At 32.8% G+C, this 72,089-nt stretch overlaps 3 protein-coding genes and 1 non-coding gene across 4 annotated transcripts; 1 reads left to right on the top strand and 3 right to left on the bottom strand.

Annotated features, from left to right (window-relative positions):
- Positions 1–22,911: 22,911 nt before the first annotated feature.
- On the top strand, positions 22,912–23,042 carry MIR1917 (microRNA MIR1917). The gene has a single exon (NR_107979.1). It is a non-coding gene; the product is annotated as a microRNA MIR1917 (primary transcript).
- A 2,710-nt stretch (positions 23,043–25,752) lies between these two features.
- Positions 25,753–26,076, bottom strand: LOC112942062 (uncharacterized). Its single transcript, XM_026032620.1, has one exon. The coding sequence runs from the start codon at positions 26,074–26,076 to the stop codon at positions 25,753–25,755; it is 324 nt and encodes a 107-aa protein (XP_025888405.1).
- A 2,977-nt stretch (positions 26,077–29,053) lies between these two features.
- LOC101252510 (eukaryotic initiation factor 4A-2) lies at positions 29,054–32,165 on the bottom strand. The gene is made up of 5 exons (XM_004245029.5): positions 31,885–32,165; positions 31,092–31,161; positions 30,823–30,929; positions 30,303–30,733; positions 29,054–29,937 (listed from the first exon to the last, which is right to left on the bottom strand). The coding sequence occupies exons 2-5, from the start codon at positions 31,157–31,159 to the stop codon at positions 29,302–29,304; spliced, it is 1,242 nt and encodes a 413-aa protein (XP_004245077.1). The 5' UTR covers positions 31,160–31,161; positions 31,885–32,165; the 3' UTR covers positions 29,054–29,301.
- Positions 32,166–43,318: 11,153 nt separating this feature from the next.
- LOC101254817 (uncharacterized) lies at positions 43,319–48,861 on the bottom strand. The gene is made up of 2 exons (XM_004245310.2): positions 48,709–48,861; positions 43,319–45,341 (listed from the first exon to the last, which is right to left on the bottom strand). The coding sequence occupies exon 2, from the start codon at positions 44,998–45,000 to the stop codon at positions 43,966–43,968; it is 1,035 nt and encodes a 344-aa protein (XP_004245358.1). The 5' UTR covers positions 45,001–45,341; positions 48,709–48,861; the 3' UTR covers positions 43,319–43,965.
- Between the last annotated feature and the right edge of the window lie 23,228 nt (positions 48,862–72,089).

Below are 72,089 nucleotides of genomic sequence, written 5' to 3'. Positions count from 1 at the left end.
GATTGTATATATAATTACAAACATATATATCATCTAAAAATTATAAAAGTGATAGGATTAATTTAAAATAACTTCAAAACATTTTAAACTTTATAAAAAGCCAATTATTTTAAAATCGTTTTAAAATTAAGAAACTTGCTAATTAATTTTCTCGTGGGAAGGGTCAAAATTGGGTGTCAACAAATGTCGCTCATTTTTATCGGATGGATGCAAGAAATTTGAGGAAAATGAAATTGACCGAGCCAATTTTGAACGTCCACAAATTCATCTTTCCAACAAAATTTGGTTCGTACCTTAGGAATTATTGCCGAACCCTGAAAAATGGCTTCCTACTTATCTCAGGCTATATGAGAATTCAAGTGACTTGTAGTTCGACACGTATGATTTGACGCACAACTTCAAAAAGAATTCAAAGTCACCCTGATACCAAATTATGAAGGGACTGAATACTCGGGAATAAGAATTTAAGAGCGAACGTCGGAATACAGCCAAATTTTCAACATGAGCCCGCCTACATATCCTCAAAATCCTAGGAATCAGGCTGCGTGTAGTTCGACTCGATCGATGAAAGAAAATCAATTATGCTAGATAACCTTTGGTTCTGGATAAGTGACAAATTAAATCGAGTATGAAAGGAGGCTTGTAACCTCTTAGCCATGAATGTAGTGTACTTCACACCCATTATTAAGAACTCATACAGACATAAGTTTCCAAAGCTCTTGGTGCATCGTCACTCAGATTGGAAACTTGCTTTTGGTAGATACTAAAATTTCTGAATGCAAAACTGAAACCAGGAAATCTAGAGAAAAACCCATATGCCTTCTGATAGGGGTGTCGTTTGATTGTAGCGGAAGTCGCTCCTCTGCTCGCGTCTTAAGAGTTTTGCACTCCTCTTAGAACTATGTCCCAGTTTGCTGCTAAAAAAAGTTCCACGTTGTGTTGCATCCATTTTGATGTCGTCTGCAGCTGTGATTTATTTTTGGAGAATTCACCCGTTCGGGTTCTCTCGACAAAGACTGAGATAAAACTCGTCAGCATAAAAATGCGATTCAAATGAGAGACAATATCTTTTAAACGGTTGACACTTAGTTGTTCTCCTTCAATATTTGACATCGACTCGATCGGGTTTGACATAAAGAAAATAAAGCTTATGTCTTATATTTGTAACGGAAATTCCATGTACTCTTCATTTGATGTCAAAATAAATAAAAGCTGATGCAGTGTGTTGAGATTCTCTTAAAGTCATCTTTGATGATTTTCTTGGCGTTTACTCTTTTCAAAATAAAAGATGCAGTTGATGTCGACAGACAAATATTCTCTTGGTACGCACGATTTCCTTCTCTGGCAGTGCATGATTTCTCTTCGCGATGCATGAATTTTTCCACGATGCATGACATTTTCCCGCAATGCATGAATATCTTCTCACGATGCATGATTTTCCATATTGCATGAATTTCTCTAGCAATGCATGACTTTTTCTCCGCAATACATGACTTTTCCCGTGATTTATGACATTTTTCCCGCGATGCATGGATTCCTTCTCTTGCAATGCATGACTTTTGCAATGCATGGCTTTTTTCTCTTGCTATGAATGACTTCTTCTTCGTGATGCATGAATTTCTCTTGCAATGTATGACTTTTCGTGATGCATGAATTTTCCTCTTGCAATGCATGATTTCTTTCCACGATGTATGAATTTTCTCCTGCAATGCATGACTTCTTTTCGCGATGCATGAATTTTCCTCTTGAAATGCATGACTTCTTTCTGCGATGCATTGACATTTTCTCGCAATGCATAAATTCTCCTCTTGCAATGCATGACTTCTCGACAATGCTTGAATATTTTCTCATGAGGCATGAATATCTTCCGGCTGCATGATTTTTCGCGGGGTATGAGTATTAACTCGCGATGCATGATTTTTTGTGATTCATGAATATTTTCTTGCATAATATGAATATCTTCATGAGATGCATGACTTTCTCGAGGCATAAATATCTTCTCGCGGTGCATGGTATTTTTTGCGAGGCGTGAATATCTTTTTGCGATGCATGACTTTCCACGATGCATGAATATTAACTCGCAATGCATGATTTTCTGTGACGCATTAATATCTTCTTGCGGTGCATGAATATTAACTCGTGATGCATGACTTTTCGCGGTGCATGAATATTAACTCACGATGCATGATATCAACTCCGATGCATGATTTTTTGCGAGGCCATCCTTGTTACCAAATAGAGACAGTGTTCCGATCGAGTGACATAGTGTCTTCTAGGTGTCTTCTGAATAGTGATATCATCTCAATTGACGAAATGGTAAAATGACCCTCCTGATAGTGTATCGTTTTTATTGAAAACACGAATGAAACGATCCTCCAGGCAATGCATCACCTCGAGGTTTTTATTTGATTCATCTTTGAACATAGTTTTATATTTGCTATTGACTTCATGTTGTTGAGAATTGGATGAAACCATGTTGTTCACGTTCCCCAAGTCTTCGATATAAGCAATATACAAAATTCATGCATCCACCGAAAAATTGTCAATTTTGGAGACTCTTCGCCCATTGACTTCTCCATGTTCCTCGATTGGAGGAATATGCTAATTTTAAAGTAAACTTATATATCTGCATCCATAGAAAAATCATCAGTTTTAAAATGAACTTAAATGTGTTAATTTTTTCAGTTGTTTGCTTCTTCCTTCTCCGGTTGATTTTCTTATCTCCCGACTCTTGATAGATAAGATAAAATATTTATGTAAAAACAAATGAAATGTAAAGGAAAAATTTTTTAAAAAAAATAAAATTTTCGAAAAGTAGTATTTTGGAAAAAGATTTACTGTCAAGTAATATGTCACATCAGGCTTAGCGAACTTCTTTGAGTTTGATGCTTGGAGATCTATCTGATTATTTGTTTGGGAGTATTCAGAGTCACTCTAGACTGTCGATAAAACTATACTGAAATTTTGAGATCATCCTCAAAATTTTTGTCCCAATTACATATATCAGCTTATCTTTAATAGTTGGTGAGTAAATCATGGAATTTTTAGATTCTCTCAAAATTCTATCCCAGTTTTTATCGTAAAGAGAAATAGAAATCTTACGGGAAATATGATCGAACCCTTGTGACACCTACGTATCCCTTGATACAGGAATCAGGTCAAACATAGTTTTCTTTCAAAGGCTTAACAAAATGAGAAATTTACAAAGAAATCGACCGAGGCCGACATAGGCCGTTTACATATCTCGTTCTTGAGAATTTAGGTCGAACATAGTTCATTACAAAAGGGATAAAATTTCAAACAAAACAGTTACAAGCAAATATAGCAATTACAGGGAATTAAAAGAAATACAAATTGAAGCTTCACGCGTAATATCTCTCGAAGGCGTCTGAGTTTATCATTTTCGGACATGCGGTGCCATCCATCTCCGACAGGATCAAAGCACCTCTGGATAATACCTTGCAAACCATGTAGGTTCCTTGCCAATTCGGTGTAAATTTTCTTTTGTACTCATGCTGATAAAGGAAAAATGTGTTTTATGGACCAACTAACTGATTTCAAAATTTCTTGCTCTTATTCTCTTGTTAAAAGCACGAATCATCCTTTGTCGTTATAGTTGACCATGACAAACAACAAAAATTCTCTTCTCATCGATCAAGTTTAACTGATCGATCCTCTTGCTGACCCATTCAACATTACTCAACTTAGCTTCTTGGATGATTCTCAAAGACGGTATTTTAACTTCAGCGGGTATGACTACTTCTGTTCTATATACTAGCAAGTATGGAGTAGCTCCAATTGACGTTCTGATAGTCGCTCGGTAACCCAAAAGAGCATATGGTAAAATTTCATGCCAGCCTCGGTGATTGTCAATCATTTACCTCAGAATCTTCTTGATGTTCTTATTGGTAGCCTCTACAGCTCCATTCATTTGAAGACGATAAACGGTTGTGTTTCGATGAGTAATCTTGAACTGTTCACATATATCTCTCATTAAGTGACTATTGAGATTGACACAATTATCAGTAATGATGGACTTTGGTACTCCAAACATGCATATCAGATTATTGCAAACAAAATCAGCTATCACTTTCTTGGTCACTGACTTGTACGAAGCTGTTTCCACCCACTTGGTGAAGTACTTAATGGAAACCAAAATAAATTTGTGTCCATTAGAAGCGGCTAGCTCTATCCGACCGATAACATCCATGCCCCAAGCTACAAACGGCCAAGGTGAACTCATAGCATTGAGTTCGTGAGGAGGCACTCTGATTAAATCACCGTGCACTTGACATTTATGATATTTCTTCAAAAATTTGCAACAATCATGCTCCATAGTCATCCAAAAATAACCTGATTGAACGATCTTCCTTGCCAAAGTGTGTCCATTCATGTGCGTTCCACAAACTCCAACATGTATCTGTTTGAAAAGCTTTGCAGCTTCAACAACATCGATACATCTGAGAAGACCTAAATTTGGAGTCCTCCTATAAAGGACTTCCCCGCTTAGAAAGAAGTTGAGAGCCTAACGGCGTAGCGACTTTTTCTTGTTAAATGTCGCATTCTTATAATAAGTTTCGGACTCTAAATATTTCTTGATATCAAAATACCGTGGCAAACCATTTGGTTCTGCTTCAACATGGGAACAATGTACTAGCTGCTCCTTTAACTCAGAGGATCAATATAATCAGCATCTGGATGTTTAATCATTGAGGCGATGGTGGCAAGAGCATCAGCCAACTCATTCGGTGTTCTAGGAGTGTGTCTGAACTCGATCTTGCAGAATCTCTTGCACAACTTTTATATATATTGCACATACGATGTGATCTTCAAAAACTTCACAGCTTTTTCTTTTTGAAACTGCTGAATCAACAATATTGAATCTCCAATAACCAGAAGTTCATGAACATTCGTGTCGATGGCCATTTTCAAACCAAGGATACAACTTCATATTCATCCATGTTGTTCGTGCAATTAAATTGGAGTTTAGACGCCATAGGCTAGTATTGACCAGATTCTGACACTAAGACTGCTCCAATACCTCTTCCTTGATGATTTTTCACTCCAACAAAGAATAACCTCCAACTCGGATATGCTTCAGAAATATCTTCACCCATAAACATTATTTCTTCATCGGAAAAATAAGTCTTTAGTGGTTCATGCTCTTCATCGATAGGATTTTCTGCAAGATGATCAGCCAAGGCCTGTGCTTTTATCGCCTTCTGGGTCACATTCACAATATCAAATTCACTCAAAAACATTTGTCATTTAGCCAACTTTCCAGTGGCATCGCTTTTTGAAAAATGCACTTCAATGGGTCCATCAAAGAAATAAGGTATGTGGTATAAGGAAACAAATAATGCCTCAATATCTGGGAAATCCAAGTCAAAGCACAACACGTTCTCTCCATAACAGTATAGCGAGACTCGTATGGAGTGAACTTCTTGCTTATGTAATAAATTGCTCGCTCTTTATTCCCTGGTCTTGTTATGCTGACCAAGTATGCATCCAAATGCGTTATTTGAGATGGATAAATATAGAAACAGTGGGATTCCTTCTCGCGGAGGCACAAACACTGGTGGATTGGACAAATAGTTCTTTATAGTATCAAAAGCAGTCTGACATTCTTCAGTCCACTTTGTCAAAACATCTTTTTTAAACAGCTTGAAGATAGGCTTACACACCACGATGGATTGATCTATGAACCGACTGATGTAGTTCAACCTCTCTAAGAAACTCATTACATCCTTCTTCGTCTTCGGAGGAGATAACTCTTGAATTGCCTTAATCTTGGAAGGGTTGAGATCATTCCCTTTTGCTGACTATAAATCCCAAAACCTTACCGGTCGGCACCATAAAAGCACATTTAGCAGGATTCAACTTCAAATTGTAATGACGCAGACGATCAAAGAACCTTTTTAAATGCCTCAAGTGGTCCGAACTCTCGCGGGACTTGATTATGACGTCATCTACATACACCTCGATCTCCTTATGGATTATGTCATAAAATATGGTCGTCATAGCCCTCATATCGATAGCACCAGTACTTTTTGGACCAAATGGCATCACCATGTAATGATATACACCCCAAGGCGTAATAAAAGTTGTCTTTTCTAAAACTTCTTCATCTATCAGGATCTGGTGATAACCTCCGTAAAAATCCACAAACGAGTGCATTTCATGCTTAGCACAGTTATCGATAAGAATATGAATGTTTGGAAATGGAAAATTATCCTTTGGTATTGCTTTGTTGAGATCTCTATAATCGACACAAATTCTGATCTTCCCATCTTTTTTGGCGACCGAAACAATATTGACCGACCAAGTTGGGCATTGCATCACTTCCGCTAATCGAGACTCGATATGTTTGGTGATATCTTCTTTAATCATTAAACTTAACTCAGGCCTGAACTTCTGAGATTTTTCTTTCACTGGACTGAACCCCGGATTAATCAGCAACTTGTGAGACACCACATTCGTACTCAGCCCTAGCAGGTCACTGACTTCCTAGATGAACACATCAATGTATTCATTAAGCAAATGTATCAGATCTTTTATTTGAGGTCCATTCAAGTGGACATTGATTTTAATTTCTTTGACAAACTCTTGGTCTCCTACATTCACTGTTTCAGTTTCCTCCAAATTTGGCTTATGTGATTTTTGAAATGTCGAAATTCCTCAGCGACATATTTCGGTACCTTATTTTCCTCTTCGTATTCTTCACCCTCGTCATCGCCTGCATCATTTTGTTCATTTAGTTTGTGACATGACATGAAATTGACAGGTTTAAATTTAATATTATGAATTCATAAACAGAGAAAGTTAGGCAAGTTAAATATAGCAGATAAGTAAATAAACAAGTTTTCAATAAAAGAGGCATTCATTCAAATTGAAGAACAACGCAAAGTTTGGCCATGACAAAGGGCCATGTTGCCTTTTTAAACATCACGGGGGAATTTTAAAAATTCAAACAAGTAAAGAAAAAACAAAATGGTGGGTCTCGGGCCTATTCTGGACTACCACCGATTTTCAAAACATGTATAAATAACGTCCTTCTACCAAGACTATCAGGGAATCAATATTAGTGTAGAAGTCCAATCTGTAGCTGCTCTCTAGGCTCAGCATCGCGGATACTAGCTAGCTCGACCTCTTTTTCTATGAAGACGTCAATCTCTTCAAAAAGGCCCCAGATTCCTTCCCCAAGACCATCAAGATCGTCATACTCCCGAACTGGAAATGATAGGTACAAATGAGGGATTGTCCTAGCCAATGCTTGACCAATGTTCTTCTTCATCTTCATCAATCATATGTGGGGACGTACCCCCAAACCATATCTCACTTCTTTGAAAGGAACTTCAATATGCTCAATGATTCCTTGGGAATTCCTTGACAATCTGAAACTTGGCTCAAAACCATTCTGCAGCATCACAGTGGCATTCATCTTTTACAAAGAAGGCATAAGATGTTGTGGGGCCAAATCCTCACCGATGGCATTTACCAGCTCCACTGTCTAGGAATTAATGTGTCGTGAGACTTCGTTAATAATATGTGCTTGTTTACCAGAGTAACTCCCTTCGTCATGAATAACTAGTTCTTGGTCCCTCCAAACGAGTTTCATCATGTCGTGGAGAGAAAAAGGCACATCCCCAGCCATGTGGATGAAAGGCCTTCCCAGAAAAAGGTTATAGCTCATTTCAATGTCCAAGACCTAAAAAAGTGCACTGTACTCAGCCGGACCCATTTGAATTACCAACTTCACCGCTCCCAATATGTCTCTTTATTTCCCATCGAAAGCTCTTACATTGACTTGGTTTTGTTCCAGCTTTCCCAAGTCAAACCTTAACTATCTCAGAGTCGTAAGTGGGAAAATGTTGAGACCAGACCCATCATCCATTAGACACGGTTTATGATCCTTTTACGCCATATAACAGTGACATGCAATGCCTTGTTGTGCGACCTCCCTTCAAGGGGCAACTCATTGTCACAGAAGCTATTCCGATGCCTTCGGATAACTTGGTTGATCATATCTGCTACATTATCGCTGCTTGTTCCCACAAGCTTATACGTGTTATCCAGAGCCTTCATCAAGGCCTGCCTATGCAGCTGGGAGCTCATCAATAGTGCCCACACAGAAATCTGAGCCGGTTTTTTCTCCAAATGCTTAACAATCGAGTAGTCTTTCAGCTGCATCTTTCTCCAGAATTCTTCCGCTTTGCCTTCGCTTATAAGTCTCTTTTCTTGGTCCTTCTTTTTCCCTTCATAGGTCAACTCTTCGGTAGTATAAAACCTGTCAGACCTGGTCATACCCTGAGCTATAGCAATTTCGATCAAAAACTTTAGCCTTAACAGAGTTTCCATTGGCACCAAGGCAACAACCATTGCGGGTGTCAGAATCACGAACTCATTTTTATCCTTGATACTCAGTAAAGCCACTTCTCTTTACAAATCATCATGAACAATCAAGAATATTGCTTTTGTCATGCCCCAGTCATTATCCGGCTCTATCATGTTGATATTGACACCTCTGTGATTCGATAAAGGATTGGTGTTGACAAAGGGCGTGGTTCTTTGAAGGGAAACCATTTTTTGGTCGATCAGATCTTGAATCTTGTGTTTGATGTTGATGCAATCCCTAATATCATGTCCAACACTGATGGAGTGATGTACACACCTTTGATCGGGTCTTTAGAATTTGGAACTAGTATCCACTGGCTTAGGCCCCATCGGGTGAATGTATCCAATCGTAGTCAGTCGCTCGTGCAACTTTGTTCGTCTTTCACCGAGCGCGACAAAAGTTTCTAAAGGGCTTCTTCTCAAATCTAGGTCTAGGGGGATCATAGTTGCCTTGTTGGGGAGGAGACATTTGTTGATAATTTTGGATATTTGGACGGGGAGTTTGATTTCTTGGATAAGGATTTGTTTGATAATTTAAAAATGGAGCTTGGTAATTAAGAGGGGTATTTTGGTATAATGGAGCTTGAACTTGATATACGGAGGAGGGGTTGCTCTATCGTTTGACTGCACATTGAAACAATTAGGAGCAACATTTTGGTAAATGGGGGATGTAATTTGATAAAGTGGGGGAGAATTTTTGTAAATGGGAGATAGATTTTGCTAATTTTAAAGGGGGGTATTTTGGTATGTTGAAATAGTATTTTGGTGGATGGGAGGAAGAGTATTTGGATAACCACTTTGCGTATAGCAATCCTGGTAAGAATTCTGGGAAGGTCGAGGACGAACTTGGTAGGATGATGATCTTCCAGGGGTCTTTCTCCCCTCGTAAGAGACAGCAGAAACATCTTCTCTTTTCTTCTTGAACAAACCCGATGATCCGGATGACGCAACAACGCGGGCTATCTTCTCGGTTTTTAATCCATCCTCGATAGTTTCACAAACCTTGACTATCTCATCAAATTTTGATCTAACGAGCAACATGATTCCATCATAGTATTCAGGCTCTTGCACCTGCACAAACACTTCAACTATCTCTTTTTCGGACATAAGAGATCGTACTCTAGTTTCCTCTTTGCGCCACTTGTACAAAAACTATCTATAGGTATCTTTTGGGTTTTTTTCATCGTTTCTAAGGAATAAGGATCATGGATGATCTCTACATTGTAGGCAAACCTATCGATGAAGTCCTTAGCCAAACATTCCGGCTAGACCACTGTCGAGTCTCTTGAGATATAGACCATTCCAAAGTCTCCCCGCTTAAACTTCGGCTAAAAAGACGCATCAGCACAGTTTAATCCTTCCCAACTCCTACGAGTTGGTCATAGTAAGCCCTTAGGTGCGCTAAGGGATTCCCTGTTCCTCAAAAGGTGTAAAACATTGATCTTGAACCCTTCAGGGAGGTCTAGATTCTAATGAATGCACAAGTCCTCTTAGTCCAAACTGACGACGTCATGAATGCATTGAAGTTCATTCATTGCTTTCGGATCTCCTCATTTATGTCTATCTTTGCGGCCTCTTCTTTCGCCTTCCACTCTCTTTTCTGATCCTCGTACTGGTCGAGCTCAAAATCGTTCACATCCTGCTCATTTGGGACGGGAATTTGGAAAGTTGTTTTTCTGGGTAGGTGTGGAGCGACTGAAGGACTCGGGGCATTTCGAGTGGTTTGGTAGTTTTGGGGGTATATGTGGGGGTTAGTATGCTGATTTTGATGATAGAGAGGTGTTTGGGGATGGAATGTATATTGGGTTTGTTGGAGCGGAGTGGCTTGATGATGGGCATTTTGACAGAGAGGTGGTATGATTAGGGTTTTGAGGAGGTAGTGGAGTCTGGTAGGAGGCCAAGACATACTGAGAATTTTGGGTGGTTAAATCGATAAATGAGGAATTTTGAGAAGGAGTATATGGTGCATTCTGAGCTTGTTCCATGTTTTAAGAGGGAAAGTATAGCGGAGGCCTTCGAGCAGTAGCAGCGTTGACAGTAAAACCTGGTGAAGGCAGTCTTCTTTTTATTTCCATTCTCATCTCAGCGATCTGCTACATTAATTGCATAATCAGTTCATTCTGATCCGCTATGGTGGGTTGAGACATCACAATGTCAGTAAGACTAATTTCTTCATTGTTGTCCCCCATTACTGCTTTTCCCTTGTATGAACTTTGGTCGGGAAAAAGGAATCTACAGGCTCTTTGGATCTAGTGAAGTAGGGATGATCAGCCAGTTTAATCAACACAGACCAGTTTCTAAGTAACTGTGGAGGAAAACAACCCAAAGACAAATCTGTTAGCTTGAGTTCAGAATACATAATGCAAGATATTGCATAGAGAACAGATAAACACACAAAAGTTGTTTTGTTTGACGACACGCTAACCCACGAGTAAAGGGGAAATTGATTTTTTGAACAGGCACGAGTTTGTCCGTTTTAATTTTGAATTATCTTATAAATGTAAAATCACGTTGAGCTAGGGTCTTCTTGCTGCTTCTCTTTGCATCGCTTCCTCACAATTTTCTTCAATGCTCTCCAACTCAAGGCTCTCGGGAGGAAACAGTATGTCATACAGGCGCTTTCTGCGCTGCTTCCATATGTCGATCATCTCTTCTTCGGTTGGTTCAGTGTGAATATTCTTTACTTAGTCCATAGTTGTGATCTCACCTTTCCTTAGAGGGTAGAGTAGTGTTTTAGGATTTGGGGATGAGATTTTTTTTGGATGAGAAACTTAAGATTCAGAAAATTTGGTCAGACATATTGTAGTAGTGGTTTGTATATATCTTCTGGAAATTTCTGGGAAGGAGTGAGTTAGCAACATCCTATTCAAAACAACACATCAAATAAACAGTTAAACACACAAGTATATAGACAAATATCACGTCCTAAACATGCTTATGACCCTTTCATGCCAAGGGTGGGCCTAACGAATTGAAGGATGTATATGACTTTTTAAATCAATTCATTTTCCCCAAAATACTTCATTAATAACATCCAAAATGTTTGATAAACGTAGATCAAGGAAATAGTTATGAAAATAAATTACAAAACAAAGTACAAATAAAGCAGTCCCACGCAGGGGATGATAATAAAATTCAAGACAAATCTGATCCTTCGCCAAGTCTGGTCCTTTTGGCGATGCTGACCTCCTCCCACATAGCATATATGTTTACTCATAAATGATCTCTCGCCAATAAAGCCCCTTCTTGATGTCTGAACCCATCTACCGACTAAATTTGATGTTTCATGTTGTCATCTAACTCTGTTATGCATTGTCTGGCTCTTCGTAGCTATTTTTTCAATTGATCTATGAATTGGCCGTCTTCTGAGTGACGGTGTTGATGCAATTCATTCTTATAAAACTTCTCCTGAAGTCGATGGAGTCAGACTGATGTTTGGCTCCAACATCTGCAATAATGTGAGGAACGTTCAATCCAGGCTCAATAATTCTAGCGAGACTCTTTTTCAACCATTCCTTGTACTCCCTAGAACATTCTAGACGAAACCTGTTTAGTACGGGTTCACCTAATACTCTTTGAGACCTCCACATCCTACATATGTCTTCAGCAAATACGACTCATCTATTTCCGTGGTCAGTTGCGAATTTCCTCATATTTGCGATCTAGGGAAATTCTTGTTTCCCTCTTAGTTGCCTTAGGACTCGACCAGGAGCATATGACCTAGTGCCTTTTAACCCAGCAAACACCAAGGAGCTTTTTCTGTTCGAACTACCATATTCTTATTTACCACCAGACTATCTATCGACCACTATACATCCTCTTCTCTTAGACCTCGAAGTCTCAGATACCAAAAACTTTCTTCTCCAGTTTTGTTGCAAAGATCGTGGTACAGCAACCAATCATGACCATGTAGCTCGTCTGATTGCCTCAAGGGGTCTGGTTCTTTCGGATTATGAATCTTGATCAGATGTCGCATCATCCACCATTTGCACCCTTGAAAGAAATGCTCTCCGCTTTAACATTTATCTAAAGATCTGTAGAAGTCGGCCAAGATCATAGGCGTTAAGGTGTAGTACTTGATTGACGATTTGTAGTCAACTCTGTAGAAGATGGCATGAGTGACCATTACTACACTCGGATAAATAGTGTATTTTGTCCCTTGAGGAAACACCATTGTCCCAAGTAAGCATATTGCAAAGGTAAAGGGACGCGTCTCTTTCCGTTTTTCTTTCGTTACGAACTCCTCTTTTAATTTCTCGTAAGCCCTCGCACATCCAAATCAATAGTACAAATCTCTAAAAGGAATGTTTGGACCGGGAAGCTTATCCATCCACTCTGCTCGCAAGGACTTCTTCAATGGTTGGTGTCATTTCCACTTCCCCGAACCGAAAGATCATGTTCTCACTCTCCCAGAATTTAACCATCGTTTCGATTAGACTTGGCCAAATACTCATTTCTAGCAGTGACAGAAGATAGCTTATGTGTTTCTAAACTATCATCTCGTCATCATTATTCATGAATCTCCACCATACTTTGAAAAAGGGATCGGAGACAGTAACCATTCTTGTTTTTAGAGGCTCGTGTGTCGGATCCATCCTACAAGAATAGCAGACAAAGATTAGTTAATCTCCAGACAAAGATTAGTTAATCTCCACCCCCATAGACAATAAATCGATTTAAAAACATATATATATATCCTTTAATTAACACGTAAGCATGGTTGTCTATTTGTTGACACATACGCCAACTAGACACAAGGTGGGCTTCTAATGGGCCCAACACGCCTTGGTATTTGGTCATCTTAGTTCAAATACTCCTAAATTCGGGTTTTTGGCTCAGCTCTACGCTAGTTAACTATAAGTGGCTTTTGAAAAGACTGGAGACTCAAATGGACAATTTGGGCTGGAACTCGCAAGAACCATTGGACACATGACGAAGCAAAACATTGCCGCTAATTTTGGAAAAATGTTGAGTACAAAAAGTTCGGTTGCAGTTTCGCAAGTCGTCCTTTAATATACTATACTGTATAAACAGAATATGTCATGACATGCAATGCTATTTATATATTTTAAACAAATTAATCACATATCAGCAATTTAATAATAGCAATTAGTCAAAATAGTAAATTCTTTTGTTTAGAACTTAATTAGTCCCCATCATTGTCGTTATTTTTTGTTTTACGAAAATATATAGAAAAATAAAAAATGACTGAATTTCAAAAAATTAATTAATCTTATGATTTAAGAGAAATTAATTTCCGAATTAACAGAGTCGGCACTTGATTTTTTTACTAAAATCAAGAAAACTTACAATTATTTTTCAAAAGATTTAAAACAGATAAAAATCAATTGAAAAAGGTTCAAAGTTCGAATGTACATTCCAAGAAGGTGTTAGGCGCTCGGAATGTCCGCTAACTCGCGGTTGACCGGCGATTTGACTAAAAATGACTTTTTAAGAATTTACAAATTTTAACTAAGTAATGAGAAAATTAATTCATTTTTTTACTTACTTATTATATATATTTTTAAATATATATATATATATATATATATATATATATATATATATATATATATATATATATATATATATATATATATTTCTAATTATTTCTAAGGGAAAGTAACTAGAGGGGATTATCTCAACGGCATAAACTTAAGTGCTAACAAAATTGATAAACAAACTAAATAGTAAAATAGGTAAAATAAATATTTTTATATATTGAAAATAGAAAGAAATGGCTATCCTTGGGGAAATAAATAAAATTCAACCAAAAGTTTCAGTTGATTTAATAATAGATAAATAAAAACGGAAGAGAGAAGAATTTGAACTTGGACCAATCTGCCCAAGTCCTTAAGTCTGATAAGGCCCAAAATTATTTCCCTGTCCTAACACTAAAAATACCCAAACATGAAATTGGGCCTACTTGATTCAAAATCAAGCAACCAGATCATTATTTTAGGCCTTTGAGCCCATTTTATGCTTCTAGACCTGCTGAAAAAATTTAAGGAAAAATTAGTAAACTAATCAAAATAAATAACATATTTAGTAAAAATATTCATACTTTATAAATATTAGCAATACTGTCAAAAATGTCATTATTTTAAAAAATTTATGTGTCCCAATTTTCCTCCTATTTTATCTCTCTTTTTCAATTAATTCTATATATCCTTTTAAAAAAAAATCATTCTCTCTCATATTTATCTTTTCAAATTGTTAATTCTCTCTCCCATTTAATTTTTTTTCTCTCTCAAAATTATCTTTTATGATTTTCCTCCAACATTCAAGTTGCAAATATTTTTCTGCCATATATTTTGGTTGTTTTTTAATCCAAAATTGGATCAACAAGAATCCCTTTGATTAAGGTATCGCTAATCTTTATCCTATTTTCAGATTTCTTTTCTAATTTTATTTTTGTTTAAATCTTAAAAAAATATTGTTTGTATTTTTCAATTTCCGTTATGATTTACTCTCCAATGGCTGAATCCAAGAGGCTTACTAGAGGTATTCATCTTAATCAACCAATTTCTGGTGATTTTTCATCCTTTAATTTATTTATTACTTAACAAATAGTGTATAATGTATGATCCGCTGCTAAAATGAGGGTAGAAAGAGGGTAAGAACATTTACAAGACTCATTGGTGTGCAAAACCTTCCTCAAATTCAGAATGCAAATGTAGAATCTTTGTCTACTTGTGAGAATCTTGAAAAAGACGACGAAGATCGGATAGTTGTCGAACAATTTTCTATTACTTTGTTTTGTATTTATAGTTCTTTTTTAGAATTTGGTATGCTTTCTCAATTTGTATTCAAATCTCTATGTATACTATCAATATTTGTATTTATTAAAAATAAATACACAGTGAAAAATATATACGATACAAATGTATTTCTTAAATAGCTACATTTTATTTGACATACATATTGGAATGAATACAAACTAATAAAGAAATACAAGCTTCATTATACAAAATACAACATGAAAACTAGAATGGATACTAATACAAACGATATACATATTGGAATTATTACAATTTAAGCAAGGATACAAAATTTTAAAAAATAAAACAAATACACTGTGAGAAAAGTATGGCAATTACAAATAAAACTATAGGTGTTCAAGTTTCTAAATTAAAAAAATAAAAAAATTTAATAGAAAAAATTATAATGTATTATCATAAAGTTTCATAATAATAATTAGTGAGAATGAGATATTATATTTTTTATTATGATTTTTATAACAATAATTAGTGAAAAATTGATATTGAAATTTTATAGATGTGGTACTTCTTTAATTCCGTGATTTTTATAACAATAATTAGTGAAAATTGAATATTTATTTTGGTTAATAAAAGTGTTTAGAAACAAAAAAAAAAGATTACCAGAATTGGATTTCGATTTTTTTTTAGAACAATGGAGGAAAAAAAGAATTTTTTATAACATAATGAAAAAAAGAAAAAATAGATGAAAGTTGAAACTTTTAACATTTGTTCCTTTTTAAAAATAATAATCTCCCCTAAATTCCTCTCAATCTATTATATAAAAATTGTATTTTTTAAAAATAAAACAAATAATAAAAACATAAATAAGATACATGACAAACTTAAATTTTGACATTTTTACTAAATATTGAAAGTGTTTTTAATGAACCCTCTTAAATGTTAAAATATTGACATTTTAAAAAATTTTCCAAAATTTAAAGGGTTTTTGGGCCTTGTTTACTGCACTTCCAAAATCTATGTATATCGACATGTACCTTGTATACAGTAGTATATGATCGTATACCACTTATGTAGTCTTTATTTGACTCTGAAAATTTTATGTTTTCGGTCCTTTATTTTAGATACGCTCAACTTATCCGTCAGTTTTAAAAAGGGCCGGCAGACTCAAGAAAGAAAAAAAGATTTGAGGCCTTTATGGCCCTCAGTAACGCAAATTGAAAGAAGAGGATAAGAGCCCAAATGGACTCGGATGGTATCAAATTGAACCGAAGTATCAGACTCCAAGAAAGAAAAAATCAATTGAACGAAGTTAAAGTGACAAAATTAAAGAGCAAATTCATGACTCTTGACGGTAGCACATATGTCTACATGAGTATAACTTATGAACATTATTATTAGTTCGCAGGATTCACATGACCACTAACTAATCAACGAATCCAAAGTCCTACGAGATAACAAGTTGCATAATTATCAAGCGAGACACCCCATGCCATAATCGAAATTAAATTCTATCAATGAAAACTAAAAGGCTAGTTCATTACTCCGGTGACAAAATATTATTATCAATAGTAGGCCCAAATCATTTTGAAAAGAACTATTGTTGTATTCAAACAACATAAACTTGGCAAACGATTTACTCATCTTAACATATTTGTAAGCACGCATAAATAAAATAAACACAGCACTCAAAGCGACTAACATTGAAAGCTGAATCTTATAAGAAGTTTATGACAATGAGAATAGACCAAAATGAGTAAACTAGAGTAACCAGTTTTGCCACATTTTAACCTTGCACACCCATAAGAAATAAAAAATAAATAAATAAATAAACGAGAGAAGTAATTGTTCCCATGGATAAATAAAATAAAATAAGAAACTCTAATATCTCAAAACCAAAAATATATCCAACATAGAATACATGACAGAACAAACTTCAGCCAACATTAGCAAACCAGTCATGAATGTAAACAAAAGGGTTTCGAAGGAGAAAAGAAATCGATAAAGAAAAAAAGAATTCATCAACAAACAAAAAATAGACTAAATTAGTTAGAACCAAAAGGGATTTTACCTTTTTCGGGTGCAGTGACGGAGAAAGACGAGCTTCAACAAAACAGTGACTTCCAAACACAAACTCGAGTAATGAACAGGGAGTAGACAGAATTTTGACTTCGAGCAAAATTTCTGGGGGTGATCAACAAAATGAAATTGAGGAATGATATTTTGAACAAAATGAGTTCATTCTTGCTATCTCAAAATAGACTACGTTTTCCTTCTTCTCTTTGAGACTATTCTTTATACTTTGATTTAAGAAAAATAATCCAAACGAAAATCTTCCCAACGCTTTTTCTAAAACATCCCTTCCAGAATCTCTCCCTTACAAAATGTATTTCTTATATATTTTCCTTAATGTTTTCTTCCTCACCTCACTTCTCTATTTTATGCCTAAGAAATTTCATGCTAGATTTCCAGAAAAGGTTAGAAACTCTCGAAGCTTCTTCCAAGTCTTCACAAAAATCACCCCCAAAATCTATCAACCTCCCAAAAGATAAATGGAAGTCTTTATAGAAGGAGATTAGGGTTTCCTTTGGAGGGGGGGGGGGGGACTTACAGAACCCAGACAAGAAAATGGGCCCCTTCTTTCATTATTCAAAACCTCTTTTCCAAAAATACGGAGATACCCTTTCTGAAAATTTTGCCCTATTCCAAAAACAGTAAGGGGATATGAAGGGGCTTGATTGATCCAACATACTTTAGAGCTACGTGTCTCAATCCTAAGACGCGAGGACTATTCTGTGTGCCCCTTTTGCTGTCCCAATAGCAAATGGGAAAGGGACGTTGAAGGAAGAGACAAAACGCCAGCGTTTTGCCTGTACGCGTTGATGTTGTTTAGCTGTATATGGACAACGTCATTTTCCTTCACGCCATGTGAACGTTGAGTCTCTTTTGGAACAAAGAAATGGGTCGGGTGGGCTGGAAATAATTGGAATCCAATTAGGGGCAAATGGGTTTGTTTGGCTGAAATATTGTCACGACCCAAATCCGGACCGCGACTGGCACCCACACTTACCCTCCTATGTGAGCAAACCAACCAATCTAAACCTTAACATTTCAATATAATATAAACAGAAAGTAATGCGGAAGACTTAAACTCATAAGTAAAAATAAATAATCAACTTCTATAACTCAAAAACTTATCATTATCCCCAGAATCTGGAAGTCATCATCACAAGAACATCTACTTTAAACTACTAATTCTAAGAGTTTCTAAGAAGCTAAAAATACATAAGAAGCTAGTCCATGCCGGAAGTTCAAGGCATCAAGACATGAAGGAGAAGATCATGTCCAAGCTAGAAGCGTTAGCTCACCCTGACGATCCGGTGTGACGAAGACTGGCTTGAGTTACTGTTGAGTCGAAGATGACTGCACGTTTGCTGCACTCCACAAATAACAAGAAGAAAAACATAAAAGTAGGGGTCAGTACAACCCACGGATACTGAGTAGATATCATCGGTCAACTCAAAATAGAGAACAGTATATATCAAGTAATATCATAAATCAACTATAAAACTCAACATGTAGCAACAACAAGTACTATAATCATCAGTAAGTACCATCAAGTTCATCCATGAGGGCTCAAGCCTCAACACCATACTCATTTGGGAATTAAGTTTTATTAAATTGAGTATATTATCATCTTCCAAGATTCATTATCTTTCTTCCTCTTGTGTCGGTACGTGACACTCCGATCCCCTACTACTATGTGTCGGTACGTGAATCTCCGATCCCCTAATTCTATGTGTCGGAACGTGACACTCCGATCCCCTACATGTGTCGGTACGTGACACTCCGATCCCCTACATGTGTCGGAACGTGACACTCCGATCCCCTACATGTGTCGGTACGTGACACTCCGATCCCCTAATTCTATGTGTCGGAACGTGACACTCCGATCCACTAATACTATGTGTCGGTACGTGACACTCCGATCCACTAATACTATGTGTCGGAACGTGACACTCCGATCCACTAATACTATGTGTCGGAACATGACACTCCGATCCACTAATATCATTCTGTAAATCATCAAGCCTTCTCTATACCAAGGCATCATCAATCTCATTACTTTAATTCATCAAGCCTTCTTCTATACCAAGGCATCATCATTAATAATGTATATTAAAGTTTCTTTTCAAGATTTGGGATTCAATATTTTCATCATGCTTATCTTATCACAATCACATAATCATATTCATGCAAACATACCATTAAGCATATAGTAGGGTTTACAATACTACCAATACATATCATTCACTATTGAGAGTTTACTTATGAAAGCATGAAAACCATAACCTACCTCCACCGAAGAATTGGAATCAACAAGCAATTTCCCAAGCTTTGATATTCCCTCTGCCTCTTGATCGATCAATTTCTCTCTCTCCTTGTTCTCTCTATTTTCTTTATTCAAACCCTCTTTCTTTTACCCTAATTAACATATAATTAAGAATAAAAAATGGCAATAATAACCCACTAATTAACTTAGGGTTACCTCTTTTAACCCCCAAGAATTTGAGTTATTAATATAAACCCACAAAATCTATAATTAAGGAAGGAATAGTCCAAAAACGTCCCTTAAAACGTGTAAGGAAATCCGATTCTGCCTGGGATTTGCGCAACCTGTGACGGGCCGTTGTGCCTGCGACGGTCCGTCCTGCAGGTCGTCGCAAGAGTCAGAGAGTCAATTTCCACTGAACAATCTATGACGGTCCGTCACGCCTGTGACGGCCCGTCCTGCCATTCCGTCACGAAGTTCAGAGAGTCGATTTTCAGTACCCAATTTCAGATTTTCTAAGTGTTTTGAAACGAGACCCTGCGACGGTCCGTCGTGCCCATGACGGATCGTCGTTTGGTCCGTCGCCTCAGCCTGTTTTTCCAGAATTGAAGTTTGTTGCTCAAAATGACTAAACAGGTCGTTACAAATATGATGGTAATTAACTTGGGATTGAGCTAGAGAATATGCTAACAAATGGCCCATTTTTCAGGGTCTTAACAAAAGTGGGTTAAAAATATTTTGCCGATAATAAGATAAATGAATTAATTAGTAAGTTTCTTTAGTGTTTAATGAAATACAAAAATTAACTTAATTACAAACTAAATTATCTATACATAAACTATAACCGAACTAATTAGTATTAAACGGAATAAATTTTTTTTGAGGCAATTTTTGAATAAACGAACAATATATTGATCGTATATATAATTACAAACATATATATCATCTAAAAATTATAAAAGTGATAGGATTAATTTAAAATAACTTTAAAACATTTAAAACTTTATAAAAAGCCAATTATTTTAAAATCATTTTAAAATTAAGAAACTTGCTAATTAATTTTCTAGTGGGGAGGGTCAAAATTGGGTGTCAACAAAAACGGTGCATCTAAGTACGCATAAAGCTTATTTGACTTGTAATCTACACACTAGAATATGGAAATATCCGTTGGGTTCAAATCTAAAGCATATACAAGATTTTGAAACTTGTTTATCAATCTCATAAAGATAAAATAGATTCAATATGCATAAAGCATATACAAATATTTTTATGCAAGTTAACGACTAGAATTGAAACACTTGAAGAGTTTTCAAAAGGCAGTAGATTATTTGCTTAAAGAAGTTGAAGGAACTTGTAGAAATATTTGATTCTGAATAGAAGATTCATAAAAGGACATAGAAGGAAGCTTATTTCGTCAAAGTTTTTCGCTCCCAAGAATGGTGATATCAACATGCATACGTTTGTTCAAATAATAATATAGTTGATTTATCCATCAAGTCTCTATTAACTACAACTTTCAAGAAGGTGGTGCACAAATTTGGAAAACGAAGATTCAAGTCTGTGGATTGATGTTCTCATTAGGGGGAGTTAATACGTCATGTATTCTTTTTTTCCTCATAAGATTTTGTCTCATCATCCTTGTAAGGTTTTTAATGAGACACTCATAATGCTTATCTTAAGATATGCGTACTCTTTTTCTATCACTAGATTTTTTTTCCACTGGATTTTATCTAGTATGTTTTTAACACGGCACATAATCTACCGACATTCGAGGGGGAGTGCCATAAACATATTTGTATTATAGTGAATGTTTATCATGTGGAGTCCTGTTAAGATATTGTTAGAAATTCTAATTGGGGACCAAGTTAGGTTTCCCCTATAAATAAATGAGTTTTCCTTCATTGTAAATCAGATCCATGAATGTTGAATACTTCAAGATGAATAAAAAGTTTTTTCTCTTCTCCGTACTTTATTATTCTCATTGTTTTATATTATTTCATAACAAAAACTAAATTATAATATAGCCAAAACAGTTTTTAAAATTATAATATAGAATAAAAATTGTTTTAAATTTTTTTCTTACATCAAGGAATAAAAGAAAAAATAAAATAAGAATAAGAAACTCAAATAATGATGATCAAAGAAGTCAAGAAAATATGGGTAAAATATGAGTAAATACGGATAAAATATGGATTAGCCAAATAGATTAAGCTTTTATCTTTTATTCATTCAAAATTTATGATGTCACCAAAAATATTGTAACTTCTCTTCCTTTTTATGTTCTTTTATAAAACTAATTATTGTCCTCTACAATTAAAAGGTGAAGTCTTTGACCCTCCAAAAATTTATATTTTACATGTATATTTTTTTTGTTGGTTATAACTATTTTTTATTTGTTTGATTTTATATTGGATGATAACTAATAGCATAAAATAAGCAAATCATGTATTAGTATTGACATTTCTTAAAGTGCTCTAAGCATGTTTTAGTCCTAAAATGCAAATATTTATTTATTTTGAAAATAAAATTGGCATAATGCAGAATTACCCCCTCAACCTATACTCAATCTCATAGACACGCTTATACTATACTAAGGTTCTATTACCCCCCCCCCTGAACTTATTTTATTACTCTCTCCGTTTAAAAAAGAATGACCCTATTTCCTTTTTAGTCTGTTTCAACAAGAATGATATCTTTCCTTTTTTGGCAACACTTTAACTTTAACTTTTCACGTTGCATGTTTAAGACCACAAGATTAAAGGTTATTTTGGTACATTTGACATAACTTTAATTTAGAAACACAAGATTAAAAGGTCTTCTTTCTTTTGTTAAACTCCGTTCTAAGTCAAACTAGGTTATTCTTTTTGAAACGGAGGGAGTAATAATTTTCTACCCCTTTTTGGCCTACGTCGCACTATCTTGAGGGTCCAACGCTGGTTGATTTCTTTTCAAACTAGTGTCACGTAGGCCGAAAAGGGGTAGAAAATTACTTATAAAATAAGTTCAGATGGGTAATAGGACCTTAGAATAGTATAAGTGTGTCTCTGGAATTTCAGGCATAGGTTGAAGGAGTATTTGTGCATTTTTCCTTAAAAATATGTTCCCCTTGTTATTATATAAATTTATTTTATTTTGAAAAATTTAGGATTTGTTTTTACTTTTATGGTACACTAAAATTAAATGAAGCATTTTCAACATTTTTTTATCTAAAAAAGACTAAAACATTTTCTCCATGTTGAATTCTTAAGTAGAGTATTGTTTACTCATAAAAATATGGGTAAAATATGGCTAAACTAGTATTTTACCCAATCCATTTTTACCCATATCAAATATGAGTGCATTAAATTATTACCTATTTTATATTGACCAATTTTCAACCTGATTAAATTTGATGTAATTCATCCATTTGTCACCACTTCGCTATAACAAAAGGGGTGGTCTGCTATACATAACAACAAAAACAACTTTTAGCGGCATTAAATATTGACATTAATAAAGAGTGCTAAAGTCTTTACCGGTATTAGTTAAGTGTCATTAGAACCAATGTAGCTAAAGGCTTTAGGGACCTATATAAAGAGTGTCAATTGCCGCTAAAAATACATATTTAGCGACGATTTAAAATTAATTACCGCTAATGATCTTTTTTGTTGTAGTGATAGTACCCTTTACTATAACGAAGGTCAAATTACATTATTTCATGTTTAAGTTAATTGTTTGCTCAAGTCTTGATTATAAATTTTCATACTTGACCAGAGAACACCTAGTGCGAGCTTTTCAAGGCCTAAATAGAGGTGGCTCAAGCGTATTAGTGGCCTAAAATAAAAATTAAATGAGGCCTTAAACATAAATTGTTAATAACTTTTATACAATTGATTTCTTCTAGTTTTTATCTGATAATATAATTATTCTTTAAATTATTTTTCATGAAATATAGTACTCCAAATATGTCAAATTTCTTCTGATAATTTCTTCATCTTCCATGAAGTATTCACTTTTTCTACAAATACTCTTCAACATTGTTAAAAAATACTAATTTATAACCTATTATAATTAAAAATGAGGCCCCTTAAATTTGAGGGCCTAAGACACATGTCTTTTTTTTTAACACTGTCGAGTCAATCCTCGGCCTAGGGTTATTTTTTTCTTGAGTTAAGTAAATTTTTTAATCTATTTTTCCTTCTAAATTTACTTTTTAATTTTAATAGAATTGAAGGGTGTGTTCTTCATAGAACATGACCTGAAACTTAGAATTATATTGCTAAGGCAGAACGTTGAATTATTGTAGTTATAAGTGTTTTTCATTCTTCTGCATTGAATTTGGTCTTCTATTAATCTATGCTATAATTTTGGTATTAGGGAACCTAAGTAAAACCTCATAAAGATAGGTTGTTAAGTATGCAAACTGTTCAACAAAAGTTAATGAGATAAAAACTCTATGAACGGTATTAGGTTGATAATTAAAACCTATGATTTGATAAAATAACCCTTAACTATTTGTTTGATCTTCTAAAATAGTAGAAATAGGAGTTTGAATAACCAAGACCTTCATTTGATAACGTAGGATATTAAAAGTGACATTTATTTTAGACCTTGAGGGTTCAGAAGCGCTGAGGAAAGAAAAGACTCTGCTAATGAGCTTGTTCTCTTCCAATTCATCGGTTGAAGTGGCGTACGATTTATTTGAAGTCAGACTTTATTTAGTCACCAGTATATAATGTGAGATGTATGACATGTTGACTTGGTCTTTGGACATAGTTGTTGATTGCGTGATGAAACTAGCCGGTGTTGCTTGTTAGATTTCATATGCAAATTATTGAATAGACTTAATCATTTATGATATGTTTTATCAACTTGTAAATAGTACTCGAGTCATTGGTATAATAATCATGAATCGAAGACATTAATGATATAGGCTATCATTATTTTAAGAGAAAAGAGTCAAAAATACCGTGTAACTTTATTTTACTGATTGACTATATTATTACCATTAAAATGAAGTTATTCTTACGCATGCCATTACTAATTTCATTATTTTGATGTAAACAACCTTTTGAGTGAACTATGTATTAGAGGACAGACATGTTTCGTATGTGTCTCGACTTTGCAGGTCATTGAGATTAGTTCTTTTGCTTATAATAACATTTATCACTCCAACACTGATATGGTCTCATTTGAAGCATGAGAATGCCAAGCCCACTCTGATGAGGTTGCTATAGTCGGATTGCTTCATTAAGAGGCCAATGAATATATTCTTTGACATTCTCATCAAGTAGATAAATCATTTTCCCCATCGATTTTGTTATGCTAGACTGCGATCGATGTGGATGTTGAGGTGTCTATCATTCATTCTCACAAGTTCAAGCATTAGTGAGAAAAGATGAGGTGAACTTTTGTATGCGTACTCCTATAAAGTCAAATTAAAGGGTATATTATAAAAAAAATGTCTTTTAACTTGGCTAATATGTTCTTTAACTTAACTTCAAATTATATTTATGTTCTTTAACTTTTTATGTGCATAAATATACACTAAATTAGTATAGTATAGAATTTTTATCACCGACACAACTCGCAAGATCAATTAGCCAGGCCAAGAATATTAGTTAGTTGAAAAATTAAGAAGTAGACAAAGCTTGTTCAGAAAATTTTAAAATATTTTCTTCAAATACATTAAATATAATTTCGTGGGTTTACAAAAGATAAGAGTTTCTTAATGAAAATACAAAAGTAAGTAGTACTAGTATTCTACGTTAATTGGTTCCTTCAAACTCTCACAGTGTTTGTTTAAATTGGATTTAAATACTTTAAAAATAATATTTTCGCCTAATTTTTTGAACATAATAAAATTATTTGTATATATATATATATGTTTTTCTTCCTGTCAATTGTACCCACCCACAGCATACAAAAATGTTGCAGTATCGCAATAATAATAATAACAACATAACTTTTATCTTATTAGAAATTGAACCGACAGAAATTAGTAATGACAACAAAATGTTATAAAATGAACCGGCATTTAACAAGAAACATGACAGCCAGCCAGCCTATAAAAGATAAAGTTTCCCCAATTTTGCTAACTCCTAAAAGTAAAATTAATTCATCATAAACATAATCCTCAAAAACTCACTCGGAAAATTAAGTTCCAAACACATAATAAACCACTTAAGGTATTCATACATAAAGTAATCAAAACTATAACTTATCTTTAATAAGAAAATAAGAAGAAAATCCACGTTAAAAACAGAGCAAAATACAAGATTAAGAAAAAAATGAATGAAAACACAAGTATGATTAAAAAAAAATTAATCACCTCCATCCATATAAAACTTGTGTACACTTATCTTTAAACCATCTTAAACTCCGCCTTAAAGAGCCTTTCACTTTGCCTTCAACAGAATAAACTTTATAACTAGCAACTCTTCTCTTCCTCTGAAACTCAGGATCATTGAAATTCCAAGATGACCCACTAGTGCTTTTCCCTTTCTTAAGCTTCGAATCTTTGTTGTGATGGGCTGGAGGTGGTGGTAAGGGTGGTGCACCAACAGAAGTTGCACCGTAACCATTAGAAAATTGGGGTTCACGATATTGTTCAATACCATCACCATAACATTTTGATCTATAATCATCCATGATTATTTTTTTGTTAATTTTAGCTAAGGAAGAAAATCAATTTTTTTTTTAAGATAGGTATGGAAGGGGAGAAATTTTTGGAGAAAGTGGGATGCCAAACTGCCACAGAACAAGATGTGCTGTGAAAAGACTTAATTTTTAATTTGATTCTAGAGATTGGCGTTTTGAAACAACTTGTGTTTTGGGCTCAAGAAAATAAGAGGTTGACTAGTCAACTTTGGTCCATGAAATCTGCTATATTCCATCACTTATACTACTATTATTCTTTTTATTGAACCGTTTGTTGTATTTTGTCTGGTTTTAATTAAAGAAACTTATTCGTATCGATTATTTATATCAAATTAATGCAAAATATATTATTACATTATTTATCAAAAAACTCGCACAAAGATGTTAGAGGTAAATTTATAATCATACTAGGAGCGATTAAATTAGAAATGACAATATTTAGAAAATAATAATCAAGAACGGAAAATTATAGCAACAATCAATTTTATTATTACAAATACGAGTGTTATAATCTCTATGATTCCTCTGAATTCACCTTTTCAAATATATATTCAAGAGCTTTAAAGTTTGTTCTTAAATCCCTAATGAACTTGAATTTGAACTTTATCTTGATCTTGACTTTTATTTGAATTCAAGGGCTTCGAGTTTGTTCTTGAATTTGATGATCTTGATCTTTGATCGTTCTTAAACTTGAATGCTTGAATTTTTGAACTTGTAATTTTGTAGAGAATTAAATGACGTTTGTACCACGGATTTTCTCTAGCTTCTTGTTTAGAATTTTATGTTCCCTTTTTCTGAATTATGAGACCCCTATTTATAGTTTTAAAAAAGAGGAGTTGTGATTGGAACAGGACTCCATTCGGCCAATCAGATTTAAGTGAAATATCATATGGACTTTATGGAGCGGGCTTTACTTAAATTCATATTTATCTGAAATTAAATAATTAAATTAATTATATTAATCCATAATATTTATTTGGACTAATATGTTCATTAATTTAATATAATCCGAACAATTTTATAAATTTATATTTAATAAACTTTAAGTGACTACAAGGTAGTGATATCCATGGTAGGCAAGATGAGAGAAGCGGGATTGAAATGATTTAATTTGAACATGTGAAGTAGAGATGTCTGAATGAACCAGTGAGGAGGTGCGAAAGGTCAATTATACAATGTAAGAGGAGAGGCAGAAGTAGATCAAAAAGTTATTTTGAGAAAGGTGGTAGAACAAAATATGATGCAACTTCAAATTATCGAGTATATGACCTTAGATAGGCGGGTGTAAAGGACATATATTAAAATAGAAAGTTAGTAGGTAATGTAGTGTTGTTTTGCTTTGGTTAGTTGGTGTCTTTCATTATACTAGTTGTATTACTGTATTTCTTGGTTTTGACATCCATCATATTTATTATTGTTTTAACACTCTATCCTAATGGTGTTGTTTATTGTGTTTAATTATTCCACTACTTTTTTTTGTTATTGTTGTTGCTGTTGCTGCTTCCCTCAGTAGACTTGACATTGTTTCTTTGTGACTTGTTAGATTTTTTTTTTATATTTGAAATTGTTATATTTGAGTTAATGGCTTTTCAGAAATAGTTTCGTTATCTTTCCGAGTGGATAAAATATGCATATACTTTACCTTAAACTCACTTGTACTAATTTACTGAATATTTTATTGTTGTTGTCGTCAAAAAAAGTAGTTTATTTCTCTAGCCATTTAAGAAAAAATTAATACTAGTAAATATTACTTAATGTAATTTATTCTTTTATCTAATCTTTCTTCAACATATTACTCTATTAATGATAATAAGAAAAAAATTGAAAGATTGTTCTTAATTTTCTAAAGTAAATACGTAGAAGGGAGAAAATACGAGGGATAAAGTCTCCTTTCCCTTCCTTAAATGTCATTAGTCATTACGCATTCCTACAATAAATTCAACGCTTACTTATCTTCCATTCTCACAAATATTATTCTCTTAATGATAAGAATAAAATTGAAAATATAATATTTTTTCTCAATCTTGTAAAATAACAAACATTGTAGAATAACTATTTTTTCACAAATACGTAGTGAGAAAATACGACTACTTCTTCAAAAGTCTCCTTTTCCTAAAAAGTCATTATGCACTCCTAACAATAAATTCAATGGATACTAATCTTTCGTTCTGTTGGATGGAAAATTAGGGAAGAAATAGTTTTCGTTTATGACTTATTCCTCGAAATAATAATTAGTTTATCCAAGCACTATGTTCCCATTTGCTTTTATTGAACTTAATTAAAAATTTTAAATTTTGAAAATATATTATATTATGTTAAGATTGAATTTTAAATAATCAAATATGCTTTATGTTCTCAATGTATAAATTTATCTCTGTTTTAGAATTAATCAATATAAATTTGAATAATAGTATTATACTAGTATACTAATAGTATTTCTTTAAAAAACATGGTGATGGTGGTTAACATTTGTGGGCGTGGTTGATGACTAGCATTGGTGATCGATAATAGTTAAAGGTAATAGCTAGTGGTGATGATGGCCAACCGTAATGGCTGAAGATAGTGTTATTGATGGGAATGATATTGGGTCATTTAGTAGAGTTTATTAGTATTCATTACTTTTGAGTATTATTAATTACTAATTTGTTTGGTACACTTTATTAACAAGTTTTTAAGAAGGAAAAACAATAATTAGTAATTATCAATATCAGTTCAGTCGAACAGACACAAAAACAGATTGATGCAGATGCAGAGCAAATCATACAGACAAAATCATACTCTAGCTGATAAAAATATTATCCAATTCAAGTTCCAAGTATGATACAAGTCATCAACACAGGAAAAAAAAACCTATACAAGGCATCACAAACAGAAACTATCACACAATACAGATGAACGAACATATTGTCGTCAAAAGCGTTCCCATACAACAAAACGAAAAAAAAAGAAGAAGAAAAAAGGCCAAGGATTAAAATGAAATATACTAAATTCAAAGACATCCAAAACCTGAAGTTGTTGTGGACTTACAATACAAAAAGACAAAACCAACAAAATTTGTAAATAAGTCCAACTAAATTGGAAAACTACAATTCCCACGGCGAATCACAGAAACTGCAGTTTCCAAGTTTTAGTCCACTGCGGCTCTAACTAACCTAACAATAAAATATTAAATTACTTAATATAACGAAAAATTCACCTCACAGAACCAAAATCACCTCAAAGAAGATCGGCCACATTGGCTGGCAGCTCCTCAACTACAACATTGTAAAACTTCTGAATGTCAAAAAGCATCCTTTCATCATCCTTTGTGACAAAATTGATAGCTACACCCTTCCTTCCAAATCGTCCACTACGACCAATACGATGCAAGTAGTTTTCTGGCTGAGTAGGCAGGTCATAGTTAATCACAAGGGATACTTGCTGCACATCAATACCACGTGCCAGAAGATCAGTAGTGATGAGCACACGAGATGATCCAGATCGGAACTCTCGCATAATGATATCTCTAGTGTTCTGGTCCATGTCTCCATGAGTGGCAGATACTGTGTGATCACGGCTGCGCATCTTATCAGTGAGCCAATCAACCTTGCGCCTGGTGTTCACAAAGATGACACTCTGGGTGATGGCTAAGGTCTCGTAAAGATCGCAAAGAGTTTCAAGCTTCCACTCTTCCTTGTCAACATTGACATAAAATTGCTTGATACCTTCAAGAGTGAGCTCATCACGCTTCACAAGGATCCTCACAGGCTTGTTCATGAACTTCCTAGTAATTTCAAGAGCCTCTGGTGGCATTGTAGCAGAGAAAACACCAACTTGAATCTTTGGTGGCAGCAATTGGAAAATATCATAAATCTGGAAAATGACAAGACAACTTTAAAATGAGACACTATATGTGAGCCTTGAGACCAAGAACTAAGGTCAAAGAACCAGCAATAATCCTGCAGCGATTCTATAAGATATCAAAGCATAATAAGGCTAATAATGACGAGAATAGAAAAAACTCCCATTCAAAGGTTAAGATCACATATGCACAAATCTATTACAAATCTAACATATGACTGTTGCATACGAATACTATACTTTACTCAACTATTACCCAAATAAAAAGAAAAAGGTAGCCCCACATTTGTGCCCTACTTCCCAAATCACAATGCAGAAACCTAATAAATAAGAAAATTCCACTTGAAGAATAAAAAAATGAAAGAAAAAATGGCAACCTGATCCTTGAAACCTCTTGAGAGCATTTCATCAGCTTCATCCAGAACAAACATCTTGATGTGGTCAGGGCGAAGAGACTGCCTACGCAACATATCAAATACACGACCAGGAGTACCAACAACCACATGAACACCACTTTGAAGGATACGCTGATCCTCACGGACACTGGTACCTCCTACACAGGCATGAACCTTCACACCAAGATAGTCACCAAGTGCTCGCATAACCTTCTCAATCTGTTGGGCAAGCTCACGGGTTGGAGCCAGAACCAGAGCCTGACATTCGACTAAGCTGTAATCAAGCTGCTGGAGAATCCCAGAGCAGAAAGTTGCTGTCTTTCCTGTACCAGATTGTGCCTGTTGAATCACATCAAGACCCTTGCAAAAAGGAACAATACCCCTTTGCTGGATAGCAGATGGCTTCTCAAAACCTTCAAGCAATTTAAGACAGGTGTTCAATGCCTTGCTAAATCTAACAAGGGAAAGGAAAACCACTTGTGTTATTAAGAAGTGCATTTACCATAGGCATAGATGCCCCTAAGAAGATTTTCTTGCAAACCCATGGCATCGAAACTGTCATGAACTTCATCATATGATGTAAAGAACTCCTGCTGTTCAGTCCCAAGCCTGTTTCGGCATATCAAACAAAAAAAAAATAAAACCTTGTGAGTGAGCACAGGATAGCTGCAATTGATAACTAAAGTACCCAAGGAGGAAATAAAACCCAAGTTTAGTTTTCTGCTGCCAGATAAAATTTCAATTGGTTAGAAATTAGAGCAAACAACTTACAGCTCTGTCATTTTAGCATCAAATTGACGAGCATCAAATTGAGAACCTTCCGGTGCCAAGCCAGCCATGACTATTGTACACAAAGAACAATGGTATTACTCATATGAACTCATCAACAATCTTTAACGTAATAAAAAGGAAAAGACAATGCATTACTATGAAAATATCACTGATGTCAGTACCTGTAGTAGCAATAAATATCATCTGCTTGTCCTTTCTAATATTAAAGGGGAGGAGGGCACAACAGAATGTGACAAAGCACGAAAAGAGAAGATACACATGAAAAACAACTGTTTTAACTGGAGGCTATAGTAGCCAACTGCCAACCAACCTTTCAAGTTATGTGATTCTAGGTCAAGGTGATAAAGGCACAACCAGCAAAGACAAAGGATACCGCACCATCAAGCAAAACATGGTAGACAAAGAACAGGTGGCAGGGGAAGGCATTATAATCCCTAGATTTACTTCCTATACATGGTCAGTACCCAACTAACCAGTTTTTTCCAACTAGCAAACGTAAATACAAAACCGATGAACTTCTCACAACACAATCACTAACCACCCCTTCATTCCTTTAGTAGATAACCCTTTTGCTCACTAAAAAGACAATCTTTATACAATCAAGAAAATCATATCAAACAGATCTCTATGATAACAATATATATATAAAAAGAAAAGAAAAAACAAGCCCACCAGCTAGATAAGTCAAAACCCATCTGTAGAAACGAAGTCTAACCAAGAAAGATTGAAACTTGAATAGAAAAAACAAAGATTACATGGCAAGATAACTAACCTGATAAAGAAGAGTAAAAGATCTGAGGGAAAGAGAAGCGATTGGGGGTTAGGGTTTTTTGTCTGAAACTCCTCGGATCTACGCCGCAGGAGTTCAGTAAAGAAGAATAGATTAGAAAGATGAGACTCTTGTGTATTTACTACTACTACTATAGCCCCGATTTCGATTATTTTGACCCCAAACGGACTTACAAATTACAATGCGGGTCAATACGCTGTCGTACTCGGTGATATGTGATGAGGATTGCACAAAATTGACGGCTACATATGCTATTGGGCTTCTTGGGCCTAGTTTAGGTCAATACCTTTATAAAAGTTGATGTTAACCATACCTAATAAATTTACTATATTAAAAAGATATTTATCATTTATAACAATATTTCTTAATTTAATTCTTTTAATACATTTTTAATATAGTATTAATACATATTATACAAGTTTTATTGATAGATAATATATTTATTATATATTTTAATATGCTTATAATACAATGTGTCAATTTCTTACCAAACAAGCATAATATATTTTTTAAAAAACAATTACAATACAATATATATTTCATACATAATTTATTTTTAATACATATTGCAGATTTAATATAGTATTGTGATGTGCTATAAATAACAAATAAAAAGTACCGATTAAATCGGTAATTATTTATTGAAAAATACACATTCAAGTAATTTTTCCAAGGTAAATAATAAGTAAAAATTTAAGGAATCCCATAGTGTAATTCAATAATTTCATTCTGTCCCGACAAATTTAGTATTTACAAAAAATCCCTTAAATTTGTTGAGCCGTGATACTTTAGACTCTAGTGATACATGGTAAATGATACATGGTAATTTTAAACTGTTGAGAAAAAAATGGGGGGAAAACGGTACAATTAATGTTGTTAATAAAACAGCTAAATTTACGGTAACATATCATTAATCAACATAAAATCAGCACTTAATTGGATATTAATTTCAAATTTTGAAAAATAAAGATTATATCATCTATTTTGAAAATAATTTTTTTGAACAATCTGTTAAATTTCGAACTACAGTAATTTTATTGTTGTTACAGTGGATTTTTCAAGATGAATACTTCGATTTTGATGAAACATTCCGGAATTTGGGTGAACGAATTGCAAAATGAAAGTTACAAAATCGACGGAATCGTTGTTGGAGATTCAATTTCGTATCTAATACATGTATCAGAAACATCGACTAAACAATATGCACATTGATTCTATATGTATCATCAAGTACAGTTGAGGACGCATTTATTAAACTTAGTGAATGATACATTATAACAATTTTCAAAACATGTATCAGTACATCAACTAAACAACTAATACCTTATTGATACATGATATCAGTTTTCAGAAATTCATACTATATGCAAAACATGTGATACATATCTACTACATGTATCGGTGAATTGACTAAATACTGTACAAGCTGATTCTATATGTATCATCAAGCACAGTTGATGAACCATTTACTAAACTTATTGAATGATACATTATAACAATTTTCAAAATTTCATGATACATATAAAATATTATGATACACAACAAATTCATGTATCAATTCACCATCTAAAACACTATACACACTTATTCAAATGTATCGGCAAGCACACTAGATTCCTTAAAATTTTTACTAATTTCAACAACAGTTTTAAGTACCAAAATACAAATCCGAGACAATGTAGGCCTAACAAACTTTAACTCTTTGAGTATTGGGATGAGATGAAGATTGTCTACTTGTTTTTATCAACTTAACTTCTTCTAAGGCAAGAGGCACTGGTTCTTATGTTTTTGGTGTGTAAGCAAAAGATATGGAAGTAAGAACAAAACGGTAGAAAGATATGGAAGTTATTCTGCTTCCTGATTTTTTGAATTTTGAAATTCAAAATTTCAAAATTTGGTCTTTTATTTAAAATTAATTAAATTTAATAATTCAAAATCAAAAAGTTGATTAAAAGGTTGAGTGTTTAAATGGATAAAATTTAAAATTCAAAAACTAATTTAAGAGGTTGAGTGTTTTAATGGAGAAAAAATAGGCATTAAAATTGGTAAATGTGTATTATAGGTGAGAGAGTGTAATGTATCTAAAAAATTACACTAAAATAAAAAAAAAGAATTATGTAATATTTAAAAAAAGTAGGGAAAATTAGAGAATATAAAAATTATAGTTGTGTATTTAAGTTATTTTTCCAAATAACAATGTGCTGAAATTATTGTAATTAAGTTGGGAAAATTAGGTAGGTGGCCCAACCCAATTTTTTAGCCCAATTCATTTGAGTCCAAAATAAATTTGGGTATGTCATGACTCAATCCATTTTCTATTTGAATTCATTTTAATATGAAAAAATCACATTGCATATACATTTAAGAGACAATATTATAGGTTCAGAAATGGGTCATATTTACCCTTGAACTCTTATAAAATGGTCATATTTACTCTTCGTCATACTTTTTTGATATATTTGTCCTTACCATCCAACTTTGGGTACATATTTACCCTGGTACAATTAAATGTTGTATCACCATTTTTATTAGTCTATGTGACACCTACATGGCGCTTACGTGGCTCCATGTATATATATATTTTTAATTGTAATTAAAAATTTAATTTCTGTTTAGTATTCTATCTAACCCATTTAGTAAAATTCGGCCCATCAAAATAGAAATTCATTAACTCATTTAGTGATCGACTCATGGTCTAAGGGTATCACATCGAAAGACATTCCAATGATATTGCTGAAGATTTGTTGAAAGAAACCCTTGATTTATAGGAATCATTAGTGATGCTAGGGAAACTGCAACAAGCTTCACAGCATATGGCAAAGTTGAAGAAGAAGAAAAAATAGAATGATAAGCCTGAACTTGATGTAATATCCATCCAAAGAATCAAATCTGAAAGGATTTCAAAACATAGGTTAAACACGCTCGAGTTTTAAAAATCAAGATTTTATGTTGACAAGGATTGTTTTGATGAGCTTAGGAAAGTCATAAGAGATAACTTTGCTAGAAAATATCTGTTGCCACCAAATTTTGCTTCACAAAAGTCTCAGTTTCAAACAAGTAAAAAGGCGTCTGTTAGTATAAGGAAAATGATGAGCTTAGAAATTAGGGCCAATGAGTATTGAAATCAGGTTAATGAGTGTTTATTTTGGTTGGGTCGATTTTACTAAATGGGTCAGATAGAATACTAAATAGTAAGTAAAGTTTTAATTAGGGATAATGCACAAGTACCCCGTCAACCTATGTCCGAAATCTCAGAGACACGTTTATACTATACTAAGGTCCTATTACCACCCTGAATTTATTTTAATAACAATTTTCTACCCCTTTTCGATCTACGTGGCACTATCCTGTGGTCCAACACTAATTAACTTTTTTTCAAGTTAGTGTCACGTAAGTCGAAAAGGGGTAGAAAATTACTTATAAAATAAGTCCAGGGGGGTAATAGAACCTTAGTATAATATACGTGTATCTCTGAAATTTCGGGCATAGGTTGAGGGGGTACTTGTGCATTTTCCCTTTTAATTATAATAAAAATATATACACATGGAGCCATTTAGGTGTCACAGACTAATAAAATTGGTGACACAATACTTAACTGTACAAGGACAAATATGTAACCCAAGTTAAATGGTAAGGGCAAATATATCAAAAAAAGTATGACGTAGGGTAAATATGACCCTTTTCTAAGAATTTAAGAGTAAATTTGACCCTTTTCTGTTATAGGTTTTAAAGCTACTTATAAAATATTTTTGTTTATAACAGCTTAATTACGGGTTATAACAATTCATATTTTATTTAAAATCAATTACTTTATTAAATAAATAGTATTTTATGATTTTATATTTATTATTAAATTATATAAATAAATAATCTACGATAATTCTCTCTTACACATTTATAGAAAACTTACTTTGATTCTTATCCATTTTTTATTTTTACACGTCAAATTCACACACCCCTATTTTATGATTTTATATTTATTATTAAAAGATATAAATAAATAATCTATTATAATTATCTCTTACAAATTTATAGGAAACTTACCTTTATTTTTGTTCTTTTTTTAATTTTACACGTTAAATTTACATACCCCTAATTTCACCACGCCTCTTTTAGTCAGTAATCCACCACACAACATTCAAAAAGAAAAAAATTCGTTATAACAATTACCCATGCCTCTTTCACCTCATCAATCATCTTCCATTCAAACAACTTCTATATCTCAATATCACCTCCTAAATAAAAAAATATTGAGTCTACAATCAGAAAGAAAGGGTGATTTCACAAAACTAAGAATCACGTTTTCAAAATTTTCGCTAAATATGTCAAAGAAACCAAAGCATACTTCAGAAAGAGTCCCAGATTATAAGCGAGCTCTACGGTAGGAATAAAGTTTCCGAAGTTTAATGTTAGTTGTAATAGTGAGGAACAATTAAAACACGAGATAAGCTTTGAACTGGGATGCAACTTAATAATGGTGAATACATCGTCAATATCAAAATTTTAAAATCAGGCTGAGACTCTTGACTAGACAAATTGATAAGATCCATTTCCCGTTCAGTGAATAAAATCATTGGATACTGTATGACTATGTGCTTGCTTGTTTGTACTATGAAGGTCAAAAGTGAAAACTAATCATTTTTGTTGGTTATTGCCTCACCTCCATGATTCATGACGAAGCTAATATTTAGAGTTTTTTTAACTGTTAGACAATATTTTTGTGTTTGTACAACTTTAAGTACTTGATATATAAAATATCAATTGTTTTATTTCAAAAAGATACCAATTACATATGAGTTACAGATTGTCTACTGTAATTTCAGGATACTAGTTATATACAAATACATTTTCAAAATGGATACATCATTCTAAAGATAAATTACACATTAAGTATAATAAATTTTGAGATAACAGTTGTATACAAAATGCATACAAATTGAATTTAAATAAATAAATTTAGAGTTCATGAACTAACTTTTTTTTATAATTGGTATCCAAACCGTACACCTTTGACAACCAAATTCATACATGTTTGGGTTTCTTTTACTTCATATTCTAACACAGAAAAATAAAAAAATAAAAAAATGAATGAAGTTGGTATCCAACCTGTATAAATACCTTGTAGAAATGATTATATCAATTTAAAATATTGATCATTTTATTTTGTAACAACTCCAATTACATCTTGTTTTTAAGTTTTTTCAACTTGGACATCTTATGAATACCAAATTAATATGAAAAAATTAGCAATTAAGACAACTTTAAGAACATAATTAATCAAAATAACATTAATTTAAATTTTTTTTAGTGAAAATGACAAAATAGCAATATGTTATATTCATTTTACGTATTTTTATTAAATGTGTGTATTTTAGATTTTAGTGTATTTTGGTATTATTAAATTAATATATTAATGGAAACTCATTGATTGGACCAAAACATGGTCCAATAACATTTAATGGAAAAAAAAGAAATTAATTAACTTTTCGTGTAAAGTTCCAAGAAAGGTAAAAATAAAACCAATTCAAAATTTTCAACCAAATTTTCAAGTTCCTTGTTCAAATTTTCCCGATTTCTTCATTAAAGCCATTGTTATCAAGGATTCAAGCAGATTTTCGAGCTAGGTTCATTGTTAAAGCAGATTTCGTGGTGGCAAGGTTAGTTTAAATTTCGGTTTCGATTTTTTTAGCGTTTTTTGTTCAAGTTCTGATTTTGTATATAAAAAATTTATGGACAATTTATGTGATTTTTGTTTTAATATACATCATACATTTATGATTTTTTATTTTTTATCTATTTTTTGTGATTTTTTTTTAATTTTTAAGATTAGGTAGATTATGAAAAGCCATTGATTATCAAGGATTCAAGCAGATTTTTGAGCTAGGTTCATTATTAAAGCAGATTTCGTGGTGGCAAGGTTAGTTCAAATTTTGGTTTCAATTTCTTAGCGTTTTTTGTTAAAGTTCTGATTTTGTATATCAAGACTTTATGGACAATTTATGTGATTTTTGTTTTAATATACATCATACATTTATGATTTTGTATTTTTTGTGATTTTCTTTCAATTTTTAAGATTACGTAGATTATGAAATTCATATATATAGAATCATTGTTGTTTGATGTTCAATACGCAGTTGTTAAAAGAAAAAAAATTCTTCAAATTTTTGAATTGTTGGAAAAAAACAGTGTATTGTATGCAATTGCTGATTCAGTCAGAATTACTAGAGGTATAAACAACAACATTCAAAATTTTCTGGAATTTCCCTCATTTGATTTGTGCATTACTCAAGGATTGATTGAAAATGTAGGATCTGCAGCGAGAATGGCACAAGAGTATGAAATGACAATTTATAGCTCTTCAAAAAAAAGAAAAGTGTCGTGCTATAAAACCAATGTTGATCAACAAAAATATCCAAGTGATGAAGTATTACGTCATGACGATGAAGAGGTATTAAATTATTAACGAAAATAATTTTTATGCTAATTCTATAGTTGATTTTTGTGTTTGAAATTTCATGTCTTTCAGATTGGAAGCTTATAGTTTTAAATACATAAAAAAATTTATTTCTCTAAATGTGATGTGATAAATGTCAAAAGCAAGTACAATCATATGATTCATATGTTACCATGAACCTGCCCCTATAGTTGTTTTTGTATTCTAGTAGCCATTATTTTTGTCCATAATTTGACTTTGTAAAAACAGAAACTCTCAACTTAAATTAGTTAATCTCAAAATTAGCTTATTTTCAAAACGACAATTTTGAAGTAGTCAATATTAGTAATTTCTTGTCAACAAGAGTGCAATGTGTTTTACTAATAGAATTAACTTAAAATTTGCAAGTTTTTCGACCTATTAACTGTTTTCAGACTCAATTACTCTTTATTGGTGAATTTTTGTTTTAGATATTTCAATATTTTATAAAGTATATTTAATTTATCAATTACTTGAAATATAATAAATATATTATAATTATTAATCATTTAGTCACTTAATTATCCAGGTATAATATGCAGCTTAAATATTATTACCCACAATCAACAATAAAATAGTTACAAAAGTATTTCTTATATATAAAATATATAAAGTCAAAAAATATAGTAATTTTTAATTAATGGAAGATTATATGTTATTGAATATTACTAATAAGTAAATTCGTTAGTAATATAATAATTGAAGGACCAAATGTGTTATTATATAAAGATGAGTTGAGAGATAGTGATAACATTACAATAATTAATCAGCTTAATACTATATTATTGTTATAGCAGAAATTGATTAATTAATTAATTCAATACTATATTATTTGTTGTATACATATATTAGATTGTTGAATAATATAGTTATGTTCTCTTCAGCATCTTTATGTATTCAAATGTTGATAGACTTATAGTATCAATTTAGTTGTATTCCGTTCTTTATTTTATTTTATTTTTTATGTCATCAATATTCATGATTCTGAATTAACATTCACTATCTTGTATACAATGTAGTTTATCATATTCTATTTTGTTTTAACTAGTAATAGATTTATATATCAGTAATTTTTTAAGTATGTATTCATTTTATTGTTGAACATGTGCAGGCAAATGAATTTTATGTCAAAAATAAACCAAAAAAAGCTCCCCATATTCATTGTTTCTTTAATCATGACATAAAAGCTGACTTGATGAAGTATTTACATGGACATGTATACAATGTATTCTGTGAAAGCACCTGCTTTGGTAATTATGTGCAAGTGCATCAATGTCGTGCTCGCGGACAAATACATAGGTGCTGCATGGCTTTAGAACTCAATTGTAGTTCTCGCCAAGCATTTGTAATGCGTGTAAATGGATCTACGTTGTGTTTCACTTTGAGAGAATTTGCTTTGATCAGTGGATTAAATTGTGTCAACGAAAAAACTAATTTCATCTTTGATCAGTCAGAACCAAATAGTTTCATTGAAAAATATTTTGAGGGTGTTAACTTGATCAGAAAAATTGATATAATGAGGAGTTTTCACCAAAAAGTGTGGGGGGAGAACGATCAGGATGACCTGAAGTTTGCAATTTATACTTCATCCAGACAATGATTTTTCGGTGAAAGAGCTACCAAAAAATCGGAATGCTATATGTATTCAACAAGTTACTTGACTTGTACATGTCGGAACAATATGGCCCAACATCAAAATGTTTCTTCTTTAAAACAGCCCAAGCGTGCGAACATGGTATTTCATCTATTTGAAACCTCTTGCAAGTACAAGTTTTATTTTCCAAACAAACAATGTAGGTTCTACCTTCATGATGAACACTAGACACATAGTTATTTGATGGCACAACCTACAAAAATAAATAAACACTTATGTCATATAATTTTGATGAACGTATAAATCGTAACAACATACCTTCATACGTAATGATGCTTCTTCATTAGCAACAAGCATCTCTGGTGGTCTACCACAAAGTGTGGTGAATGTATGTGAAGCAGACGTATGATTTTTCAAATTCCATCTTGCAAACATCTGTCTTACTTCCTCAAGAAAATCGTATACCGGTAATTCCCTTGCTTCAAATAGACAAGAATTTATGCACTCAGTTATGTTTGATGTCATAACCATTCCTTGATCAACTCTTGCATATACCCTAGCCCATTTTTCATAACCTGCTGATTCCAAGTAATTTTTTACACGAACATCAACTTGTTCAACCTTTTCCATCAGTTCATCAAATTCAGATTGTTTGTATGCCTTTGTCATCCCATAAAAAACTTCTGACAGACTATTGTGCGACTTTTTAAATAGTGTTTTCACATTTTTCCACAAATGCCAAATACAAGCATAATGAGGAACTCCATCAAATACCCTCGAAACTGCCTTTATAATACTTTCGTTTCGATCAGACACAACACACATGTTATATTTAACGCCATGCGCTTCTCTAAACTATTCAAAAAATCAAGTCCAGGATGCATAATTTCTGAATCAATAATTCCATATGCTAGCGGCAATATATTTCCTACACACAAAACATTTAATAAAGTTTTTATTTCATATAGACTAAATATATTAATCAACAAAACAAAGTGTATATATTATCATTCTAATACCTGCTCCATCAACAGTACTTGCAGAAACAAATACTCCATTGTAAGTACCCCTGAGGTGGTTGCCATCAACTACGACAATTGGTTTACAACACTCAAAACCTTTTATGAACGGGAAGAGAGAAATAAACAGATAAAGAAATTGATTTTCATCGGTTTTCTTCATCCTTATATGAGATCCAGAGTAGGTAGCGTCCAATATGTATAAGTAGCTCGAAAGTTTACCATAAGAACCAGATGGGGTACCCCTTAAAGAAATTACAGTCTTTTCTTTAGCCTTCCACGCCACTAAGTATGATACATTTACTCCAAGAGCTAAGCTGACATCTTATTGTATATCCTTTGGCATCAACTTTCTTTTATGATCAACTAACTTGGGTTGTATCATACCTCCAATAAGATTGTTTGTTGCTTGACGTTGTTCATAAACCTTATCTTTCAATGGACACGTGTGATCATCTATGAATTTTCTAATTCTGAACATTCCAGATTTATTGATACTTGACGACTTCAACGCCCACCCACAATTATCAGAGACACAAACAAGTGTATAACTGTTTGAATAACACCATATTAGAATCAGGTAAAATACAAATAAATATTTGATATAATGTAAAAAAACATAATGAAAAAATATTTATAAGAGAATCCAACCCAATTACACATACCATGTTTGACTCGATCTGTCCATTTTCCATTGGAATCTATGATCAATAGCGTATTGCGTCATCACAGCCTTTAAAGTTCCCTTGTCCTTGTAAACTTGATCTTCCAACACTACCTTATGTTTGGCGTTTGTAATAAAGTCGCAATTCATGTTATCGCTATTGTTCGGCACACTAAACACTAATGATTCTGTATCAACTATATCTATTCCATCAGGCCTACACATTTCGAATCCATCTTCAAACATATTTCTATTAGCTAATTGACAGTCATTCACAAATACGGATACACATATAGGATACTTTGGCAATTCTTTGTTATCTTTTTTCAACGACACATACACTCTCACGCCCACGTTGTTGTGTATTTCCAGAGGTGCAGTGTTACGACCCGATTTCGAAAACTAAAGGGTTTCGAAGCCGATTTCGCAACTTTGGCCAATTTTGGAAAATGTTTAATTTTAGGAAGTCGCCACTTAATCTTTTAGGGAAAATTAAGAAAACCAAATAAATAAATAATAATTAAAAAAAAGGTTAATAGAAATTGGGTAAGAGTTCAAATAATTCTCTAAGGAAGGGTTTAGGCACCTTAGAAAATCCGCTAACACGCGGTTGACCGACGAATTTCAAAGAATGAAAATAAAATTGCCGACGAGAGATTTGAAAAATGAAGAAAGAAAACTCTTCAGATAAAATAGAGGATAAAATCAGTTTGGATTGGTTCCTTGGTGTCAGGAATCCTTCATAATAAAATTCTTGGATAAGGACTAGTGTGTGTCCTTTGTCTGGTGAATGTCTGGGCAGATCTTTTAAAAATTGAAAGGATCTCTTGAAATTTTGATTCCAACTTTGACGACACCTGTAAAGCTCAGATGTAATTAGTAGCAAAAATTATCAAAGTAAAAGATAAGTTCTCAAATGAAGTTTTTTCAGCTTATATTGGTTTGAATAACGCTTTATGATCATCACCCTTGCGCCAAGCTTTCCATCTGGTAAAAATATAAAATGTATAAGTCACAGTGAATTGAAATGAAAATTTTAAAAGATGAGCAAGAGTAAATCATCTGAGTCATGATGAGGCCACTGTGGGTCTAATGTTGTGTTGTAACTTTATAATTCCTGCATCCAAAGAAAAATTCTTAGTTTTGAGAGACTGATTCGTGTTGGCTTTGTCTTGCCATCCTGATGCTCTTTTGCCTTCTGGATTACAAACTTGTTTGGTCTTGAAATGCCGCTTGATGGAATTTTTGAGGACCTCCTCAAAAATTCTGCCCCGGTTTAAAACATAACATAAATTTCAAACTTTCTGTAGTTTTCAGCTGAATTTTTGAGTGAATCTCAAAAAATTTTCCCCAGTTGCAACTCTGAAGTGATCCTTGATTCTGGACTAAATAAACTTCTCTTCCTGATGAATTTTGAGATCCTCTCAGAATCTGCCCCAGTTTTCATTATAAAGAGAAATGAAAAACTTACGGGGAACATGACCGAGCCGGTGCGGCGCCTACGTATCCCGTTGAGCAGGAATCAGATCAAACGTAGTTCGAACTCTTGAGGATTAACAGGACTAGAAGAAATTTAACCATGAAAATGACCGAGGCCAACATAGGCTGCCTACGTATCTCATTCTTGAGAATTCAGGTCAAACGTAGTTCGAATAATAAGAAAACACTTAAAGGGATAAAGGGGTGACCGAAGCCGACATAGGCCGCCTACGTATCTCATTCTTGAGAATAGAGGTCAGACGTAGTTCATTATAAGTGAAAGATACTTAAAAGGGAAATCTAAACCAAACAAACGATTATAAAGTAATAAAGCGATAAAAGTGCGATTACAGAGAAATAAAATAACAAACTCTAATTGCAAGACTAAAAGCTGCCAAAAGTGCGACCTTCAGGAAACTTGCTTCTTCTTTGCAACTGGTCATGTCAACCACTACTCCTTATGCTTGGGTAACGGATTGGTATTCACATTCGATGGAGCTTGAGCGAGTTTTACCACCTCATTGTCAATTAGATCTTGAATTTTGTGTTTGAGAGTGATACACTTTTCGGTATCATGACCAACAACCCCTGAATGATAAGCACAACGCTTACTTGGGTCATACCACTCGGCTGAAGTATTCACAGTCTTGGCTTCCACTGAATGAAGTATTCCCACCTCTTTCAGTCTATCAAAAAGTTGACTCCTTGTCTCGCTCAATTGAGTGAAGACTCTAGCAGGTTTTTTCTCAATATTAGGATGAGGTGCATTGTTTCGGGGATTTTGCATTGGCCGTGGAGAACGAAATGTTGCTTGATTGTTGCAAACATAGTATTGTTAATTAGGATAGCCTAGAGGTGGTTGACGGTTATATGATGCAGCTCCTCGGGTCGTTATCATCATAACTTCTTTATCCTTTTTCTTTCCAAAAGGACCAGTTTGATAGGTTCTATTAGCAAATTGAGATGAGGCGTAACTCCTTATTCTGCCAGTTTTGAGACCATCTTCGATCATTTCTCCAGCCTTAATAACTTCAGCAAATGTTTTTCCACCCATAGTCACCATTCGCTCATAGTATTCCGATTCTTGAGCTTGAATGAAGTAAGTAATCATTTCCGATTCCTCCATAGGTGGGTGCACTCTGGAAGCTTCTTCTCTCCAACGAATGTCATATTCTCGAAAGCATTCAGTTGACTTGGGTTTCAGCTTGGTAATAGAAATTCTATCGGGAGCAATTTCAACATTAAACTTGTAGTGATCCACAAAAGCATTCGCCAGATCATCCCAAGTACGCCATTTGGTTACATCTTGGTTAGAGTACCACTCCAATGCTTTTCCAGTTAGGCTTTGATTGAATAAATTGATTCTTATCCCTTCGTTGTTTCCAACGTCAATCAACTTTTCACAGTAAATTTTCAAGTGAAAGAATGGATTTCCTGATCCACTAAACTTCTCAAACTTTGGAATCTTGTTACCGGGTGGCAACTCAACCTCAGGAAATGTGCACAGTTTTTCGTATCTAACACTCTGGCTACTATCGAACCCATGAAGACCTCTCAAAGCATCCTCCAAACTTTTCATCTTCTTATTCATCATTTCAGCATCAATTGATTTTCCGTCCCCCTCAATTTCAATATAGTGATTAACATCTGGGCGATGAAACTCTGGAGCCTTGGTAATGGGTGGAGCAGTGACATAAGTGTACACTGGCGGAGTGTGATGTGTCACCGTTGGAGCTTTATGGGGAGCAAATGTGTATACAAGAGGAGTATCCTGAGTTGAATTAGTGGGTGATGCACTTTGAGTTTGTTGAAAGGTGGCAAAGTGATCTCCTTGATGAAACTCACTCGAAGTAGGATATACGGGTGGCATGGGCCCCCTTTCACGAGCATCAGATGGTTGATTCGGAGAAGCAGCTTGGTATTGAGCTACGAAGAGATTCAGCGCGCCAATTTGTCACTCTATAGGTGATTCTGCTGCTACCGAGGCACTAGGATTGGCCGCGATCGATGGAGTAGGGATCATTTCGGACGAAGCAACAGTGTGAATAGTGGGATCCATTTTTGAACGAGTCCTTTTAGTAATCCAACTAAGAAGTGAAGAGTCTATAGAGATTCCCTTGACCTTAGACCGTGTAAAATATGAATGTTCTGCCAGCGGATACTTTGGTGAAGTGAGCAAGTTTGATTACCAACACAAATCAGTCTCTCCTTCTGAAACAACTCAAAATAAGAAAGTCAGTCCATTAATTATAATAACCAACCAAAGTAACACATAAAGCAAATAACATGTGTTTTGTTTTAAACAAACTAGTCCAAAATTTGATGAAGATGAGTTTCTAGAAAATGATCAAATGGAAAAAATGTTTATTGTGAACTAAAATTTTAACGAAAGAAAAGGGTTTGGTTCAATTGGAAATCTCTTTCGGAAAAATAAAAGCGTATTGGTAATTGCTTGAAATTGGAGGAATGTTTAGTTACGCCGGCTAGTAGGTGTGGAAAATAATTTTCAAGAAATAACGAGGTCAACGTGAATTTGAATGATGACTTAATAATTTTTGAAAGTTCTAGAGTAATTTTGAACGTATTTTGGTAATGGAGTTGTAGTATTTTGGAAGGTTTGAAAATTGGATTGATGTTCTAAAACATTGGAATAGAATGATGGACCAATTATGTTTAAAGCAAAAACATATGTATATAAACACATAGGTCAAACAAACACAAATGAAACAAAATTTGTAATAATTAACACAAACAATATACAACGCCTCCTAACATACATGTGATCTTTTAAGCCAAAGGTATGCCTAACGTTTGAAGGATATGCATATCATTTGTAAATCGTTCTATTGCCCAAAAATATTTATACAAAACTTATAAATAAAATAAATAGGGATGCACAATAGAGGAAAGAGAAATAAATATGAGTCCCACGTAGGGGTACAATGATAACTAAGTTAAGCTTCCATATGAACCTTCATTCCCGAACTTCTTGATGCTTTTGAATTACTTCTTGATGAGGAGTATCTTCATTTGAATTAAACAAAGAAACTACCTAATAAAACAAAATAAAAAAAATCCGACCCAAAAGGACAATGGTACTTACAAATCAACATACATATTCTTCAAATTTAACAAATAATCGGATGATCGCGTTAGTTGACCGCGGGTCAATTAGACTCAAGGTGGTCTTCTAATGGACTCAATACTCCTTGGGTATTGAATCGTCTTAGGTTAATGCACCTAAAAGGGTCTTGGTTGAGCTCTAACTTAGTTAACTAAGAGTGGCTTTTGAAGGACCGGGACCTAAGCGGACAACTTAGGTTGAAATTCACGATAACCATTGGACGCATGACGAACCAATAAATTATCGATCATTCTGAAAAAGGTTGAGTATAAAAAGTCTGTCTGCGGTTCCGCAAACCATTCTCTAATATACTAACATATAATATCAGAAGATGCCATGAATGCAAAATAACAGTTAATAATCAAAATTTAAAGACATAATCGCATCAAATAACAATTAATTCAATAATAATTAGCCAAACAATAAAATCCTTTTGGTTAGAACCTAGATGAATTCCCCAGCGGAGTCGCCATTTCTGTTACGACCCGATTTTGAAAACTAAAGGGTTTCGAAGCCGATTTCGCAACTTTGGTCAATTTTGGAAAATGTTTAATTTTAGGAAGTCGCCACTTAATATTTTAGGAAAAATTAAGAAAACCAAATAAATAAATAATAATAATAAAAAAAGGTTAATAGAAATTGGGTAAGGGTTCAAATAATTCTCTAAGGAAGGGTTTAGGCACCTTAGAAAATCCGCTAACACGCGGTTGACCGACGAATTTCAAAGTTGGCTAATTTTAAGAAAAAAAACATGTGAATACTTAAACAAATCTTATTTATTTATTTCAAACTACTCAAAAAAATTCTTGTTGAAAACTTAGATAATAATCTCTTGATATTATGCAAGATCTCAAAATAATCCTAAGACTTAAAACTTTTATCCATAGTCATATTTTGAATCATACAAATAATTCAACACATAAACATGGATTACAAGACTTTGTGCAACAACTATGAAAGGATATTAAAGATCCTCAAGTCATTCATACCAAGTTATAAGTTAAATTAAATACTAATTTAGTTTAAGAAACTTAACAATTTTATCCTATTCAAAAATTTGAACTAAATAGTTAGTTCAAACTCGTAAACATGGATTCAAAGCTTTTTAGCAACTATGAAAGAGCATAAAAAAAAAGTTCTCAAGATATTCTAATAAGCTTAAGCTATTTAACAAAAAAAATAAGTTTCGAAAATTTAAAGTAGACAATTAACGAAATAGAATAACCATTTGAAAACCTCCAAAGGATTCATCTAAGTTAATAACAATAAATAAACAATTAACAAACACAACACACAATAATAAGAGATAAAGAGAAACTAAACTAAACAACACGATAATAAACAAGATGAGGGAAAACTAGGATTTTCGCCCAAAATTTTAGCCTTTATTTGGCTGCTTCAAATTGCTGTTACTAGTGCAATTTCCGAACTTTTAAGCCAAAAAAGTGCAATTTTCAGCCCTTAGGGGACTGTTGAAATTGCTGCAAAAATGGACCCAATTTTGCTCTCCGTTTTAACTCTTTGGAAATGTTGTTGCTGCTGATTTTTGGGTGTTTAACCCAATAACATGACTCCCTTTCACAACTCCGAAGAAGATTGACTCAAGAAGAGGAATAATGAAAGAGAAGGGAGTCCGGATGGACTCAGTTTAGACAGAGGTACATGCACAGAATGAAATAAAAATTAGCAACTGATTGAAGAATTTTCAGAAATATTCAAATCATCTAGCTTAGTGACAATAGTATGTCAAATCTCATAGTTGAACCACTTCAAATGGGCATGGAATTTTTCAAAGGAAGATAAACATGGATATACCAAACCCCACAACTTTAACCACACGTATCAAATAGACACATAATAATCTAAAATTCAATCACAGAGCTTAAATCCACTCCTAAGATAATAGACAAATTGCTATGCATTAAGTTAAATATCTTAAGATATTCACTACGGAAGTGTATTATAGCAGAGAATTGATAAGTAACAATATAAATATGTATTCTCAATAAAAGAGCTACTAGTAATTTTAAAGGTACATGAACATTAACAAATGACCATCCTCATTAATACGAAATGATAAAGCATTAGCAGCAATACTAACACGATTTATACAAAAAAGGGACAATTCCTATGTTCAAGGCTATAATCAGATATATGTATATAAAGAAAAACTAGCTCAATAAATCCTAATTTATTACTAACTAGAAAGCCTACATTTTAGTCCAGAAACACATAAGTGAAACATGAAGAAACAAAGACATGAAATTGGAAGATTATTGGAAAAAATCTCGAAAAATAAGTAAAACAGTAGTTACAAAATAAACATTATTAACTACTAAAAGATCAAACCAAAGTCTAACACATGACTACTAAAACAAAGCTAAGCATATATAATAAACAAAAAAGCATAAAAGATCTAGGAATTAAATAAAACAAGACTAAGAAAAAATTTACCTGGTTTTGGGCAGCGAATCGAAACTACGAGTTTGAACGAGACGACTCCACCTCCTAAACTCGAAAAACCACGAAACACTTTGAAAAATTTTAACTATGAGAATCAAGAATTCTCTAAATTTTATGAGTATTCTTTGTCTTCCCTCCCCCCCCTAAAATATTGAATGAAGTGGGTTTATATAGAGACCCAAAAATCCTCAAAAGGGATAAAATGTCGATGTGGGACTATTGAAAATTGAGAATTGTTTGAGAAATGATGTGGGAAAGGTAGATTTTTTTTAATTTTTATTTTATAGATAAAATCAATTATTTTCATTTGTTTAAGATCTAAGAAGCTTATAAAATTTAATCAATTCGTGGAGGGTCAAAATTGGGTGTCAACATGCAGTACTACCCTCTATCTTATATTTAAGTTTCACAATGTTGAAGCTCAAGTCAACACAAATTTGCTTTGAAACAAGATCCATTAGTTCTCTAAATGTCGCATGCTCTTTTAGCACAATTGCTTCCGTACTGTAATCAACATAGCAATTTTCATTGTTCCACCTCCCAGAATGCATGACCAATAAACTAATGCTTCCCATGGCTACAATAACAAATATGTAAGTGATGATCACATTTCAATAGTATTCCAAAATCAAAATAAAAATAAAAATGTGTCCAATCTACATTCAAAAAAGTGTACGTTTCAAAGGGTACCAAAATCGATAAAGATTGAACTCAAATTCACAACTTTTTTCACACAGTAACAACCGTTTCAAAATTAATACATATAGAATTTCATATTGTTAAAAACAAGAAATAAAAAAAATAACTAATATGGTTCTAAACAGAATCAAACACATATCCAGCCGTACATATCATATAAGTAGATATAATTATATTATTGTTACTTATCTTGTTCAGAGATTTTCTATTGATATAAATGGAACATACGATGAGCTTCCAAAAAAAAAATTCAAATCATACAAACATTTAACGCATTCATATTAAAAAATTTAAAAAAATACCTGATCTCCAAAGTATGAATAAAACCGAAAGGAATAAATTGTTGTTGTGGGATTCAAAAATTTCCGCTTTCAAAAAATTTCCGTATTCAATTATGTTTGCAGAATTCGAATTGTATAATAAAGCTTCTTTATCAATTGAATAATAGAGGAGACAAATTTGTTTGTATTCTTTTTTAAATATGAAGAACATGGAAGAAGAAAAAAAACGTTCAACTTAATATATGCCAAAAGTACAGCTTTTAAAAAGTAACTGAAGGATTATTAATACTACTTACCTTTTTTATGTTTTAATTTCCATTTTTCTATAATTTTTTTTATAAATATACATACCATATTAAAAGAAAAAATACGGTATTCCTAATCTAAACTAATTAAAACATGCTAGTATTACTAAATATTGAAATATTGTTACTGTGTCACCAAAAAAACTAACATATTGCTGTTTTGATAAAGTTTCCAATTAATATTAATTGAAAATTATATTGTCTTAACAAGCATAGATTAAGTATTTTTAAAGATGTATGAAGTTGGTGTACAATCTGTATAAATATCAAAATATACGAATCTTATAATTTAAAACAGAGATCATTAAATTTTGCACCAACATCAATTATATCTGATTTTATTTTGATTTAGAATTGGACACCAGTTAAAAATCAAATTAGTATTCATGCTACTTACATTAAGTAATATCAATCGCTACTAGGTTGCGTACCAAATGCATACCATTAATTCACTAATATACATGATCACTAGCTTATATATTAAACTAACATGAATTTTATTTCTAACAGCATAATAAACTCTTAGCTGGAATGCATTGTCAATAAATATTATTGAAAAACAAATGAATACATTATAACCATCAAAATAAAGTATGAGTCTAAAAGACAAAATAAAACAAAAAAAGTGTATAGTTTAAACAAATATACTATCATTTTTATGGCGTAAGGTAATTTGAACATGTCTTCATGTTTTGGCACTCTTGACGCGTACTGCAAGTAATTTTAGACCTTTTGAATTTCACATCAGCAAATCAACATATTTTCTTGTTTCATTAAAAAAAAAAATTCAGTCTTACATAATACAAAGCTATTATAAATACGTTGTATTTATATTAACATTTCATATTAAAAATAATACAAATTTCATTCACAACTTAATTCTACTCACACAAAACTATACATACTTGTCATTACTTATTCATACAAATATCATTTCAGAAAGTCTACCATAATTTATACCATAAAACAAATTTCATAAAAAAATAATATTTTGCATTTCATACTAACTTAATACTCTTTTCATATAAATCTTCATACTTTCTTACTAATTTTTTTTAAACAATAGTGAATGCACTTTTATACCAATATCATTCCATTTACACTACCAAATTCATTCATACATATACATTTTACTTATATTTTCAGAAGAAGAAGAAAAAAAACAGTATTATCATTATTATTAGAGAAAATGGTCTAAAACCCCTCTAGTCTATACCCGAAATTTCAACTACACACTTCAACTCTACAGGTTTTCTATTACACTCCTAAATTTCATATTTCCCTATTTTCTACACACTTAAATGCTGACCACAATGCATAAATCAAACAAATAATCCAGCGTGATTGCACGCGCAGGGTCCCCCACTTTTCAATTCCCAATTCCAATTTTTCTCCCGTTTTCTTCCTAAAATGTAAAAAACCCACAAATTTTTTTCTCTTTTTCATCCCCTTCTCCATTTGCATATGCATTTATGTTGATTATCGAAGGAATTTGTTGTGTATTTTCATCTTGATTTCATAGTTTATCAACTAGTTTAGTAAAATGTTAGTTCTTTATCTCTTATTTCAAGTTTTTGTTTTATCCCTTATATTTTTGTTGATTTGTGAAATTAAGAGCTACATTTGGTCTGATCATCCATACAAAACTTATTCAAGTTTTCATTTGTCATTTTTGATAAATTTCAAGAATATATAAAATTCAAATTAGAGCCCTAAATAAGAAATTAGAGAAGATTACAAACCCTAAATTCAATATTTAAAGTAAAAATGAACATAAACTACTAAACCCTACTTATTTTTTTTTAGCAAAAATCGTAATTTTTTTAATAAAAGGAACAAGGGTTAATGGTGGGGAAGAAGAAGTAATGATTTATTTGATGGCGGGAAAGATGATTGTTTGAAAAAAAGAAAATTTTCGTCAAAATTTAAGGTGTTCTCACCTTCTCACGCGCCTAGAGGAGGTGTTCTCACCTCCTATGACAGGTCAGCGTTTAAGTGTGTAGAAAATTGAGAAATATGATGTTCAGGGAGATAATAGGACACCCGTGAAGTCGGAGTGTGTAGTTGAGATTTCAAGTATAGATTGGGAGGGTTTAGACCATTTTCTATTATTATTATTATTATTATTATTATTATTATTATTATTATTAACAAATTGACTAAAGAAGAACCTATTTCATACCAATGTTACAACAAATTTCATAACCATACAACGATAAAATTATTAATATTCTATACATCTATACTTGAATAATTTATATATTAAGCTAATTTCATTTTATTTATATTACCAAATTCATTCAAAACTATACATTTACTGGAAATTCTAAAAAAAAAATAGTTTTCAATATTATATTTTAATCGACATACCCAATCTTCAATGATAAAACAATTTCTATTCAAACATTTATACTCAATTTATTCATAAATTGCGTCAAATTCTCACGAAGTCATGATTTTGACAGTATACTAAGTAACCAAAAAAACAAAAAAAAAACATACCAACAAATTCACTAATACAATTTCAAAACAATATATCATAAAAAATACTAACATCAAGGACATCATTCACAACAAAATCAAAAATTTTCAAACAAAAGAAAACCTCAATTAATCGCCACTGACCAAATTTCTGGAAAGAAAATCGAGCAAAGAGAAACGTGAAATGAAAAATGAATAAAATCATTTTTTAAATTTAATTTAAACAAATTAGAGCGAATTAAAGAAACTAAATTTCTTAGTTAATTTAAATGACCTTAATTTATGCTAATTATAATTATCTTCAATTAATTTAATTTAATTAATCTCCCTATTTCTTTTTTTAAAAAAATCTTTTTCTTTAAGAAATTATTTTTTATAGTTTTTTTTTATCTTTTTATTTTTTCAAAATAAATGTTTCAATTATTTTTTTTTATTTATGACCTATTACGACCTGAAATTTTTAATGTTATAACTTTAAAAAGTAAATCTACTGCTATAACTTGAAATTATATATATAGTACATATCATATATATAAAATTTTTACTACCATCATTGCTTATTAACCTGAAAGAATGTTTAGAAGCTTTAAGTGTGTTACGTTCCTGCGGTATTCATCACCCTTTTAACGAATAAAGAATCTCATGGCATCTGAGTAGCTTAAATGATGTGCTCTCGGATCGTGACAAATTTGGTATCAGAGCATATGTTATGAGAGTAGTTCATGATGTGAGTTCAACAAAGGTATGGATGGATTCAAACATATACTATATTAGGAGTATTAAATGAATGTGATAGAGTTGAAATTAGAGATATTAAAATAGATTAGAATAAAATTGGATTGGTTCATACCCGTCAAAGTAAGCTTTGAGCTTAAATGGGCTTAAAAGCTTTATACTTATAAAAATCAATACTTTAATGATCGGTGTTAGTCTATAAACTAAGTCATCTACTATATAAGTAAATAAATACCATAAACGAATATATTATCTATTAAAGTTTCATTAAAACTAAATAAATAATTACTCTATGATAAATACAGTAACTAATCATATGATTAATAATATATATCCAAATACTACTCCTTAAATCTAGTAGAGTCAACCTCTCCACATGACCACATCCTTACTAGTGCATGTATATTCATTCTTCCTTTTCACATGTATGAACCATTTTGTTTTTGCTTTTCTTATCTCATTCGCTACATATAGGTCGCTTCAATCTTATTTCGTATAACCTCATTTCTAATTTTATCTCTCTTAGTATGCTTACATATTCAATTGAGCATCCCCATTTTTGCCACCTTCATATTTTGAAGTGTATTTTTTACTGATCAATACTTTGCCTCATATAACAAATTAGGTCTAACCATCACTTCTACAAAGTTTATTATTTAGTCTTGATGACACATTTTTAATACACAATAACTTGAACATAAGCCTTCATTTCACTTGCCGTACTTTAAGACGATATGTGAAATCATCATTTATCTCTCTTGAAAAAAAAAAAAGAAAAAAAACATTTGAGCTGTATCCAACTAATTAAGACTTGTATCAACTAAAGATGGGATGTTGAAAATGATGGATATATAGTCTCAACTTAAAAAATGTACTAGTGCTCTTGACTTTTCCAAATGCCAATCAAATTTGAGGAGACTTTTTTTAACGAATTGATGTTTGTTGGATGTCATAAACCGTTGTTATTTAAAGTAAAAGAACAACACCACTATTTCAGATGAAAAAAAGCAAAATGAGAAAATGTTTACATCATCGACCACTTCTTGTTTACACTCAAGTCAAATATAATCTTTAAAATAATTAAGATCAACAAGACTTTTTCCTCAAAATATACCCTCTAAAATAATTAAGATCAACAAGACTTTTGCCTCAAACTATACCTTTATTAGACTGAGACATGTACTTTGTCACTTCGGATCATAGTGCAAGGTAGGCACTAATTACTATTTTTTAATTTTCCAGAATTAAATCATTTAAGTTGATAAAAAAATTGTGTATATAATTTATATATATATTTGAAATAAAATTCATATATTTTTAAACTATGTAAAAAATATTACAAGTCAAAATATATTAAAAATTCACACTTAAAAATAGACTTATTTAAATCTCAAAATTTGAAATGTGTTTCATCAATTACGAGGAGATTAATCTTGAATGTTATTGGTCACTCATTAAGATATTTAAAACGTTAGAATGAGTAGTAACTACATTGTTCATTTTTAGTACATTTTATGTGTGCATCAGTTTGATAATAGTTAAGTGTCAAACTCACTCAATTATTTTTTTTATATCTAAATTATTCTTTTTTTTTAAATTTTTTTTTATTTACTATTGGCAGGATTAAGAATTCGCATAAATTATCACTAATTAATTTAAAAAGCACGCTCTAAACCAAATATGTAAAGACACACTAAGGCGTGTTACTACTTTTGCCCTTGTATACACTCTAAGGTGCTTTACTGCACCAGTTTGATAAGAGTTGTCAAAACTCACTTAATTTTTTTCCCCCTTGAGTTCTATATTGGAAATGTTAGAAATACACATAAATTATCACCAATACTGACTAAACCAAATATGTAAATACATACTAAGGTGCTTTTTGCCCTTGAATTTTCGTCCAGTAATTTTTTTTTTTGACACTTTTTATATATATGTTTTTCAATATTGACTTTTAAAATCATTAACTCACCTCTTCTTCTTTGTTATTTCTAAGCCAATTTTCTTCATTTATTCACCTATATTACATATGACTTATCCTTTTGTACTAGACAATTAACAATTTTATATCTGAAAATTTTGCTAGTGAAATTTCAAATTGTATGACAGCATCCCCTCCCCTCCACCCATATAAATTTTTGGAGAAGTACACGAAAATGCAAATGAATCAAGAAAACGTTAGTAACTCTAATAAAATCTAGAGAGAGATATAGAAAGCGATGGGGGGTGACAGATAGAGCAGTGAGCACACATAGTTTCAAGCATGTAAAACATCATGCTAGAAAACACCATGTGTGCTCACTCTCTTCTGTCACCGCCCCTTTTATTTTACCTCTTCGATTCAATTATCTCCAGCATCTGTTTGATATTAGAAATAAACAGTTTAGATTAATGAGATTTGATGTGTGAGGGAGGATTGATGCACGTCTTATGGCCTTTATATAGTATTAAAAAAGAACCACATAGTTTTATCACGCAAGGAATAAATGTATGTTTATCTCCAAATACACTCTCACGAAACTTTCCACATATTGTCTCACTTTATATTGACTTATTTTCTTTTACTTTTTTAAAAAATGAGTAACTATTTTTTATATTAAGTAATATTTTAATTTTAAAATATCTATTTTTATTCTTAATGAAAATAATTTATAACCACTCAAATATATATTTATCATTTATTTTAGATCACAAATAAAAAAAAAAAGTGGAGCCCCAAGTATACCGGAGGGATTTAATATTTAGGTTATCTTTCTTTTTCCAAAAAAAAAAAAGAAGAGAAAAAGTTGCAACAAATATTATGAGAGACCATAAATTAAAATTACTCTTGTCCATGCTAGTTCTTGTAAATCGAAATATCTTTATGTGTTACGAGCAGCCTTTATCTTTTATTTCCTTATTTTCTCTTTATTCTTTTGTTCGTTTTAGGTCGATATTTATTTGCCTAATTTGGCTATAAAAGTATTTCATGAAAAGAGGATTACATCCACAAGTAGTGCATCGTGAACATGGCCCCTTTTTGTACAAGTTCCATATATACTTATTGACTATTTTACCATTTATCTAGATTGTCTGTCAATTTTGCATAGTTTATATCTTTTACTTTTACAAAGATTAGTCATACTTTTCTAGTTAAAAAAGATATATATTTATGACACAGTTTTTCTGTGGTAACACATTTTATTTCATTTTTTTTAAATTTTTGTTGGTCGTGTGACCATTTTATTAATTGACAAATTAAATAGGTCTGGCCAATCGTCCCAATAAAGATTAATAGACAAGAAAATATCTAATCCAATCCAACGAAACCCGATGTAACTATCCTCGTGCCTAGCCCTCTTGTCTTGTCCCCTTATGCCTCACGTTAGATTTCTACTGTACACATTGTACAGTTCATATTGAAAGGATAGCAACAAAGAACAACATGCTGAAACCATAAACTAAGTCTTAATTTGTAGCTAGATTCTCAAACCTCAGACGAAGCACCAAAGCTTAGACCTAGATTTCTTGGACCTTTTAAGATCTTGAGTTGAGTGGGATAGGTAGCCTATAAGTAGGCCTTGGCACCTAACTTGTCATTTATTCATCCTTTGTTCCATGTCTCAACGCTTTAAAAGTGTACATCGGATGAGTCTCATGATCTGATTTCTCTTGATTCAATTATGTTGGGTCTAAACTTTCCTAATTTATCTATAAAAGTATTTCATGAAAAGATGATTACATCCACAAGTAGTGCATCCTGAACCTGGCCCTTTTTTGTACAAGTTCCATATATACTTATTAACTATTTTACCATTTATCTAGATTTTCTTTGTCAATTTACATAGTTTATATATCTTTTACTTTTACAAAGATTAGTCATACTTTTCTTATTAAAAAGTATATTTCTGACACAATTTTGATGTAGTAACACATTTTATTTCATTTTTTCAAATTTTTGTTGGTCTTGTGGCCATTTTATTAATTGACAAACCAAATAGGTTTGGCCAATCAGCCTAATAGCAATAATAGACAAGAAAATCTCTATTCTTGGTCAATGAGGCCCGATGTAACTATCCTCGTGCCTAGCCCTCTTGTCGTTGTCCCCTTAGTCCTCGCATTACAAGCAAGTTAATCATATGTAGATTAGAACAGCCTGTAGAAACCATAGACTAAGTCTCAAATCATAGCTAGATTCTCAAACCCCAAATGAAGCACCAAGCCCTCTCCTCCTTTGTAGGTAGAATCATAGTAACATGGCGGTAAATCTCGTGAAGCCTCGCCTCTTACTTAGACACACTCATGGAGCCCTATTCCAAACTAAAAAACTGATCATGTAGTTGATATCTAACACTATGAGGAATGAACCTTGCCAAGAAGGTCTTTGAAAACTCTGACCAGGAAACCAGGGGAGACCTAGTTGGCCTAGTCTTAAGATAGAAATATCACTCCTGCCTGGCTGTCCCATCAAGCAATGAAGTTGGCCGCTCTCAACTCCACTTAGCCCAACATACAAGGCCATCCTTACCAAATAGCAATTGAACCATTATGGTTACACATTGTTGCCCATGTTTGGCCTAAAATTTCACCATGATGGGTGTGATGAGGTTCAAAAAGAAGTTAAAGCTTAGACCTAGATTTCTTGGACTTTTTGAGATCTTGAGATGAGTGGGAGAGGTAGCCTATAAGTTATCCTTGACACCTAGCTTGTCATCTATTCATCCTTTATTCCGTGTCCCCATGCTTTAGAAGTACACGTCGGATGAGTATCTTTTCTCTAGACTCAATGATGTTGGGTCTAAACTTGTCTTTTGAGAATTTTGGATAGGTAGGTTTGAAAGCTTAGGACCAAGGAGATTGCTTCAGTAAAGGTGCGGTGAGAGAACCGTTAAGTTGGTGAGGTGACTTTGGAGACAGTCGGATATGCATGCTAGATATCCTTAACTTTTTTTAGGCTTTAGGTACTCTTATTTGCTTTATGTCCGAAGATGGACACGATGTTTAGTATTAGTGGGTAATGTAATGACCCAGTTGGTCATTTTTGAAAATTTTCATAAAAATACTATTTCTCCCCTCTTGATATTGACCTTGAAGTAATTCTAATTGAATTTTTAAAGTTGGTTTCAAACTTTGAGTAAAAAGTTGTAAATTTTATATAGTTTGAGTTTGAATGGCTAACATTGTTAAAAAGTGATTTTCAGTACTTTTTTGGAGTTTGAAGTGTTCGATTGTTCGGATTTGAATTCAAAAAATCAAGTACATTTAGGAATTGATTTTAGGTCTAAGATAGGTCTTGGTTGAATTTTAGAGGTACTGGATTGATATAGCCTTTTTATGCATTAGGTTTTTGTGACTTTCACGGATTTTGGGTCAAGGAGACCTCAATTTCGTATTTCAATAGTTTCATTGAGTTTAAAAGGTCAAGTCTGGTCAATTTGCTTATATAATTAGTGTGTAAGGGTTTCAAAAGAAATCTCAAGGGTATAGTTGCTGATTTTTATATTTGTGGATTTTCTTGTACTTGGTATGCCTAACGATTATGGGAGGTTTATTGCTTTTGCAAACCTTGATTTCACAAGTAACATGTTGATTTCATGAAGGTCCAAGTGACATGACCAACGCGATTGGGAATGGCCCTTTCGCGATTGTGACCTTCACGAAAGTTGTAACACTTCAGAAGTTTCATGGCCTAGCTAGAGCCTTACATGAGGAACCAAGGCTTAAAAATGTGTTACGACTAATTAAGAAGTGTTAGAATCAAAATGTCAAGAAATGACCGTGATGTCCGGAGAGCTACTAACATGAACTAGTGGTGCTAGCATGGTTTCAAAAGGGGCGTCTAAAGGGTTGTTCATGGGAAGGTGATGGGAGTGGACCTAGGTGCCTATGAAGGAGTATAAGGAAGCAAAACCAAGGGAGGAGTGTTATCCTTCAAGGGAAAGCCAAAGCCAAAAGTCCAAGGCTTCCCAAGAAGGGAGGCTACTGCCTCAGCCTTCACGAGCATGACCACGTCTCGTGTCATGACCACGACCAAGTAGGAAGCTTGTGAAGATTCTTTGGACAAGGGGGAAGGTGACATAAAGGGTTAGCTACTGTCCAAGACATCACGAGTCACCTCACGACTCGTAGTGCACTTTATGGAAGAAGGAAAGCAGTCGTGAAGATGCCTAAGACGTGGGAAAAAGGAGGGAGTTTTGGAAGAGGCTACTTCCTAAGAGAACCACGAGCCACTTAATGGGCCGTGGTGCATGTTCAAGGAAGAAAGGGGGTTGTCGTGAAGTTCACTTAGAAGAAAACGGAGGTGGCTCATTTGGGGGAGCTACTGCCTCACTTTTTATGACCACCACGACGGTTTATCAAGCACTTCACGGACCCTGAGTGGGGCATGAAGGTGGACGGGGATTCACGGTTAAAGTTAAGTTGGACTTCACTTTTAGAAGTACAACTTAATGAGGGTTAGTTTGGGTATTTTGGGGGTTGACTATATATTAATTTTAGGTCCATCAACACCCATTTGACACTTCAAACCTCAAACATATATTGAAATCCAATTTCTCCCAGTTCTCTCTACATTTTCTCTTTACTTTATCCTCCATTAAATAAACCAAGAAGCTTGAAGAATAATACAAAGTCTCTAAATTTCTTACTCAAATTTTGTGGATTAAGATCTCTAAGGTATGGATTATTTCACTCTTGGGATTCCTTCCCCAAGAGGTCCATTTAAAGTTGATTTTTAAATAACCCAATTTCAAGGGTTTTTCTCTACAAATGGGTTTTCTTCTAAACTTGAAATAATGATTAATTATGATGAATTGTGATTAACTATGGCTAATTAAGTATATATTGTTGAGTAATTGATGTTGATCAATGGGAATTTTATGTGATCCATGTCCTCTCCCCAATTTCCCCAATTCATAGATTTGCTTGTGAATTGGTGGGGAGTAATTCGTGTGTTGGTGGATAGACTTGAGTTATCTATGTCATATCACTCACCCATTGTCATGTATTGATTTAGATTGGATGAATTCATGAATGAACCCCTTTCCCTAACCCTAGCTATGAATTAAACTTATTGATGATTTGGGTTGCTATAATTGATTATGGTATTGTTTTCACTATATTATGATGATGATGAGTGGATCATTGGTTAATTGTGATGGATTGAGGGTAAGATCTTAAAGAAGGTCTTGGAAGCTATTTGGTAAGAATTTTATGATTATGAGTTCTCTACTTAAATAATGATGGTGAATTCTTGATGATTATGTTCAATGAAGTATTCTATGTGATTAGATTAAGAAGATGATGATGTGATGATTATGATGAAATGTATTTACTATGTGAATTGTGAGATCATGTTAAGGTTAAGATGATACACGGTTGAATGTGAATCACTTGTGTGCCTTACTATGATATTAATATGATGTGTAGATCTCATAAATGAAGGGTTGTTATGAAAGGAAATTCTCATGCAATACTTAATGAGCTAATGATATGATATACAAATGGTTAGTCTCTTATGACCTATATTAAGCTATGATGATTAAGAATAACTTAAAGACATTTCAAAAAGGAACTTTAGCTTAGCATCGAGCGAACTTGACAATGAGAGGTGTTGAATCCCCATAGAAGGGAGATTCACCAAACATTCTCATGAGATGAGGGCTCCAATAACTAATGGGCATGTAGAGGGTTCAAGACATATCTCGTAGTTTCTTTACTATGTTGCCTCCATAGGAATACTAACTAGTGGATCCACCTAGAATGCTATATTCATGTTTTGGTCCTACCTTTCGGTGTAGGATTTCATGACACCGGATTTCATGTTTAGCTCACATGGTCTATTGTCGGTTAAGGAAATTGTTCTCAAAAGTAGAATGAAAGTAATAAAGTGAACACTAACTAAGGTGACTTAAGTTGTTCTACTTAGTATAGGTAGGGGTATGGGACTCTACTTATACATGGCACAAGTTGGACTTGAATGAAGTCTTAGGAGGTTGTTCTTATGTACTTATGATATGTATGAATTGTATATGATGACTTTACATTTTGATGATCCTATGTGATATTAGTTTTATTGGTCAACATGCTATTGGTCTATGTTGATGTACATGATTATGAACATGCACGATATAAAGATATATGAAGCGCTGACATTGCTTATGATCCTTTACTTGGTTTACTTGACTCTGTGGGGTTATGAGGCTTCACATAGGCATTGCACTTGTAGGCATGGGAAGGGGTTGTGAGTAAGGGCCTTATATGTTGTGATGTTATGAACTCTTGCACATGAATCGTTGCTAGGACATTATGTTTGAGTTGTTATGCTTATATGATCTTGATATGATGCCATTTATGTTGATATGACATTATGTTGATAATATCCATGTTGACTTAACTTTATGATTGTATTGGTCTTGTGTTGAATATGGACTTTTCTTGAGTGATGTTATGTCTATTGGCTTGTATGTGTTCTTGATTGTACATAAATGCTTTTGAAAGTGACTTAGAATGGTTTTTAACTAAATGTCCCTTTAAGCATGATTTCAATGTTTTATGTGCATATGTTTCCATACTTAGTACATGTGATTGTACTAACCCATATTCTTTCCCATTTTCCCAAACAATGTAGGTTCGGGCCTCTAAGGTATCAAGGTCGCTTTTTGCAACAAGACTTGGACTTTTACCCATATTTTGGTAGGTCCTCTAGTTTGAGGATGCTGCCACATACTCTTCCTTAGTAGTATTACTATAGTCTAAAGACATTCATTTCTTTCATATTGTTGAAGATATTGTTGTAAGCCCTATGTGGCAAATATGAATTTTTATAAGGGCTATGCCCGAATGTTCTACTTCGTTTTTAGATGGTTTAATGTGAGATAGTATTATTAGACTAAATTCTTATATGTTGGTTATATTGTCTAAACGAGAAGCCTATGTAAGCTTCATATGAGAGGAGTCTAAGTAAACTCCGAATGTAGTATGTGAGAGGTCTATGTATACCTCAGTACGTAAAAAGTTTTAATTTTTCCATATTTTAACCTATGATATGTTATGACGAATGATAAGAGGCTTGTCTAAATCCTCTCTGAAGACGCCGACGCTAGTTATGTCTAGGGGGTTCGCCCCAATCGTGACAAAAGTGAAAGCCTGTTCCTGAAAGTGAAGGTCCTGTTTTGGCGGGGTTCATTTTTGGAAACACATGATCGCTTTTGCGACATTAAAAAAGGTTTTTGATCCGCTAATGTCGGGGTTTAAGCCTCATTTTCCCTTTTTGAGCTTGGTGAAACTTGTGGAGGCGATTTTGAAGAGATTTATTGAGTTAAATCATCTGGTAAGATTTTGTGACCTTGATTCTTCATCCCCCTTTGATTATTTATAGATTTAACATCAAAACTTCAGATTTTGATAGGCAAATGACAAGATTTTTCAAGAACTTGATTTCTAAACTCATAGAGTATGATATGAGTATTGTTATTTATATAATTTTGTTGTGATTACTTGATTTAATTAGATTGTGTGACTTTAGACATTGTTCGAAAGGGAAGGACTCAAACATTTTAAAAGTTTTAACGCTCACTAACTTATTTTTATACATGGATCAAGTGAAATAGAGTATTAATCAAATTATGGACTTGACCAATTAACCACCAACTAAATTAATATTTTTTTTTAAGAATAACTATCAATCAAATAACCAATAGTTAAACAAATAATTCAAAATTCTTATTTAATATTTACAAGAACAGTCAAAATAGCTCTACTGCTCATAACAACTAACGGATTGTGACATCATCTATCTCTAAAACAAATGTTTATCCTTGAATGTTAAAGAATAGAAAATACCTAAATGCTCACAAAGTTGGGAATATCTGATTCGCATATCCAACTTTGTCTCCTCAGTAGTTTTCTCAGTCGGACGATACTGTCATTGAACCTTACTTAAGTAATTTCTTTCGGAGTTTCCTATCCTAGATGGTTTTCAGATCCTTCTCAAAGGCCAAATTTTAATGAATTAACATTGAATCCTATTGAATTACATGTGAGCACCATCCTGATGATATATTTTAAGATGGAAAATCAGATACAGGGTAAACATCTGGCAAATTAGGTGGCAAAGTCAACTCATAAGACACCTCACCGATATGATCAACAATCTCGAAAGGACCAATATACCTTGAACTCAATTTGTCTTTGTTTCCAAATATTATCACACATTTCATATGTAAAACCTTCAAAATGACCCGTTCTCCAATGATGAACTCCAAATCATAAACCTTTCGATTTGTATAACTCTTTTGCCTACTCTAAATTACGAGAAGACAATTCTAAATTAACTTGACATTGTCCAAAAAATCCTATAATAAATTTGTGCTCTACAACGTAACTTCAAATACACTCTACCAACTAATCGGAGATCAAAATCTCCTACCAACGTCCGAGTGGTTCCATCTCAATGCTCTAATAATAGCTATGATTGTACATGTAATGATAAAAGTTGGTACAAAATGTAGAAATCACACGTAAAGTATAGAAAAATTAACGATTGTACTGATAACTAAAATTGTTGAGCACATGCTTCTTATATAAGAGAAGTGTCATATACTATCTACGCTAGGAAACCTACTACAATACAAACATATTATTTACATCAGTAGTATTACTACTATAACTAAAACATGTTATCTTAATTGAATTTTGCCCTATGCATGATACATCATCTTATTCGTACATTAATAAGGATTGAGTAGTCTAGTCCTAATGTGACTCTATCTACCATAACAAACACGTCGGTCAACTTTCTTGGACATGTTCCTTTGATATGTCCCAATCATATTATTCCTTTATCGTCAATACTTTCTTTTCAAGCTAGTTGTGTGGAGAAACTGTAACTCCTTGCTTGTTGTGAATTCTAGTAAATACTTATTTTTTAATGTTTTGATATGAAGGTCAACTAGCTGATACTTAGACCTCACAAACTGAGTAAGAATTTGTCCTTTCAACATGTTTTGTTCTAGCATGCATAACTGTATTAATTTTTATGTACAAAGCACTAAAATTATTACAATAAAATGTTGGAACAGATCGAAGGAACACCTCAAGATCATAAACTAGATATATAACCATGTCATCTCTGTTGTAGTGGAGGCTAGTGCTTTATACTCAATTTTAGCACTCGATCGAGATATTGTGGTCTATTTTTTGAGAGTCCACGAAATAAATTTTACACCTAGGTAGATTTTATAACCTTCAGTTGATCTCCTACTGATGGTACAACCTCCACAATTAGCATCTGAATGTATGTAGAACCTACATGGTGGTTCTAAAATAAATCTTAGTTCAAAGTGTAGAGTACCTTTGATGTATCTGGGATTCCTTTTTATTCCTTGAAGATGTTAAATGTTTGGACTTAGCATATACTGGCTTGCTAAATTCAGAGTATGAGTGATATCATGCATTGTGGGTGTCAAATATTGAATACTCCCTACTATCAATCTATAAAAACATGCATCAAGATTTCCTAAAACTTCGCGTAAACCATTATTTTGAGCCAAATGAGTGTCAACAACGTTTTCCAAATTCATATTTTATTTTCCAACAATTCAACAACATACTTAATCTGACTTAATTAAATTTCCTCATCAAAGTACTTAAACTCTACTCCTACAAAGAAGTGTAAAGGGTCAAGATCCTTATAGTGAATTCTTTTCTAGATTGTATAACAAACTCCAAGACATGTGATGGATTACTTCCTGTGACAATAATATCATCCACATATAATAAGAGAAATATGATGACTTTGTGAGTTTGTGAAGTAAATAATGAGGGTCTGCGTAACTATAGATGAAATCAAGGTGTAGGAGAAACATGATGATCTTTTCAAAGCAAACTCTTGGTGCTTGTTTAAGACCATACAATGCCTTTTTAAGTAGACACACATGTTGAGGATACCTGGGATCAATGAATCTAGGAGGTTGACTCATGTATACCTCGTTTTTGATAATCTATGGTGGAATGTATTTTTGACATCCAGTTCCCTAACTTTCTACTTTTAGCCGATTAAAATAGATAGAACCACCCTAATAGTTGTGGTTTTGACTGCAACACTAAATATTTCTTTGAAATCTACCCCTTCAATTTGCGAGAATCCCTTGGACACAAGTTTGACCTTGTATCTATTACTGTTCTTTCAACTTTTAATTTCGTCTTGAACACCCAATTTAAACAAACCAAGTTTATACCAAGATCTTTGGGTACCAATATAAATTGTCTTATTAGTATTTAAAACATTGATTTCTTCGTGCATTGTTACAAGCCAATGAGGTGACCTTAGTGCTTTCTTACTAATATTTGGCAACAAGTTATAGGTGTTATTTCATTGCCTTGTGTTTGGTAATCATATGATGCATTTGTGGTGCAGGAAGTACATCAACTAAAGTAGTTGATCGTAGTGTAGTATCTTCAGGTTGATGCTGCTCTCATATATTCCACTTGGAGAAGTCAAATTCTAAATGCATTTCTTAAAAAACACATAAAGTGGGATTTGATAAACCACCATTGACTGAAACTACACATGTAACGTATTCCTCATTGCCTCTAGCATATCCTAAATTAACACCTGGATCCTACCCAACCTCTGTCTAAATCACCACTTTCGACCTATTCCTCATAATCATCATATTATCTTGATCCTGAGAGGTCAATAGTACTATCATTATCAAAGAGTACATGGGTTGTTGTAGTATTCCCACCAGTAACTTATGTACTATCAGACTGTACTTTTCTAGAATTATGATTATCATATGCCTGTAGTGTAGAGTAAGATTCAACAAAAGTAGCAAGGTGACGTGAGACATCAATGTTAGTATGAGATTGATTTGAAGACATGTAGGGTAATGTGTTTTCATCGAACACAACATGTTTAGATATGTACACCCTCTTTGTAGAGGGATGATACTATATATATATATATCCTTTGTGTAAGCTATTGTACCCTATGAACACACAAGGGTAATTGTTGAACTGAATTTGTTGCTACCCATTATATATGAAAAACATCTACACCCAAGCACCTTTAGGTTGTTGTAATCAGGTTGCTCTCTATACAAATTAACAAATGGAGTTACCATCTTAAAGACTAAGGAGGACAATATATTAATGAGGAGAACTACAGTGAGGAAATTCTCAACCCATAGAAACAAAGGTAGGTTAACATGAAGTAGTAGAGTTAAGCTAGTTTCCATAATATGCATAGGTTTTCATTATGAAAATCCATTTTGTTCAGGTGAGTTAGGACATGAAATATGTCTAACCATGTCACAATTTCTTAAATGCATTATGAAGTTTGTTTTGATAAACTCACCACCTCCATCACATTTAAATATTTAATTTCTTTAGAAAAATGTTTTTCCACCAATTTCTGAAATTTTAAAAAAACATCAAAAAATTCTTGCGTGATCATCCACAAAAATGACGTATTATTTCATATGTTGAAAAAATTCATCTGGAGCTGATTTCCACAAGTCACAATGAATTTTAAATAAAGGTTCCTTCTCAATTTTATTTCTCAAACCAAATGAAAATTTACAATTCTTGCCCAATGGAAACTAGAATAAACTATAGACATTTATTTCAACTACTAACATTGATGTTGTTATTACTATTCAAAACTTTTAAGGACTTCAAACTAGGGTGTCCCAATCTAGTATGCCAGATATTGTCTGATACGTTCCAATCACGTGCATCAGTTAAAGCATACAAATTGTTATATTTCAAGCATATAGTCCATTCCTTTTAGATCCCTTTACCAACAATGTCTTTATCTTCTTGTCCTTCACAATAAAGTTAGTTTCATCAAATTCAAGTGTGCAAAAATTATCCTCTGTAAGTTTACTAACTGGGAGTAGATTTATATTTATCTTAGAAACTACAAGAACTTCTCTTAACTTTAGGACTGATCCTGATATGTTCCTAACAGGTGTTATGTTTAACTTTGATCCAATTCCAATAATGAATTTATTTGGTCCATTGTAGGGTTTAAGATCAATTAGAATACCTGAGTTATGTGTTATATTGATACTTACTCGTGAGTCCACATAAAAGGTGTCATCACTAGTGCTTTGTAGATTTTTAGCAACTAACGCTTGTGGTAGCTCATCTGTAGCTTGGTAAGAGTAGCCCCACATGAAGAACACTGAGTAATACAGTTATTCCTACCAGAAGTTTAACACGTATCACTATTGTTCCTCTCCTTACTTCCACTTGAAGGATTTTTAAGAACCAAGTCCATATTTGTTTTTATAAGAACCCGCTCATTGTCCAACAGACTTGAAGTTTCTTCCTCGATCTAGAATTAAAGTTACTATTTTCTCATTTTTGAGAGCAGTTTCCTCTTTCCCTGCCTCTTTGGGTAGAGAATGGCATGTAATGATTTTGTTGTGACCCTTCTTCATCCTTCCTCATATCAAAGCCTCCGAGAGCATTAGTAAATTTATTAATAGTGGGATATGCTGTCTTACCTAGCATGACGATCTTGAAGTATTGTATTTGAGACCTTGGCCTCTAGCAATATTTATTACTTTGTTATCTTTCTCCACAAGTTTGTGAATGGTCGAAAGGCCATCACACATGTCTTTGAATTTCTTAATATATTTTCATCAATCTTTTTGGTTCCTAGTATAGCACTTTGCAGTTTTTGTTTGAGCAGGAACTCCTTTCTGTTGCTTGAAAATAAGCTTCTTCCAAGCATTCTCACATCTCCTTGGTAGTTTAGAAACCTACAATCATGCACATGCTTTCTTTTGAAATTCAACTTCTTAGAAACACATCTTTCTCCTCCCAATCATCATTATTGTTGTTTTCTTCTGCATCCTTCTCAATTCATGTGCATGGGTACTTTTAGTAGGTTCATTCTCTGTGATGAGGTAGTTAATATTGTCTCTTGAATCAATTGAGATATTTGTGTTCTTTATATAAGATAATTTGTTGGCTTGAGCTTAATGGAACAAGATGCAATAAGACAGTGAAGCGAGGAGGTTGAGAGGGTGTTGGTAGAAGAGGTCATTGCAATTGATATTGTGATTGTCTTGATTTTTGGATCTTATACGTTATAGAGCGAAAAATCTTTAATTTTCTGATACCATGTAGAAATCTCACGTAAAGTATAGAGAAATCAAGGATTTTTTTGATAACTAAAATTGTTGAGTACATGCTCCTTACATAGGAGAAGAGTCCTTCACTAGCTACACCAGAGCTTCATTTGTTTGCACTTAATGAATGTCTAAATCTTAATGGTTCAGACATTGAACCACTAAGTGTGTTTATTTTTTTATTTTCTTAAAAAAAATTATTTAATGGGTATGAAAGCATTTGATTTGCTAAGATTTATGAGAGTGTTTTAAATCTATTCAGACATTTTTTAACGCTAATTTATTTTCCGGTAAATCTCAAACATCATTATTTTTTGTCCCTATATATGTTGTCTCTCTCTTCCACTCTCTCCATTATCAGCATAGATTGTTAGTTTTTCTCTTCTATGCATTGCACCTCTCTCTCCCTCTCTCCATTGGTGTTGGATTGTAAACATGCATGTTACCAAAAAACTTTTTACAAGTATTTATTTATTAATTTGTATCTCCAAATATTCTTGGTATTACTGTTTTTTTTTAAAAATAATTATGGCATTATTGTTTGTTTCTCAAGAACTCTCAATTTTTGCTTGCATTTTTAAACTTTGTTTATAAAATTAGATGTATCGTGCATTCGTGTGTGCTTATTCGACAAATACAACGTACGTGCTAAAAAAATTGATATTATGTTTTTTTTTTAATTTTAAAAACAAATCTGGTGACACGAACGTCTCAATAAAATTAGAAGCATAATAAGAAATTATAACAAGAGGCCTTAAATATTACACACATGTATAAAATATTATTGATTTAGGATTGCCTTTTTTTTGCATTACTATTTTTTTTTTGTTTATATTCCCAAAAAGCACAAGTGTTTTACTTCATATTGTAATATTATTATTTATAAAACTAAGAACTTGTTCTACTTAATAAGGTTAGACATTTGTTTGTGTTGCTTTTTTCTATTCTTATATGTTTTTGGATTGTGCTAAGAACGTTCTATTAAAATTAGTAGCATAACACCAAATTATAACAAGAGGTTTTAAATATTTATATACATGCACAAAAATATTATTAATTTAAGGTTGCCTTTTTTATTTTTACATACCAATTTTTTTGTTTATATTCTCAAAAGACACTAAACTTTTGAATTCACATTGTAATATTATTATTTATAAGACTAAGAAATAGTTGTAGTTAATAAGAGGTTAGACTTTTGTTTAGTTTTTTTTTATTAATTCTTATATGTTTTTGGATCTGTTCGAAAAATGTCTCAACAAAATTAGTAGCCCAACACGAAGTTATAACTTATAACAAGAGACGTGCACCCGGATGCTAAAAAACACACGATCTTAATAACTCAACGTTCAGATCTAGAGACAACATCTTAGAGCCTGTTTGACTCAGCTCAAAAGCTGGTCAAACTGACTTAAAAGCTGGTTTTTGACATATTTAGCTGTTTGTCAATAATCAAAATAACTTATTTTAAGTTAAAAAAAATTTATTTTAAGCCAAAAGTTAAAAGCTGGGGTAGGGATGCTTTTTTTTTTTAGCTTATAAGTTGTTTTAAGTTGACCACATTTTTACCTCTTTGCCCTTAATATTTTTATACAATCTCCAAATTACCCACATAACCCTAACATCTCTTTCTTCCATTTTTCCCTTTTCACGTTTGACATAGCTGCTGAACTTCTTCCTGTTCTTCCAATTTGAAGTGAAGATAAACCCTGAAGTAAGTTTTTTCGATTATTTTTTTATTAGCTTTCTTCCTTTTCTCTCGATTGATGCCGATAATATGTTGAAAAATAAAAAATTATATTCCTATTATAAATAATTTGTGATAATAAAGAAATATGTGAATGATAGACAATTATTATTATCTATGGATGAAACTAAAATAAATCTTAATTCGTTCTTTGATCTATTCAAATTATATATCTTTAAAATCTATAATAAGTTTATATTCCTCTTATAAATAATTTGTGATGAGAAAGAAATATGTGAATCATAGCAAAATATAATTATTTATGGTTGTAAAATATAAATTAATTAACTTGTTAACAGCTTTTAAGGGTATTTCAGACATTTTGATTTGAAATGCTATTTATCAGCACTTATTTGCCAAACACATCAACAACTTTTTTTTTAACTTCAGTACTCTTATCCAAATGCATAACTGCTTATTTTAAAAATAAGTTTCAGCACTTTCAAAAGTAGTTTTTAAAGCTGCTTTTATTAAGCCCATCCAAATGGGCCCTTAATCATTTAGACCTGCATTCAAATCAGAACATCCTAATCATAATAAAAACAAATGAGACGTAGGATTATTGTTGAAGTACAAATATATTATTTAAATGAATAATATTACTACTATAACTAAAACACCTTATCCTAGTTAACTTTAGCCCCATACAAGATACATCATAAGTTAAGATTTAGTAACTAATCCTAGTGTGATACTAAACTCTATGGCAGTAAACACGTTAGTCAATTTCCTTAGACTTATTCCTTTGACATGTTCTAATGATCATCTTCCTTCATTTTCATCACAAAACATGAGATAACACCGTTCAATCTGGACCGCTCCTTAGCCAAGGAGTTTGCAAGACTAAATGAGAAAACTTTTGTGTGAATGTGATTCCAATAACAAAAAAACATACAAATTAAATCTCTTCATTTTTTGGTACTGCACAAATAATACAAAAAGAGGATAATTGTATATAATAGTAAACTAATGACCTAAAATAAATGGAGTAGCTACTGTTTGATTTAATTGTGTCCCATAGCAAACGTTTGCTAAAGTTTGTCAGTCGTCTCTTTCCCAAAACTCTCGCTCTCCACTCTCCCATTCTTGCTCGCCACTCTCCCTCTACTCGCCTCTCTCGCTTTATACAACAGAAGTGTATAAATTGTGTTTCTATTTTGTATAAAGAGAGATAAAATTATACATACACATTCAAAAACATATATCTTCGTGGTATATACTTAATTATATAATTTACAAACATTTTATTTCGATTCAATTGTATACAAAATTCAAATTTTATACAAATATTGCAACAAAAAAGGCCAGTGAATTATACAATTGCAGTGAAATACAATTTTCTCTTGCTTTATACAACAGAATTGTATAAATTGTGTTTCTGTTTTTGTATAAAGCGATAGAAAAACATATATCTTCTTCCTATACACTTATAATTATACAATATACAAATATTTTACTTCGATTCAATTGTATGCAAAACAAAATTTTATACACATATTGCTGCGAAATAGGCCAGCGAATTATACAATTGCGCATTATACAATTGTAGTGAAATAGACCAGCGAATTATACAATTGCAGCGAAATAGGCTAGCGAACTATACAATTTAGGCCACCGAATCATACAATTGTATATCTATAGCAAGGCCAACGAATTATACAATTTAGGTCAGCGAATTATACAGTTGTATATGTATAGCGAATTATACAGTTCTTATGTTTGCTATGGAGCGTAATTATGCAAACTTTGCTATAACATACAAATATGAATTTTTTGTTTGCTATATGTGAAAGTTGTCTTACAAAAAACAAGGGCAGAGCTAACTGTTGTAGCCATTTTAGGTTATGTTTAAAAACATAGAAATCCTCAACATGCAACCCGCGCTCCGGTAAATCTCAAACCCGAACTGCCCTGCAAAGGCTTAATCTCCTACGCTGCTCTATTGCCAGCACTACTGCTAGGAGCGGAGTTAGAATTTTTAATAAAGGGTTTAAAATCTGAA

The sequence above is a fragment of the Solanum lycopersicum genome, chromosome 8, assembly GCF_036512215.1.
Source record: "Solanum lycopersicum chromosome 8, SLM_r2.1".
Classification (NCBI taxonomy): Eukaryota; Viridiplantae; Streptophyta; class Magnoliopsida; order Solanales; family Solanaceae; genus Solanum; species Solanum lycopersicum.
The sequence above is the reverse complement of the archived record's forward strand: the minus strand, read 5'-3'. Positions and strand labels throughout refer to the sequence as shown.

Bases quoted from the DNA above. Each gene is read 5' to 3' on its own strand.
- LOC101252510 (XM_004245029.5), bottom strand. From the start codon at position 31,159: ATGGCTGGCTTGGCACCGGAAGGTTCTCAATTTGATGCTCGTCAATTT. The intron at 30,930-31,091 runs GTAAGTTGTTTG...ATGCCGAAACAG, and splicing joins GATGCTAAAATGACAGAGCT to GCTTGGGACTGAACAGCAGG. The intron at 30,734-30,822 runs GTAAATGCACTT...AATTGCTTGAAG, and splicing joins TAGGGGCATCTATGCCTATG to GTTTTGAGAAGCCATCTGCT.
- LOC101254817 (XM_004245310.2), bottom strand. From the start codon at position 45,000: ATGCCACCCGTATATCCTACTTCGAGTGAGTTTCATCAAGGAGATCAC.
- LOC112942062 (XM_026032620.1), bottom strand. From the start codon at position 26,076: ATGGATGATTATAGATCAAAATGTTATGGTGATGGTATTGAACAATAT.